Source organism: Rhea pennata, chromosome Z (assembly GCF_028389875.1).
Source record: "Rhea pennata isolate bPtePen1 chromosome Z, bPtePen1.pri, whole genome shotgun sequence".
Classification (NCBI taxonomy): domain Eukaryota; kingdom Metazoa; phylum Chordata; class Aves; order Rheiformes; family Rheidae; genus Rhea; species Rhea pennata.
The window spans coordinates 71,391,103-71,454,913 of NC_084702.1; the positions used below are offsets into that span (position 1 = coordinate 71,391,103).

The following is a 63,811-nucleotide window of genomic DNA, read 5'->3' on the forward strand; positions in this document are numbered from 1 at the left end:
ACGTTCTCCCGCAGGAAGGCGGGCCAGTCCACGGGCCTGCGGGGCCGGCCACGGCGTCAGCGACCGCCGCCCGTCCCCGCCGTCCATCCGTCCGTCCTTCCCCGGCTCCCCTCCTGCCCCGCAGCAAGGCAGCGCCTCCCGCCAAGCCGCCCTTTCTCCCGGGAAATGGGGGCACCCTTCCCGCGTGGCTCCACGTGCTGGTGGGGTGTGCAGCCCACCGCCATCCCGGAGCCTGGAGCAGCCTTGGAGCCCTGCCCACAGCCCACGGCACCCGGGACGCTCCATAGTCTGCCTCACCTGGCCTCCTCCTGCTCTGTGGCCAGCAGGGTCTTCTCCTGGCTCTTGCTGCTGCCGCTGCTGGCAGGGCTGCTCTCGGACATGGGTCCCACGTGGCTGATGCTGCAGGGAAGAGCAGGGGGCATGCTCTTTGTGGGCAGAGGGGATCCTACTGTGGCAGTGGGCCCACCCCATGGCAGCTTCAGACCCTCCAAGAGCCACCCTCTCCATCCTTTCCCTCAGCAGCACTTAGAGACCCATCACTGAGATCTCCTAAGAGGTGATGCCATGGAGGCAGGAGGCACCATGGAGAGAGATAGAGGGGGAGATGGGGCACCTCTTCCCATGCTGAACCCTTGTGAGGATGCTGGAGCTCTGCTGGACCCTTTCCAGCAAGGAGGACACACAAAAGCAGGCTGTGGAGATGCATTTCTGAGCCGCAATGGGCAGGGATGCCCCTGCGTGTGTCTCTGCTTATCTGACCTTGTGTCTGCTCACCTGACGTTGCAGGATGGTGTTTCCTTTTGGTGCTTCCGGAACCAGGCGTGCTGGGCCTTGTGGCACTCGCTCTCCCCGATGAAACCGTCGTTGTCCTGGTCCAGGGCCAGGAAGGCTGTGCGTGCCCGCTCCCGCTCCTTGCCCGTCAGCAGCCTCAGCAGGGAGTTCTAGGAGGCAGAGAGGGGAAAGGAGAGTGCACCAAGGCAGAGGGCCTGAGGAACCTCTCGCTGATCACAATAACTCTAGCCCCACCAGTACCCAAGCTATTCACCTTCCCATGGCCCAGCTGGAGAAAGCTACCATCAGCCAGGCGGCTGGGGGACCTGTTCAATGGGTCAAGATCGACTTGCAGTCAATACTTGCTGGCAACCAGCTCCTTTCTGTTCCCTTGGCAGGGAGCCAGCCCCCAACCCCTAGATGCTGTCACAGTACCTGCGGCCGGAGTTTCTGCAACAGCTGGATGGACTCGTGGGAGAGGAAATCTGGCCACTCGATGTGCCCCTTTTTGTCGGGGTCCAGGGCAGAGAACTGCAGGGCAGCCTGCTCTTCCTGGGCCTCTCCCATGGGCTTCTCGAACTGCTGCTTGTGCACCAGGTGCTTGTAGTGCAGGAAGTCATCCAGAGTCAGGCAGGTCTCTGCAGGACCAAGCCAGGCACCCATCAGTGTTCTGCATGATGCCTTGGGACTGGGACTTGCCTCCCCAAACTGCCCTGCCTTTAAAATAGCCTCCCATGGATCTCGGCAGGTGGAGAGGTGAGCATCACCCACACCTCAGGAGATCCCAGTGCTGGCTCTCTAAGTGCTACTGAGGGAAAGGATGGGGAGAGCAGCTCTCGGAGGGTCTGAAGCTGCCTCGTGCCATGCACACTCCCTCTTCCTCCATATCCATCCTTCCCTTTCCCTCCTTCTCTGCTTTCTCTAGTGCTAAAGGAGGACCCCACAGCCTGCCATCTTTAGCAGAACTTTTACCTTCTGCCAGTCAGGGGAGCAGCAGCACCTCCACCCTGGAGCAGCAGTGCGCAGCTAAGGGGCTGGGACTGCATAAGGGGAGAGCGAGGGCTCAGCCCATCACGCCACGGGGAGGGTCCGCACCTGGAATTATCTTGCACTGCCGCAAGGTCTCCATCAGGCTGTACATCTCTTCCTCTGTCAGCAGGAGATTGAGGTTGTCCTGGGGTGGGGAAGGGAAGTAGTGGGAGAAATGCATGGGAAGGCATTAGCACCCAGCCTTCCTGCAGCACCAGGACATGCGGGCACTCCCCTTGCCTCATGCCTGCAGGAGCGGCGTTCCCTCAAGCCTCTCTGGCTCTCCCCTGTGTCTAGGTTGCCCCATGAGCTTATTGCCAGTGTGCAAGGGTAGCCGTCCGCTTTCCATGCATGTGGATGGAGGAACTGAGGCTTTCTGTGCGGGCACGTAGCTGTATGCACACGTGTTCAAACACGTGGATATGGGCATACACAGCAGCACAGTACGCTGTGTCAGGATGCGTGTTTCAAAGGTGATGCAGAGTGCCCTGGTGCAGACAGTAGCAACTGAGTTGCAGAATGAGTTTCTGGGCATCTGAGCCTGGGAAGGGAGATCTGCCTGCAGGGATGGGTGCTGGTGTGTAGCACCATGAGGCAGCGCCCCAGGTTTGCATCACCCAGGCGTGCTGCAGTGGTTTGCTTCATAACATCAGCCTTTGTATATGGTTCCAGCTCTGCCATGGCTCCTTACATGCCCAGTGGCATATCCTATGGTGCCACCAGGTCCCAGTGGCATGTCGGTGCAGTTGGAGGAAGAGGGGCTCAGGGGAGAGGGTGGGGGGCTCTTCACCCCAAGCAGTGGAGATGTGAGGTCAGTCCTCGCGGGGGGTGCCTGCAGTGAGGTGTTAACGGGGGGACATTTTCTAGTGGTCTCTCTATGAATTCCTGAACAACCTGGAGGCAGATGGAGGTGCTCCCTGGGGAGCGATTTGGCCTGAAAGCTGCTGGCTGGAGCTACTTGAGACTCTCCATTGCTGTCCCTGAACAGAAGGTTTGCCTGCCTCCCCGGGGCCTCTTGCCAAGGTGCTGGGGAGCTGACCACAGGTGAAGCTGCCAGGGTGGGCAGGTGGCAAAGGGTCAGTGTCCCCTATCCTCTGGCAGCTCCCAGTCAGGCCAAGACAGGCTGGAGGAGGAGCCAGGGAGCAGCAGATGCCCCATCATCCTGGACTAGGCCATGATGTGGGACCCTGCTTGTGTCTACTCTAGGCATAGCTCCCTAGGGAGCAGCCACTACTCCAGTGCAGCCTCAATGTGCTGCCCTGCACCTACAGAGCAGAAGCCCTGCACCTCCTGCCCCAGGCACTCACACAGTAGTAGCAGCTCCAGCCCGTCTCGGTGTGTGCAGTTTCTGTCACCTCTACAGCGCTGTCATTCTGCAGGTAGCCCATGCGGCGCAGGCAGCCATCGTGGTATACCCGGCTGCAGACGCGGCAGGGAAAGAGGCTCTCGGCTGTCCACACCTCACAGATCTCACACATCTCATCATTGAGGACCTGGGGAGTGGTAGGCATCTCCATCTCAGTACCATTGGGATGCTCAGAGAGGGAGTGTGGGCAGAGGGGCTAACCTCAATGTAGGGGGCTCAGGGCACTGTGGAGCAGTGCCTCTTAGGTAGAGATGGGTGTAGGGGTGCAGGGTGAGCAAGGTAACTTGCTGGTTGGGTAGATTTGGAGGGAGGTGGATGGGTTGGCAGGAATGGATGGATGGATGGATGGGTGGATAGGGCTGGCTAGGCTGTGGGACCGTATGTTGGATAGAATTCAGGGTTGTAGGTGTGGATGGATGGGCCGTGGGGTTGTAGATTGGCTGCAGTGTTGGCCTGTTGTGGGTGGATGAATGAATGGATGGGTAGGACTTTAGGTGTGGAGGGGTGGGTAGAATCGTAGATGTGGAGGGATGGGTAGGTCTGTAGGTGTGGAGGGATGGGTAGGTCTGTAGGTGTGGAGGGGTGAGTAGCTCTGTAGGTGTGGAGGGATGGGTAGGTCTGTAGGTGTGGAGGGGTGGGTAGGTCTGTGGGCTGGCTAGACTGCAGGGCAGTGTGGATGAACTCATAGATCAGATGCTCCTTCCCTCTACCCCAGAGCTGGAGCCGTTTGTGCCCAGCAGTAACCCCTCCTCTCTCCTCCTCTCTTAGGCATCCCGAGGTCCCTCCAGGACATATCTGAGCAGGGCTAAACCCCCACTGTACCCTCCTCTCTGAATGGTACCTCCCGCCTTCCCAGCTGCCCGGTCCTGCCCCTGGAGAGGGAACACTCTTGCCTCCTGGACTCAGCCGTGCCAAGCCATCTCTGCGCCAGCTGAGCCTGGCTGTGCTGCATGACCCAGAGGAGCTTCCCTGTGCCTAGGTAGGCTCCAGGTGGGCTCCAGGAATGGTTGCAGATCCCCCTGGGCTGCCGTATCTGCTCTCCCCTGCACATGTCCACCCTGGCATTGTCCCTCTTGCCCTATCTCCATGCTCCAGCTGGAGCTGGCACTGGGTGCTCGCCTGCTCCCGTTGCTCCAGGCTGATGTCCAGTGGCTCGTCATCGTGCAGCTCCCGCTTGGGCCGAATGAAGGCGGGTGGCGTGAACCTGTTGGCCCGGTCGAACTCCTCTGGCTCCACTCCCCGGCCATCCCGCAGCCGTTCCCATGCTGCCTTGCTGGTGCTGCTCTCCTCTGGCTGGGAGGGCCCTGCAGATGCCTCGTCCTCTCCCTCTTGCACTGTCTGCTCCAGCGTGCCCCGGCGCGTACCCTCAGCCTCTGCCCGCCGCCGTGTTGATGGCTGATCTCGCAGCCCGTCTCTAAAGGCTGACACTGCCAAGCTGACCTTCTGCACCTTCTCCACCGTCTGCCGCCTTGACATCAGCACCCCCATGGCTCTGTGAGGAGGAGGATGGAGTCAGCTGCTAATGCCTTGGTCCCCGCTCCTGTAGCACTGAGCTGTGTCCCTAGCCCAGAAAGTATGTTACAGCCATATTGGGAGCTGCTCAGGGCAGAGAGAATTGGTGGGAGATCTGACCATGGACCGTCTGAATGTTTTTCTTGGGGGTGGGGGGAGAATAGCAAACAGGGAGCAGGTTTGGGGCACCCTGCCTACCCCATCTTTGCTCTGGGAGGACTCCAGCTTAACAAGAAACACTTCCAGTGGGTGCCTGCCCCTCTGCTTGCATCCCCTTTTTCCCTTGGAGAAATGCCTCTTGGGCCAGCCTGGGGTGAGAAATGGGGGCGATGCTCACAGCAGCTCTGCCCAGGGCTAGGGTGTACACATGGTGGTCTCTTACCCTCTCCAAATCTGTCCTCACTCCCTAGTCTCTCTCTTCCTCACAAGCTCGTGTGTGTGTGTGTGTGTGTGTGTGTTGCTGCTCTGACTGCCGGGCATCCTGCAACCATTGCTGAAACGTGGGTTGGATCTGGCTTGCAGCAAGCAGCCAGGTGGGGAGGCTGCACCAGCCGTAGGGGAGCTGTGAAGATGTTGGGATGTACAGGGAGCAGTGCATGGGCCTGGGGACATCTGAGGGAAGAGAAGGGGCCTCTGGGTGCAGGGCTGAGATGTATTTGAGGTAAAACAGGGAGGGCAACGACAGCAGCAATAACAGGTTGGGCTGTGTCTCGGTGCAGCTGGGCATGATCCTGGGCTGGAGAAGGACTGAAGCTGGAGAGAAGAAAGGTTTGCTCTCCAGTGATGGGGTGGGGGGGGGGCACAGCATCACCTCATTTGTGTCCCAGTACTGCTCCGTGCCCATCTGAGGTTACTTTGTGGAAGATGCTGCAGCCAAGAGGGGCTCCCAGCCCATGCCCTTGGGCAAGTGGGTGGCCGTGCAAGAGAGGACATCAGGACAGCAATCTCCTGGTCTCTCCAGCCTGCCCAATGTGCTGAGGCAGGGAAGTCCCCAGGCAGGGGGATAATTAGCAGCACACGTGCACACGCTGGGATTTCATGACCGCAGGACTACACAGCGCTGCAGGCATTGCCGCGGCAGAGAGCCTTGGAACGGTAATTACAGCTACCCCGCACCAGCGACACCCGAGCAGAGCGTGCTGGCAGCCCGCGGGCCTTCAGTCATCCTTAAGGCAGCTGATTCAGGAGTCTTAACGGCCAGCAATGACTGTTGTGAGTTTGCCAAGCCCTCCCGGATGGGCAAACACAGCCCCACGCAGCGCCCACGCGCTCAAATGTCCAAGATGCATGGAAACACATGGACACGCTGGCTTCCCCACGCACCGAAACGGCCACGTAATACACAGCGGCCCGGCACCCCACCACACGCTCGTGCACTCTCGCCTGGTTGCCCCCCGTATTAACATCTTGCCGTCCATCCCCCGTGCGCAGATGCTGGCTCTGTTCACGTGCACACACACACAAACACATGCACACGCAAACCCAAACACTGCCGCGAACCCACGCATGCGACTTCCCAGCCCCGCTGCGCAGGGGGGCCATCTGCACACACATTCGCACACGTGGAGCTGGGCGCACAACACGTGTGCCCCATCCTGCGCGCAGCTGGGTGCATACATGTACGTGTGCACCCGGAGAGCCTCGCCACGGGGCTCGGTGCACGCCCCCGCGGCCATGACGCTTGCACACGTGTCTTGGCGACGTGCACACGCAGGCAGGGGCATTCGTGCCTCCGTGGGCACCCGTTGACTCTGTGCCTGGCACACCGTGGCTGCCCGAGCTTTGCACAGGTGGGAGCAGGGAAGAGCTGGGAGACACGTGTGCAAGCCACGGCGCCAGCATCTCTGCGGCTTTGCTGGCAGGAGAGGAAGACGCCCTGCGTGTCTCTGCCTCCTTGCAGTGCCCAGGCTGCTCAGGACCCCAGCAGGCTGTGGGCAGGATTGGCTCTTGCTCCAGGCAGTGTTACAAACCACCCAGCTGGGGGTGCAGGAGGGAGAGCCCCCCCCAGAGCTGCCTTTGCAGGAGTCTGCATCACCAAGGGCCCCCAGCCATGCCAAGTGTGCCCACACACATGCCCCACGGTCCAGCTCTAGCGGCGCTGAGCACCCTGTGTTCGCAGCGTGGATGTGCCGCTGCCCAGTGCCCCTGCTGGAGGAGCCCAGCCCATCTCTGTGTCTCCAGTCCCTGGCGACTGTCCTCTCCCAAGGCTACCCTGAGTACGTCCTGCCAGTGCCACCAGCTGCTCTGTGCCCTGTGTTGAGTCCAGAGGCCTCCACACTCCTGTCACTGCTTGTGACGGGCTCTGAGGGTCCCAGGGAGCAGCGGTGATGCAGAGCCAGAGGCATGGGGAGAGCAGGCACCGTAGCAGCCTGGGTATCTGCCATCTGTGCATCGGTCGCATCCTGCCAGCTGCAACGGCCAAGCAGCTCCTGCATCCCCGGGCATCCCCGGGGAAGGTGTCACCGATGCTATTTGTGGCCACCCTCCCTGGTGCCCAGCTCTGGCGTGGTGGCAGTCCGTGATCCGGCGCCAGCACCCAGCTCACCTTGGCATGAGGCACCACGGCCTCAACCTCGGTGCCTGCTGCAAACATGGATCCTATTTTTAGGTCACTCCTGTCAAGGAGCTAAATCTGAGCACGAGTTCCAAATCCCTGGGCTGGCTGAGCCCTGCCACTGTGGGGGGCTGTCGCAGCAGGTCCGGGGCATCTTCTCACCGCCCCCCCCCCCCCCCGCCCCCGGCCTTCCCCTCCCCTGGCCTGGTGCACTCCTGCCTCGTCCTCCCGGCAGCACTGCTTCCCCCTGCTCTTCTGAAGGGGAAATGCTCCTCTTTGCTTCAGCCCTGGAGCAAAACACGGAGCTAAAAAGCACTTAGCCTGCTTCATCATCCTAGCACTAATGGACTCAGCTTTCCCAGCCCCCAGGAGCTCTCCGCATGGGGAAACCGAGGCCTGGCGGCATCCCGAGAGGACACCCGGGGGCTGTGGGAATGTGCGTGGGGGGAGAGTCCGGCCTCGGTGAGGGGAAACAGGGGCACCCGCAGGATGGAGCCCGGCGGCAGGCACCCGCACGGGGAAGGCAAGGAGGATTTTCGTCATGGAGGGAGGAGGCTTCACACCTGCATTCGTCGGGAGAAGGGGACGGAGGGGACCGCTGGCTCGGCTCGGCTCAGCTCCCTGGGAAATGGAAAATGTGGCGTACCCACTGGTGGGTCCAGCGGGCTGGCTGGTGCCTGCCCCACTGCTCAGCTGTGCCCGCCTGCCCCACAGCGCGTCCTCGGTGCAGAGGCAGGGGAGCAAAACAGGGGTGAACGCGGGGGGCGGGCGCCGCGGCGGCTGGGAGCGCGGGCTGCGCGCGTCCCAGTGCGGCTGCGGGCGCGGGGGGGACGGGTCCCGGCGCGGTAGGGAGCGCGGGGCGGGTGCTATGGCCCAGCCGGGCGCGCAGGGTGTGGATGCCTTGGCGGCTGCACGTGCCCAGGGTGTGTGTGGGGGGTGGCAGCAGCCGTGGGCGCAGCGTGGCGGGGTTACGGCGGCTGCGAGTGTGGGGTGGGTGTTGCAGCGGCTGGGAGCGTGGGGTGGGTGTTATGCTTTGGCTGCGGGTGCCGGGCTGTGCTTTGGCTGTGAGTGCAGGAGGGTGTTACGGCCCAGCCGGGTGTGCAGGGTGGGTTGTAGCAGCAGCTGTGAGTGCAAAGCAGGCAGTTGCAGTGGGCTGTAGGTGCCGGGTGGCGCTTGCGGCAGTTATGGGTGCAGGGTGGGTTGTTGCAGTGGCTGCAGGTGCAGGGCGGGCAGTTGTGGCGGCTGTGGGTGCAGAGTAGGTTTCTGCAGCGGTTATGGGTGCAGGGTAGGTTTTTGCAGCGGTTATGGGTGCGGGGTGGGTTGTTGCAGTGGCTGCAGGTGCGGTGTGGTTGTTGTAGCTATAGGTGCAGGATGGGTGTGTTACAGAGGCCGCGGGTAGTCGTAGCGCTGGGCAGCAACACAGCGAGCTTGTGGTGCAGCGTGCGTGCTGGTGGGTGCAGAGGGCTGGCTGGTGCCTGCCCCACTGCACAACCGTGCCTGCCTGCCCCACAGCATGTCCTCGGTGAGAGCCAGGGGAGCAAAAAGAGGACAAGCGGGTGCCTGGCCTAGTGCAAGCAGCGAGCTGGGTGCTGGCGCCCTCCTTGCCCGGCCTTGTGGGGCCGGAGCGGGACCCAGACTGGTGGGCGGATGCACCCGATCCCCCTGCCCCACACTGGCTCTGCCTCCCCAACCTTGCACCGGGCATGGCCTCCTCGGTGTGACCCACATCCCAACCAGGGGAGGACGTCTCCACGCCACGCGTGAGGCGGGGGATGGCTGCAGGAGGGCTGGGTGGCAGCGGCGCACGAGGGGGCCGGGCGGTGGATGTCAAGGTGGGTGTCCGGAGGGAATGGAGGGCCACAGCAGGTGGGAAGGGTTGTATCCAGAGGGGAGCCGCAGGGATCGCGCGGCACCGCCTTGTCCCCTCCCGCGGGCAGTGCAAGGGACCCGGCCGCAGCGGGGGGACAGGGCTCTGCTGCTGGCAGCACCCTCCCGTCCTCTGCAGGGGTGTGGGACCTGGCGGGGGCCCGCGGGGCGTCTGCTGCATCCCCGCTCCCAGGGACCCCGAGCCGGTGGCTGCTCCCCCGCCCAGCTCCGGCTGTCCATCCGTCCTGCCGTGCCGTGGCGGATTTTATAGGTGTGTCGCGCGTTTCCGTCTCCCGGAGAGGGATGGAAATGCCGTGACAGCAGCGTCCCTTCCCCTGCAGCATGCACAGCTCCCACCCAGCTCCCCGCTTCTCCCTTTCATCTCCCTCCCCAGCACCCGGGGTGGGTGGGGGATCAGCAGCACATTCCCTCCTGGATACCCATCCCAGGAGCCCCCTCCCCGGCACCCCGGGGACGACCCACCTGGGGACGACCCACCCCGCGCATGGGGCGAATTGCTCGAGGCGGCGTAAAGCCACTTACCAGGGTCGGAGTCCGGCTCGGGAGTGTGCGCCCTAGAGAGCCGCCTCGGCACTGCCCATCGCAGCCGCGGCTCCTGCGACCTCCTCGGCACCCGCGCTCACTGCATCCCCGGCGGCGCCCGGCACCCCGCGTCCGAAACCCCTCGGGGTGCTGGAGAGACGAGGCCGGTACCCGGGGAGCCAGAGCCGCGCTCTCACTGCCGGAGGATGCAGGAGACGGCGAGATGCTGGGAGCGGATGCCTGTGTCTAGCACGCGCACACACACACGCACACGCACACACGGGCGAAGCGGGGAGCTTGTGACTGGGGCTGAGCAGATGCAGCCTGGTTTGCTATCCCTGTACCAATTGCTGCCTGAGCCGTGTTAAACAGCTCGCTGAGATGAAGCTTTTTTTTTTTTTTTTTTTTTTTTTTTTTTTTTTTAACCAGTCTGACGTTGGCTGGGAGATACCAATAAAAGCTTTCCCCGCATCTCTTCCAGCCCTGGGGCTCGGTCGCCTTTCTCAGAGATGAGCTCCAGCGCTGCCGAGCTGGGGCTGCGCCCGTGCGGGAGTGGGGCGGCCGAGGAGCCTCCTGCCACCCCGGGGGCTCTGCCCAGACCCGGCGCCCCCGCCACAGGCTGCCTGCTTTCCCCCACAGCCTGCCGGTCCTCGTGGAGCAGGACGCTCCTGGCTGCACGTGGCGCAGAGCACCCAGGGCCACGCAGCACCAGGAGGTTCAGCTCTGCTGGGCCCCGTGTGCCCTCGGGGCTGCCTTTGAGTCCTAACAGGTGGCATGAGTGGATGGAGCCCGGGGTGGTCTTTTCTGCTGTGCTGCCCCAGGTGCGTGCCGTGGAGCTGCGGCGGGGCTGGGGACCCTGCAGAGATGCACAGGAGGTGATGGGGCTGGAGCAGGGATGCTAGGCTGAAGAGGATGAGGAGGGTCTTCTGCCTCACACTGGCGGTGTAACCCTGAAGCATCTGAAGGCTAGAGCGAGATGCCCGGGCACCGAGCCTCCCTAGACCTGCAGGAATTGAGCCCAGCCCTTCACCTCTTGGATTAGCTGCAGGCTGCCACCGTAGCTGTTACGGAGCCTGCCGGCACCCCCAGATCTCAGCCACGAGTGCGCTGAGACCGTCTGCACCTCATGTCACCCCCAAGCGAGGGGCTGGGGAGTGTCAGACAGGACGTTGCACCGAGATCTATCTAGTGCACAGTCCGCTTCCCCAGTGGGTGGAGAGGTGCAAAGCCAGGCTCCGGGCAGAACGCGTCTGCTTTTGGCCTGCAGCTCTCAGTCCTGTCCTGCCTTGCTCTGCTCACCGTGGGAGCCTTGCAGGGAGCTTTGCAGGGAGCCTGTGGTTGCCCCAGCCCTGGCCTGGCCTGGGAGCTCACTCCAGTGAATTTTTACCCCAGGGTGCTTCCCTTTAGCAGGAGTGACATGCTGCTTTATTTGGCCTGGTGACCCTGATGGAGAGGTGCCGGGTTGCACACGTGGGGAGGGGGCTGGAGAAGGGGGAGATGAGCCGTAAACGCAGCCAGAGACAAGCATCTCTGCAGACAAGTCTTGGCCCCAGAGGACCAGGGGAAGGAGGAGGTGGTGGAGGAGGATGGTGCCGGGAGGCTGGGAAAGCTTTAAGTGCCTCTTCAGGGAGCATCCTGACCTGGCAGGCCTGTGGCTGAGTGCAGCCATTCCTGGAAACGCATCGGCGCGGAGGAGTGCCAGCCCTGCCGGGTCAGCCCGTGGGTGCGCGCGGCGCTGCGGCCGTGCTGGCGGCGGGACAGGCGTGCCGCCTGGGGCAGGAGGCCGGAGGGCAGCCAGTGCGTCCTCGGGGCCCCAGGAGGTGGGTCCCCAGGGGATGCCTTGAAGCTCAGCAAGCCCCCGGAGCAGCTGCTGTGGGGGCAGGAGAGACGCTGCGGGGACTGGGGCCGGTGCTGAGCTGGTTGGCAGCAGTGGGGTCTGGCTGGCAAGCTGCAGGGCCAGCTCCTGGCTCTGCTCCCTGCCCTGCTCGGTGCCCACCACCGGCTTTTCCACCTCGTTTCCCACCAGCCGGGCTGGCCACACCAGACCCTTTCCCTGCCGCTTGGCCCAGCACCCTGGGGGCCATCGGTGTTGCTGTCGGGTGGGTGCAGGTGCACAGTCCTGCTCTCCCCGAGGCAGCTGGGCAGAGCTGAAGACTTCTGAGTTTTGGGGGTTTCAGGGGTCCCATTGCTGTCTGCACTGGTGCCAGCACTGCCTGGCAGACGCCTGGCAAGCCTGCCCGCTGGTCCTTCCCGAAATTCCCGCGCCCAAGGGAGGGATGTGCAGGGCTGTCCCCGAGACCCCTCTGCCAGCTGGGAGGGGGCACGCAGGGAGGTGAGGCCCGGTCCCAGGCAGGCTAGATGCAGGTGGGCAGCGGCGCAGAGCGGCTTCGGAGGGTGTAGGAAGGTGACGTAGGACCCCCGGCAGATGGGGCGTGCGAGCATGCGTGCGTGCGTGCGGCACGCAGGACGCCTTTGCGACGCTGGGCGGCTGCTCGGCGGGCAGCGACGTGCGTGCCCCGGGCTCGCGCGCTGTGCCGGGTGGAGCAGTGCCAGCTCCCGCCGTCCCGCTGGGGCTGCGCAGAGCTGCCCTTTCCAGCCTGCAAGGGGTGCGCGCCGCAGCGCTGCCGGGGAGCGCGGCAGCCGGCATGCACAGCGCAGCCCCTTTGCTGCGGGGAGCCGCCGTCCCTTGCAGGGGCTTCGATCATACGTGATGCTCCCGCACCCACAGGGAGAAAGAAGACCAGCTGGGCGCTCTTCGGAGCAGGCACGGAGGCAAAAGGCTGGGAAAGCTCGGAGCGGGGCCGGCAGCGCCGGGCTGCTGGGGGAGGGCTGTAGGGGCGGAGGTGAGAGCTGAGCTGCGGCGGGAACAGGCGTTTTGTCGTCAGCTCCAACCCCCCCCTCCCCACCCCAACCCAACACCGAATCTTGCACGACGCCCGCGGGTAGGTCACTGGCTGCTGCCGCGCCGCGGCGTGTGGGCTCACCATCTGCGGCTGGCGCTCGCCTTCTGGAGCGCGCAGCCCCGGAGCCGCCCGGGAACGGCGCCCGGCGCCGCGGCTGCCGCCCCGCACCGCGCTCGGCCTCGCCGCGGCCCGCGCCCGCCCGCCGCGGCCGTGCTCCCGCCCTCCCAGCGGGGAGGAGGGCGGCAAACTTTGGGAAGACGCGCCGGAGAGGCGGCAAGGAGTGTCGGCGCCAGCTCTCCTTGCTGCCGATCAGCACGGGGTTAGGAGAAACAGAACTTGTCAAAATAGCAGATCGTTTTTTCTTCCTTTTTTCTTTTCTCTCTTTTTTTTTTTTTTTCCGGGAGATTACGAGTTTGCCTGGTGCAGATGATGCAGTGTTGGCGTGCTGCGCGCGGGGCTTGGAGAGGCAGCGGCACACCTCGCCGCGGCTCCGGCGCCAGCGCCAGCGCGGAGCAGGACCCAAACCGGGCAAAAGTGCAGGCGGGGAAGGGGAGAGCGTCGCCCCACATGCCAAAGGTCACCCACAGCCGGTGACAGAGGCTTGGGCAGGACACGTTTCCCTCCAGGTCCTGGAGAGCCCCGTAAGCAGCCGGGAAAGAGCAGGCGGTGAGGAAGGCGAAGTAGGTTACGGAGCCGCAGAAGCTGGCTGCGTGCCCCGCTGCCGTGGCGCTGTGTCTGTTGGCTCCGAGCTTCTCCCTCCCGCCCTGGGGCCGGGATTCAGAGCTGTCACCGGGCGAAATTCCCACAAGCAGCCTTGGGTTCCCCATCCCGGAGTGAGGGCTGGCGCTGCTGCCCCCCTCCCAGCAGCTTTCCCAGTGCTGGAAAATCCCCTGGTGCAAAGGCCCCGGGCAGGATCCACTTAACGGATCCTGTCCTCAGCCCTGCAGCTCAGCAGGACACGGGAATTTGCAATCAAGGTCCGTCAGGATGCGACAGAGAGCAAAGCGCTCGGCAGCCAAGTGCCTGGCTGGAGCCGGGCCAGGTGCTGGCCTGTGCGGGGATGAAGGCTCTTCTCCTTTGCCCAGGTGCGGATCTGGGCCAAGGTCCCCATTCAGCCCAGCCCAACCTCCCCTCCTGGAGCAGAAGCGCTTTGTGCTGCCCCAGGAGGTTTCAGCTTCAGCCAAGCTCCTCTCTGCATGCACAGGGCCCTGGCTCGGTGCGGAGCTGAGCGCTGCTTCCTCCTCATCCTCGCTGCTGGGTCCCCACCTCCCTTGGGCTGAGCCGCAGCCTGCTCAGACCTGCTGCACCCACAGCCCTGGGCAGAGGATGGACTCTACTTGCTGGAGTGAGGAGATCCAGCTTGCGTATCCAGCTGTCTGTCCAGCCGTCCTTCTGCACATCCATCTCCAGGTGAGGTGGTGGCAGAGGGCTACTCTCTTCTGCCCGCTGCAGCCCTGCAGAGCTGTTGCAGACCCGGCCAGAGCTTGGATGTTCCCTTTTCCTTGTGCAGGACTGGGATTTGGGGAAACTTGGAGACAGGGTGAGGTGCGCAGCGCTGCGCTGCCTTACCCAGCCATTGCTCCTCCAGGAGCCACCTTCGCTGCCACGAGAAGGGGGAAGAGCTGGTGGGGACCAGCGGCAGGACCCGGGGAAGGAGACGCTAAGAAAGGATGTGGTTTGATGCTGCAGACAGGTGCCAAGATGCCCCAAAGGGAGCAAAGGCGCGGGACGGCCGGGGCGCAGGGCTGCGGGTCTGCCCTGCCCTCGCTGCCGCGGCTGGCAGCCCCCGGCACGCCTGCGGGGCATTAGCGAAGTGACCCTCTCCGCGGGTCCCTGAGGGTGGCCGTGGAGCAGGGAGGCTGCAGCCTCGCTGAGGAGCTTCCCAAGTGGAACGGAAATGCCTAATGAGGGCCGCCTTCATTAAACGGGGCTGTCACGGGGATGATTGCTGCCTTCCTGAGCTGCTTTACGAGCAATAAAAGCTGTGCGGGAGGAGAGGAGCCGCCGGGGGAGAGGGGCAGACTCTGCTTTGCTGCAGCATCCTACCGAGAGGCTTTGTGCAAAGACCTTGCCCCGACCTCCCCGCGGCTGGAAACCTTCTCCTTCACCCACCGGAGGTGCCTGCTCCCTCGGGTGCCCCTCGTGGGCCGTGGTACCTCATCCCCCAATGAGCCCCACGTCCTGGGGACCTCCGTGCGCAGAGGAGGGGCAGCTCCGACGCGGGCGAGCGGGTAGCGCCCCGCGGCACAGCCGTGCCCCGGCGCGCCGTGGCGGCCTCGCGCTCGCCTCTTAATCAGCTAATTGCGTGTTTGGGGTTTCAGGCGAGGGCCCCAGCCTGGTGTTGCCATAACAACTGCATCAGCATCACTTTCAAACATTTACCAGGCAGGCTGGAAATGCAGAGAGGGGGGAAAGAAAAGGAGAGGAGGCCAGAGGGCTGACGGGAGGGCAGGCTGAAAGGGCCGCCTGCGCCTCTCGCACTATACCGTGGGGAGTCCCGCAGGGCAGAAAGTGCTGATTAAAATGGCTCTTGCTGGGATTCGGAGGCTTTTTTGGGGGAAGGAGAGCAAATGCCTCTGCCTGCTGGAGTCTGTCTGAGATGCCGTTCTTAGGAGGATCATCTCAGCTTCTTCAGCTCAGGGTGGAGGGCTGTGAGACACACGGCCGAGGTTGCCTCCCTGCCAGAGAGCACGGGGACAAGCGGTGGGTGCTGGCCCCGGGGACCCGCCGTTCCCAGCACCGGGCGGGTTTGCAGTCCGGCTGGAGAGCGCTGCAGCACAGCGGCGGGGGGAGAGGAGATGGGTGGGAGGGTGATGTGGGGCAGATCCTGCGGCTCGCAGGGTCCAGCCCACATTTGTCTTTGCCCTGGTGTCCTCCTTGGCTATGGAGGTGGGAGGCACCTGAAAGCTGCCAGCACAAGAGCAATATCCAGCCACGCAAGTGTGTGCGAGTCCTTAGAGACACGGGAAAGCCAGAGCCTGTGGGGCCGGCCATCCTGCTCACCACTGCACCAGCAACAAACCAGTAACCTCCCTGAGCACCATGGGCTCGCTGCGGTTTCTCCACCCAGCTGCTTTGCAGTGGCTTCCCTCCGTATCGCTGCGATGCCCGCACTCCTCCACCTCCGGGCGCTGAGGTTCCTCGGCCCCCAGCTGCTTTCGGGTCCCTCTGCAATGTCCTGCGTGTGTCCTTGGGTGCTAGCTGGGATGGGTGCTGTGTGGCAGAGAGTGGATGGGGCACCCTGCAGCCTCCCCCCCCCCCCGCCCCAGTCCCAGTGGGCCTGGAGCTCATGGGCACATGCTTTCCTTGCTTTCTGTGCAGGGTGGTATTTCCCCCCAGCTGGGCTCTGGTCCCTCCTCTCTCCCCTTGGCAAATACATCTTTTTACTGTCATCTTTCTTCCTACGAGCTGGATCAGGCCTCTCCAGCACCTTCTGCTTGGCTGGCAGGCTCGGGGCCGTCCCTGCTTCCCAAGGATAGCAGGAAGTCTCACTCGCATCCCAGGCAATGAGATCTGTGGCTGGGATCTGGCACATGAATTGCTGAGGATGAGGCTGCTCCTTGGGAGCTTTTTGGTCACTTGGTCCTCAGGAAGGGCCCGTGCATTCTTCTTCCTGAGCACGCAACTCGCCCCGGCTCTGCTCGCTTCCATAGAGCCAACATCTCTCTGGAGATGAGCCCTTGCTGAGCAGAGAGCCTGATGGAGGGCAGGGCTGCTCCCCTGGCACAAGCGCTCTCCTCCCACTCCCTTTGCCCAGCCAAAGGTTGGGCAAAGGTCTCTGTGAGCTCCATGTGCCCCCTTGCAACTGAGGAACATCAGCTGGCACCCCCAGAGCGCGTCTCCGCTCACGGGGACGGCAGGTTGCAGTGACACGTACTGTCTGCAATCCTCCAGTGGACCCTGCCCACCCCAAGCTCCTTCCAGCAGCATATGGAGCCCCCATGTCCCATCTGCCAGTCCCATGCCAACGTCCCATTTTGGTGCTAAATGCCCATGGGTGGGGGACTGAACTGTGCCCTGGTTCAGGTGCTGGGCAGGTTGCACCCAGCTCAGAGGCTAGCACCTGTGGCAGACCCCAGGGCCCAGGGGCCTGAAGCGTAGGCCAAATCCCCCCGCATCCACTGTGTTATTCCCTGTGTTTTTCCAGGGTCGTTTCTTGGGCTGCTGCTGTACCGGCTGGAAGTGGCTGTGCCTGTGGGGTGGCTGCTCCTGGCTCCAGGTGCCTGTTTCTCTGTAGATGCTGTGGTCAGAGCAGGCGCACGGCTCAGGCTTCACCGGGGAAGCGCCGGGATGGCCTGCGCTGCCCAGCGCTTTGCAGCAGCTGCGAATCCGGTTTGCCTGGTGCCAGGCCCCAGCAATCAGCCTTGCTGAGTGTCTCTGTGCAGCCCAGATGGCTTTTTGCTGGCAGAGCGCGGCCCTGGCAGCTTGGGGCCGCTGCAGACGGTGCACAGACAGACTCCCTGCCTCCTCATGCCCACCCCGGGGACCCGGCATGCCTGGTGTCGGCTGCCGGCTCTCACCCAGAGCTTGCCACAGTTCAGATCAGGGCATTGACCAGTGCTGCACACCCTGCTCGCGGGGCAGGAGGGCAAATCCTACCCCCCCAGGCTGTGTGGACACCCCCAGCTGCTGCTGGACCTGCTTTGATGGAGCAAGATGGGCAGCTCCCAGCTATTTCTGTCCTGCAGCATTGGCCAGTGCAACCTGCTTGTGGACAGTGGTGAGAAGAGGCATGGTGTCCCTTGACCCTGCGTCCCACCCCGGCAGGGCCTAGGCACCACTTGCTCCCAGGCAGCATTTCTGCACCTCTGCGGGCTGGGTGCGAGGCTCCTTTTGGGCAGCTCTAGCCGTAGGGCTGCCTGGAACATCTCCAAAGGACTGATTTGCTGTAATTCCTCTGGAAAGCAACTTTTGTGATTGCTAGCCTGGAGATCTTGAGCTGGACTTAAACAACAGGATCCTAAAGATGCCATGAATAATTGAGCCTAATAAATATTAATAACTTGCCTGCATGGTGGCAGGGCATGTAATTGCAAAGAGCGTTCTGGAAGCACAGCTCTGCAGGCAAACGTGCACACACGGCAGGGCCAGGGCAGAGCCCCGTTAACACTGACGTTGCCAGGCTGTGCGGAGCTGGCAGTGCCACATGTTGCTGCAAGCCCTGCTGCCCTCTCCCAGGGGTTAGCGGTCGCAGCCAGGGGATGCTGGTCCCCACGCGGGGTATTTAGCAGTCCTTGGTAGACCTCTCCCGCATGAGCTTGTCTCCTTTTGAGTGTGTGTGCACTTGCAGCATCCTCAGCATCTTTGGGGAAATATGATTTTCATCATGGATCCATTCTGATCCCAGATCACCCTGGAGGACACGGGACGCCCCCTTTAGAAAATCCTGCCTGTCCTCATGCCCAAGCTAATTGAAGACATGTCCTAAATTCAGGTCAGCCTGTGGCTGCTCCCTGCTCTACATCCCCAAGGACCAGCTGGACATCTGTATCAGGACTGCATACATGATCACCTCATGCTTCATGCAGACTGATGCATTACAAAATTCGGCTCTCAGGGCTGAGTGATGACAAGAAGGTACAGTCCAAACTTTGCACAATCCAGCAAATCCTCCAAAGTTTGGGTGCAGGTGGGTGTGGATGAGTCGAGACATGAAAGAAGGATGGGATATATACAGCTTTCTATCTGTGAAAGACAGTGATGGGGAGAGCACACAGCCACCTCTCTAGGCTAAGGGACACCCTGCAAGGCAAGGCTGAACTTGCCACTCCCACCTTTGCTGAGCAGCATTAAGCTGTTGATTAGACCTTGTTTTTAGGATTCAGTCCAAAAAGGCTGATTTTTTTTTTGATGAAATATAACCATGAAACTCAAAACAAAATCCAGTGCTTCTCCTTCTGGGATGCTCTAGGCCCCCACCAAACTGCATGCCTGAAATCAAACTCATGCCTGCGGCTTCCCCAGTCCCTAATCAAACCCAGCCTTTCCCAAGCCTCTGTTTCTGAAGCCAGATGAGGAAGAGAAGTCCAGAAGGGATCACAAATGCTTGCCTGGAAGGGCACAATTTGCTCTGCTGCAAAAGCTCAGCTGTGCTGTGAGCAAGGTAGAAACATGCATGTGGAGGCTTTGGCAGAGCTTTCTGGATATCCAAACTCAGGCTGGGGAGCCTGTTACCCTGCCCCTTCCCAGGTCACCATCAGCTTTGCCACCTCATGCAAAAAGGATGAAGAAAGAGGCCTGTGTGGCTATACAAAGGAATGGGAAAGAGAAACTCTGAGCTTATGGCAAGGACTGGGCGCAGCTGGGGTAGGATGTTGCCCAGAACCTGCTGCTTGAAAACTGAGGTGCTTGGGCAGCCGAGATGAAGACCTGGGACTGCTTGGTAGAGGCATGGCAAAGCTATTTTCCCTGCAGGAACTTCCCCCCTCTCTGAGCAAGGTTCCCCCCCCCCCCACTGCCTGACTGAGATTACAGAGATTTTGAGATTTTGAGATTACATCTTATGAATGTGGTTTCAGACAATAACAGCTTGCAATTACGCAGCACTTTCCACACCAAGGGATTGTGCCTTTCTTTAACTAGCTTTACAAAATCTTTACAATCTTTAATCTTTACAAAACTGGCTGCAGCTGCTGCTGGGATGCAAAGCTCTAGCCTGCACAGAAGAGTTGCAGCTGAGATCCCTCAAAACATTCTTCCATCCTGTACTGGAAACAGTTAATTTTGCAGGAGATTTAAGGGTGCTGTTGGCTGGATGTGGCCCAGTGCCTGGACAGCCCAGAGCAAAGGGGCACAGTGCATGTGAAGTGACCAGTATCTCATGCGGACTCTACCCCATGCTTTATGTATTTTCCGTTGCTACACGCTTGTAGGAGGAAGACTGATAGTGATGGTGGGGATTATCCATCCATGAGTGTGAGGAAAGAAGGGTGCTACATTTTCTGGGGAAAGGGGAGACATGATTTGACTTGGATGAGTAAAGGGAGCAGCAATTGCTATAAGACTGATTACGGAGCACAACCTCTTGGAAGTCATTTCTAAGCACATAAAGGGCAAGAATGTAAATCAGCAGAGATTTCCCAAGAACAAACCATACTGGACTCTAAGGGTGGCAGCCAGCAACTCGACACCCCACTAATGGCCAGGAGTGAAAGAAGCATCCTGGGGCAGATACAGCCCCAGCGACCTCAGCATCAGCGACCCGGGCAATGACACAGGATAAATGTTCAGCAAAGCTGCAGGTGACACTAGATGAGAGTGACTGATGCCTGGCACAGCCTCAGTCCAGAGGGATTAGCTAAACATGAGCATTGACCTCATTAGGTTCACCAAAGAGGAGTGTGAAGTGCAGTACAGGGTGGAATAACCTGAGGCTGGGAGCTGACCACTGAGCAGCAGCGCTGCTGGGAAGGACCTGGGGGTTATCATGGATGTCAGGCTGAACGTGAGCCAAGGGAGCACTCTGATCACAAATAAGGCAAACCACATCCTGGGCTACATTAGGGGAAGCATGGCCAGCAGATCAAGGGAAGTTATTATCCCCGCTCTTTGGCATTGGTGAAGATGCACAGATCGCAGAAGTGTTTCTAGAAGAGCTTCTAACAGCAGTGCTCCCGCAGCTTCCTTTGTTGTTAAAGAGAGGTGAAAATGCAGAGGATGATTAAGGGATTGCTGCAGGAGCAATAACAGGGAACCACAGTGTTATTCCAAGGCACTCAGAGCACTTGGTTGGGAAGTAGGTGAAGTGGAGTCTCCTGAGAGTCCCATACAGTTCGAATGAGAGATCTGGGGAAGCCAGGAACTCTGCATTTAGATATTAGCTTCTCTTTCGGGTGGAAAAGTAATGAAAGCCTTGGCTGAAAAGACTATGTTTTTCTCTGCGGTCACAGATACTCTAAACTATGGCAATAGCAAAATGCTTCCAATTATTGTTTGCTGCTACACAGCTGAAAGGGAACAATACTTTGCTGGACCATTTTCAGGCTAGCGACAAACCTCCTTCAGTATCTGAAAGTGTGAAAAAGCAAATGATTTGTAGCTTGGCAGACCATTGCTATTTGCAGCTGGCAGCGCTCGGGGTAACTTTGGGCAACTCCTCTGTGTTTACAAGGGAACGGACAACAAAAATAAATATTTGCCTGGTGTTGATCACCCAGCCGCTGCGTTGTGCAGAGCCTGCTGAAATCAGGCTGTGAGTCTGGGAGCTGGGTAGCTTTCAGTCCTTCTCCCTTGTCAGCTACAGATGCTTCAGAGTTTCAGATGAGACTTGTCCTTCATGGATGGACTGAGGCAAGTCCCCACGTGCCGTCACCTTCATACTCTGGAGTGGAAAGGAACATGTGGGAGCTCTAATAACTGTCTGTGCATGAGGGGAAAACAGCAGAGCATCATTTTGAGAGGTTCTTAAGGCTGGTGAAACCTTAGAGGGGTTTCCCCACCAGGCGAAAAGGTCATCACGCGGGACTGCATTCACTGGGGTGCCTTAGCCCTGGCCCCTGCCTTCGTGAGTGACTGCAGAGCATCGAGCCCCGAACCCTCTCCGATATCAAAGCTTTTAGGCTCCCCAGGCTTCATTATACTCAAAGGCAGCCACATGAAAGAATATTTTCCCTTTGTAAACAGACTTAGTCAGACACAGAGACCTGCTTAGCATCGATCCTGTTAGGCTGGGCTTCAAATTCAATTTGTTTCCTTTGTACCTGTGAAAAGTTTGGTAAATTGATTTAAATAATAAAGATGCATTGACAGCGATTACAGCTGATAAATACCATTTTAAATAATAAGATGAGGCTTATCATCACTAAACTGTTTGCCTGAGGGCTGCAAAAATGTACTGTAAAGAGAACAGTATTTCTCTAAGATATCCCTTAAAGTCCTAGCCTTTATTTCTCATAAGATTGACTATTTTCCATCCATTTTTCAGAGGCGGAAGCTCTGAAAAACTCAAAGAGTGAAGCCAACAGTCCCCAAATCTGCAATTTATACCACTAGTGTAATCTCTGCATAACAGCGACTGATGAATATGCATTGTAGCATTTCCGTGTGCGGCAGAAAGTAACCTATTTCTAGCCTCGAGCCAGCTGCAGTAGGTCTGCCTCTTTCTGCAGCTCTGTGCCAGCAGTGGGGCTGTGTCCTTTCCGGATAGATGAGGATGCCATGAGAAAACCCTGAGTCTGGACTTGGTCTGTGGGTTGAGGACAGGTCCAACTGCTAGCCCCCTGCGAGAGTGCTGGTCATGCCACTCTGTGCCTGCCTCTCCTGGACACATTTAAGGGATGTGAGGCTCAGCAGAGTTTGGGGTTCAGTGAGGTGGCAGCCGGATGCAGAGGGATTGACAGCAATCTCAGAGACAGCCTTGACGTTACGCCGGTAATAGCAGCAGAGATGTGACAGACTGAGATGAGCAGCCAAGTGACACTTTAATGAGTGTTAATGGGAGGCAAGAATTAAGTCCTGCCGGCTCATTAGCATGGGAAGAGGTGCCATCTGCCATGGCTGGCAGGGTTCATTGCTGCCGTTTTGGGTGGGTGCTGATTCCCGTGGAGAGTGGAGAGATGAGACTTGTGCCCAGGAGGCCCTGGGCCACCTCACCTGTGATGGCCGTGTCCCAGGCCCCTGTTAGACCGGGTGCCGAATCCCAGCTTTCCCAGCGACGGGTGCCGCGCAGCCTTGGAGATGTGACTCTGGGTACAGTCATAGTACACCCATAGGAGATGCTCAGATTCTGCTGTTTTATCCCATGTGTTTCAAGGCAGCATGAAATTCCAGGTGCTATTTCTCCAGGCACCGCTGAGTTTCCAAGTGAGGACGGCGGGCTCAGGCAGTGTCACCTGCTCCCAGCTGGGCCCCCCTCTCTGCAAGCAGCAGGGCACCACTCGTGTCTGGGAGCGGCAGCAGAGCTGGCTGCGGGGCTCCCTGCTGCTGGTTTCTGGCTGGAGTGGGAGAACCAGGGCACGCAGAGGGGCCACGGGAAGTGGCCGTCACCCAACAGGCGGGCGCGACACCCCGGGGTCCGGGCACCGGGCAAACGGCTGCCGGGGGGGTGAGTTCTGGTGCGAGCACCAGGCTGCCGCAGGCGCGGCGGGGCGCGGGGGGGCCCGGCGGGACTCGCGGGGCGCCGCGAAGCCGCCGCTCTGTGACCTCACAGCGGCGCTCTGTGACCTCACAGCGGCGCTCTGTGACCTCACCGCCCCGCGCCCCTTCCCGCGGCGCAGCGCCCGCTCGGCGCGGCCCGGCCCGGCGCGGCCCGGCTCGGCCCGGCCGCCATGCTGGGCGCCCTGGGGCCGGCGCTGCGCCGCGGGCTCGCCCCGCTCGGCGGCGGCGGCGCCCTGCTCGGCCCCGGCCTCCTGCTGCTGGCGGCCGCCGCCCTGCTCGCCGCCGCCCGCCGCCGCCAGGTACGGGGCGGGGGGTGGTCCGGGCGGCGGGAGGCTCCGTCCCGTCCCGCCCCGCCCCGCTCGGTCCCGTCCCGTCCCGTCCCGCCCCCTCCATCCCGGCCCGGCCCGGCCCGTCACGGCGCTCCTGTGCCCGCAGGGCGGCGGCCGCGGCTGGTGGCGCCGGCGGCGGGCGGCGACCCCGGGCCCAGGTAAGGCCGCGGCGGCGCGGGGCGGCGCGGGCAGGGTCCGGCCCGGCCCGGGGGGGCGCGTCCCGCCGCCGCCGCTCAGCGCCGCCTCCCGCCTTGCAGGTGGCGCCGGCGGCGGCAGCGGCCGGGCCGAGCCGCGGTGCCGCCGCCCCGGCTGCGCCCGCTGCGCCGCCGCCGCCCGCGAGCTGCAGCGGCGGGTGCTGGCGGCGCGGGCCGGGCCCGCGGCGGCGCTGGGGCCGCGCTCCGTGGCCTCGTGGGGCTCCAGCACGTGGCGGGCGGCGTGGTGGGACCTGGAGGAGCTGGTGCGGGCCGGCGGCCTCTCCCGGGGCTCCTCCAGCGACGGCGCCGCCGCGGCCCCCGGCGACGGGCGCTCGGGGCACCGCTGCCCCTTCTGCCCCCCGCCGCGGGGCCGGGCCGCCCCCCCGCCGCCGAGCCCCCCGCGGGCCCGAGCCCCCGGCGCCCGCCCGCCCGGCGCCCCCCCGTCCCTCCGGAGCCACCTGGCTCGCAAAGGCCTGGAGATCTGGCTGGGGGCCCTGCCCGGGCCGGTGCGGCGGTCGCAGCAGCGCGCCGCCCGGCGCCAGGGCCGCCCCGGCCTGCCCAAGCCCATCGGCCCGGGGCAGGCCCGGCCGCTGGCCCGCCGGCGCCTCTGCCCCTCGCTGCAGGGCAAGGCCGACGCCGTCGCCGCCAACGTGCTGCAGAAGCGCCTCCGCGGGCTCTGGGGCGTCCCCAACCCCACCGAGGAGTCCCTGGCCCTCCTGGTGCCCTGCCCCCCGCCGCTGCTCGCCCCCCTGGACCCGGGGACGCCGTGGGAGTGCGAGGCCCCTGGCCGCCCGCCGGCGCCCGCCCGCGCGCCGCCCGCCCCAGCCTCCTCCGCCGGCGGCCGGCTCGCGGGCTCCTGCCCCGAGCACCCCGGCAGCAGAGGCGAAGGTCTCCCCGCCGGGGTCTGCTCCTGCATCGAGCGGGCGCCAGGGAGCGTCACGCGGGACAGCCTGCTCCGCCGGCATGGGGGGCCGCCCCGGAGCGCGGAGGAGCCCCGGGGGCTGCGCGGGAGGGGCTCGGCCACCCCCAGCCCCGAGCCCCCCGGCCCAGTGGACGGGGGTGGCGGCACCAACTGGGCCGGCGGCAGATGTCAGCGTTGAGGCCGATCTCGCCGCCCCGGGCTCGCGCGTGGCCGATGCGGAGGACGGGAGCTGGCCCGGAGCGGCGGGCCGCGCCACTGCTGTGCCGAAGCTGGAGCTGAGCCGGGATGTCCGCAGCAAGCTGTGGGTGCACACGGCGAGGAAGTGCCTGGAGACGCGGCTGCGAATCTTCCCGGCAGCGGTGCGGCGGTCGCTGGAGACACCGCAGCCAGCACCGCCCCGGCTCCCGCCGGACGGAGCCGGCGGCCCCGACGTGCAGCCAGAGAAGCCGGCGCAGCCGCGGTGCGGGGCGTCCCCGGGGGCCCGGCAGCCGCGCTCTCGCCCGGTGCCCGTCCACATCGCGGTGCCCGAGGCCCTGTTCCTGCCCGAGGAGCAGCGTGAGGCCCTGGAGCTGCACGTCCGCGCCAAGCGGCTGCAGCGCCGCCGCGACCTGCTCGGCCCCAGCCCCGGCCCAGCGCTGCCGTCCCCGCCGGGCACCCAGGGCGGCCACGCAGCCCCCGGCACTGGCTCCCTGCCTGGGGCGCTCGGCGGCGCCGGCGACGAGGCGGCTGCGACCAGCGAAGCCCCGGGGAAGCGCCAAACACCGCCAAAGCCCTGGGCACCAGCGACTGCTGTGGTCTCTCCAGTCCTCGTCCCTGCAGCCACCAGCTTGGCCAGGGGGGACGCGGCGGCTGCGATGCCCTTCCTGGAGAAGACGACGAGAGCCAGTGAGGAGGCCATGAGCTGGCTGGAGACGCGCGTCAGGCGGGGAGGCCGGGAGGTGAAGGCAGAGGTCGGGGAGGATGAGGAGGTGCCGGCTGCCACTCCCCGACAGCCGCAGCCCGCGGTGGCCGCCCAAGGCCTGCAGCTGCGGCCACCTCAGGGGCTCCCCGTGTCGCCGGAGGAGCCGCAGGCCGGGGCAGGGGAGAGACCCGGCGCAGCCGCAGTGCGGGAGCACGCAGGCACCGGCAAGAGGCCAGCGCGGTGCCGTGCCCCCCAGCAGGGAGCCCCGTGCGGGGAACGCAGCCCCCCGCGGCGAGGCCGGGGCTGCTCACCGCCGGCCTCCGTGGCCACGCTGCGCTGGAGCAGGAGGCGGATCCTGCGGGCGCTCGAGGCCGGTCTGCAGGAAATGGCCCGGAGCCGGCGGGACAGGACGGAGGCGCCCAGCCCCCAGCCGTCTCCTTCCCCTCCGTCATGCCCAGGGGTCCAGCCCTGCGTGGCGGAGGGGCCTGTGGGTGCTGGGGGCTGGAGTGGGGCCCCCCTGTGCTGTGCCCCCCAGCCCCGAACGGAGGAGCCCTGGGCACCCCTGCCCCGCCATGGCCCCTCCTGGCCACACCAGCATCCTGGTACGGCAGAGGGGACGGGCAGGGCATCCACAGCTGCCGGGCGCCTGGGGCGTGCTCCATCCCTGCCGGGTGCCCAGGGACCAGCACTCGGCACTCCCGCCCCAAGCTCGGCGCCCAGGGTGGGGACGGATGGCAGCGGCAGGAAGAAAGCTCCAAGCGTGGCTGGGGGCAGAGGAGCCAGCCCCATGGAGCAGCAGTGTTGGGTCCCCGGTGTCACGGTGGGGACTGTGCTGCCTCGAGGCCTCGGGGACTGTGTGCCTGGTGAGGACCATGGGGCACCAGGAGCTGTGCAGGAAGGTAGAGGCTGGAAGACACCAGGAAAGAAACCATCTCTGCGGGAAGCCAGGCAAAGGAAGAGGATTGTTGCTTGGAGGGCCCAGTGCTGTGCCTGCGACACCAGGGAGGAGACTGTCGCTTGGAGTGGGGACGTGAAGGATTGCACAGACGGCTCCTGGGCCGTTTGGGAGGGATCGCAGTGGGTCGGGGAGGGAGAAGCGCAGGAAGACAGAGGGGGGTGAAAAGGTCTGGGCAATTTGTCCTACAGTCCCATTAAAACCTATTTTTAACCCTCACTGTGGGAGTTGCTCCCTGTGCTGTGAACTGTGGGCGAATTTGGAGGTGCTGGTGTTTGTGTGTGGTGCGCACTGGTGGCAACCAGATGTTTGTATGACACAACCTACCCCAAGCTTCCCCACTGACAGCGCTGTGCCTCCGCTTCCCTCTGCTCGTGTCCAGGCCAGCCTGTCCAGGTATTTTCCAGAATTCCTGTCAGGCTCATTTGAAAACTTTCCCATTTTAAATACCGGCAACTACATGGTCTTCAGTCCCCTAGGATTTCTCGTCCTGGCCCTGAGCTTTGCCAGGTTTCAGCAGCTCAGAAGGAACTTGGACTGCTTTGTGTGCATGCAGTGAGAGTGGCCTGTGAGACTGGTGGACTCCAGCATTTTGCTGATGCTGGGAAATCTGCTCCTTGGTTCCCGGTGGACGTGTTTCAGTATCGCTGCAAGATGTCAACCTCTTGTGCAGCTTCATTTCAAAGGCAGCCTCCAAATGCCTGTGATCTGGGTCTGCTCTGCACGAGAGCCTTGTACTTACTAGCCTTTTGGTGACTGCCGTAAAATGTCTGATTCGTGAGGATATCCAGTTAACAGCTATTCAGCATGAAAAACGAGGACAAGCGAGGGGAGGAGTAATAAATCAACCTTGCAGATGCACCAGCCCTAGAGAACAGGGCATGACAGAGAGCACCACGGACCTGAGCTCTCAGCTCGCTGACGGCCAGGCCCGTGCAGGGGCGTGAAGAGCAGTGAGGAGCTTCAGCCAGAGCCAGAAAATGAGGAGGGCAACGGCATCCCCCTGTGTCTCATGGAAAGCTCCTCAACGGGGTATTTGAGGGAGGGTTGTGCAAAACAGAGTGTTTTAAGGGGATGGTGAGAATGTGCAAAGTTTAGGCTGTTTGAGGAAGGAGCAAAGGCAGGGAAAGGAGGGAGGAAAATTCAGGTAGGAGTAAGCATGAGAAAATGGAGGGGGGAGGAGAAAGGGGCCAGACATACGCTTGCCTGGCCAAGCCCTACACCCCTACACCTCTTCACCGCAACCTGTTCTTATTCAACTCTTTTCCTAACTCGTTCCTGTGTGCCACCTGGAGACCAGGATGGACACTTCCCTTCAGCTGCCAGGGAGCAGAGGGGAGGCCCTGGGGCCAGAGGGACCGTCGGGGCTCTCAGGCAGCCATGAGCAGCCCACAGGGACTGGGACACCGCGGGACATGCAGGCTCCGTTACCCAGGACGTGCAGCAAAGCCAGGGGCTGGTGGAGAGTGAAGTGACAGGGGCAGAAAAGGGGTGACTGAGACAGTATGTTCTTTAAAAAGAGGGTATTAGAGGTTACAATCTGAACTGTGCAGTGGGGAGGGGACATGTCTGGCTCAGGCCTGGTGAGTTCAGCAGAGAAGGGGAAGCAGCCATCAGAAATGAGCTGGTTTGTCGTGGGCAGATACAAATGGGAAGCTGGGAAGTGTACAAAATTGGAAAAGGAGTTGAACACTCCTGGGAGAGCTCCATGGCAGACCTCCATGATGATGAAGAAAGTCTGTTTCCAAAAAGAATGAAAATACTATTACGCAAAACGCAGAAAGGAAGAAAATGTCTGTATTCAGTATTTGGGAGGAAGCAAGAAGACTGCAAAATACTTTCTAGCCTATAGGGCACAAGAAATGGTGATAGACATATACTGAGGGCAAATATTTTAAAAGCAGCAGCCCAGATAAATTGTACCCCAGAGCCCTGAAAGAATGAGCTGAGGGATCTTCATTGGTATTTATTTTGAATACAATTGGAATTTCCCTGGTGCTCTCAGGAGATGCTGGGGCAGGCAGGCATCTGCTGAGTATCTCCCTGCTCGTACATCCACGTCCCCCTGAGCACAGAGCATCCTTCATGTGAGTAAGGCACGCAGAGACAGGGCAGCTCTTACTACAAGTGTCTCGAGAGAAGAATGACGAAAGAAGAATGACAGTGCTTTCTGGGAAAAGCTGGAGCAAAGCAAAGCTAATGCAAGTCCCAAATGAATTTTAAAAGACGAATGGGAATGCACACTATCTCCCAAATTTGTCTCTCTGGCTGGTGCTGGCACCATAGTGGGTTCAGCTGCTTTCTCCCCATGGGAAGGAGCCCCTTTCTGCGTGGCTCTATGCCTCTGCCTCCTCCTCTGTCCCCAGGCTGAATAAATGTGAGCAGTGTGTGAAGACAGAGCCCTTCTCCCTGGCACGAGCCTGCTGCGGGGGTGCTCTGCAGCTTAGCTGAGAGCGTCCCTTCGTGGTGCGACATGGACCTGACATAATACCCCTTCAGAGGTTCAGTCACCACTGTGCCAAATAGCCTTTAATGAAGAAAGCACCGTGAAGTTTCTTAGTCTCTGCTTCTTGCCATCAGAAAGTCTTTCTTGCTTCTAGAATAGCTTCCAACTTACTTTGTCTAAGCTGCACTTTGCCTGTGTGTTCTCTGTTGTTTGCACAACCAAAACTGTGAGTTCTCTTGAAACCTTGTTTGCAAACTGCACGGTCATTTCTTGTCCTTCCCTTTACTGTTAAGGATAAGGACACCCTCGAAAGCGTATTGGAGGTGGGAGTCCCCTTGGTAGTTAGTGGACTTCAGGTTGCTCTGATTTGAGGAGGGGCTGGAGGCAATTCAGGAGAGTGTGTGACCCCAGGCAGTGGCAGCTGTCCGTGGGGATGCGGCACTCTCCAGCCTGTTCCCCCCAGGACCAGTTCTGGGCTTGATGTCATTCAGCATGATAGGAAATTAATATTAAATTGCTATAGATGAAATCTGCAGGTACAGAGACAAGTAAGGAGCTAAAATCATTTCAAGAGAAACCAGACAGGGATGCTTTCGCCTGTTACTGCGCGGGAGGTGCGAGAAGGTGATCTAATGGCTCCCTCTGGCCGTGGGCTCTGGGAGTCTGAGAAATGCATCCTGTAGCTGCACCATTTCCAACAGACATTCGAGGAGCTGCAGATCCGGTTCCTCTCCCGGAGCTGTGCTCTGCAAAAGGCTTCCTTCACTACCGGGTCCTGTGAGTTACTGCACGACATAGAAACGCAGGGCTGGTGGGCATCACATTGCCCACAGGTTTTTAGGGCACACAGAAGGTGGTGAATCCTTATTTCCAGGGAGCCTGAGCAATGGTTTGGGATTTCTAGAAGAACTCATCTCTTTCCTGCTGTAGAGAAGTGATTATCCTGCACTTGCTACACCACCTCTGCAGAGCTCCCAGTTGGGCCTCCCAATGCATGAAAGACATCGATAAAGTGGAGCAAATTCAGCAGAGATCACTGAGATGGTTGGGGGCTGGAGCACTTGTCCTGTGAGAAGAGGCTGAGGCAGCTGGACCTGCGCAGCCTGAAGAAGAGATTGTTTTGCAGGGATCTCACAGCAGCCCCCAACACCTGTGTGGAGGGGATTGAGAAGACAGAGCCAGGCTTTTTTATGGAGATGCACAACAAGAAGATGAGAGAACTTGGAACATGGGGAAGTTTTCTCCCTCAAGGACAGCCAAGCACTGGAAGAGGGGCCCGAAGTGGTTGAGGGGTCTCCAGCTTTGTAGGTTTTCAAGACCTAGGTGGGCAAAGCCCTGAGCAACTGGTCTGATCTCACTGGTGACTCTGCTTTGGGCAAGAGATTGAACCAGAGACCTGCTGAGGTTGCTTCCAGAATGGATCGGTTTGCAAACCTATGGAAGGGCCCTGCAGTGGGAGGAAGGGGGGAGATCAGCAGCTGCAAATGGACTTGGCCAAAAGGAGCCTGAGGTAGGAACAAGGGAAGGCTAGAGAAAAGGACTGCCTGGATGCCTGTTGGGAGGCTGTACCCTGAGAAGTTCCTGATGTCTGGAGTGAGCCAGTCTTAGTAAGACCTGGTCAGAGCACAGGGCTCTTGGAGCTGGTGGAGAGGAGTGGGACCAAACAGCTTGAGAAGTCAGACAAATTCAGATAAGAAGTGAAGCCAATTTCTAGCATTTCCTTTTGGGTTTGGACAACACGCTCTTTTATCAGCTCCTAAGGAGACCCAAGAGGAAGGATAAGGGGAAATTAATGGAGCTGTTTGGAAAGCATCTGTAAACTCTTTGGCCTGGAGCGGCAGAGCAGCTGGGAGCTCATGCCAGAGGGCCACGAGGGAAGGAGCAAAGCACGGCCTGGGGCGGTCTGCACGCTCCCACACAGGGCACGTACCTCAGGGCTGGGGGCCCAGCTGCCCGGACGATGGGGCATGAGAGCTGCCTTTCTGCGGGGAAGAGCAACGGGGTGCTGATGTCTGTGTTGGGAACAGAGTGGGGCAGGAGCTTACGCCCACATTTCGGAGACAAGAGGGGTAAATCCAGAGAGCGTGTAGGGTTCAGAGAGGAAGGAAGGGCTGGGCTTTCTCAGCCCCTGGCAGGACCCGTGTCTGTCTGTGATTCATGAGGGCTCGACTGGATCTGGGCGAGCTGATGAAGTGTGCACGGAAACACCACCAGGCGCCTCGACCAGCTGGCCAAGAGCAGCCCAGGGTCAAACTCTTGTCCCCAGGCACAGCGGCTGCATTCACTGACCCATGGGACTGGTCTCTGGCCCTGCTTGCCCCACAGAGCGGCTCGGTATTTAGCACTGTGCTAGCTTGCCAGACTTGAAAGCATGCGAAGGAGCATGTGCACGATTTAGCAGTGTGCATGGTGATCTTCCAGCAGGATCGCTGCAGCCTGAGCATTGCTTTGGGTGGACATGGTTGCTCCAGATCCTCTGCCCCAATAAATTAAGAAATATCAATGGGAATAAGGCCAAGAGAGACTTTTCTGAAGCAACAGGCAATCCCTGGTTTTATAGCTGAATCATGGAATTGGTAAGATTGGAAGGGACCTCTGGAGATCATCTAGTTCAACTCCCCTGCTCAATCAGGGTCACCGAGAACACATTAGCCAGGGTTGCATCCAGGCAGGCTTTGAATATCTCCAGAGAAGGAGACTCCACAACCCCTCTGGGGATCCTGTTCCAGTGCTCTGTCACTCTCACAGGGAAGAAATTCCTGAGAAACAAGTGCCTGCAGCTATGGATAAATCAGAATGAAAAGGGACAAACCACACCACCACCACAGTTTCTCTCCATTCAACAGCCACTGCCCAGAATAAGTCGCAACGGTGAGAAATTGGGTATGCATCCTTTTCTCTTGCTCCTTTTATCCTTTCTTGGCCCTCATTCACGGACACTTAGTCACCTGAAAAGCTTCTCTATCTTGTCACGTCCATGTGATTTTCCCAGATGCTCTCACCCTCCTGATAGAGCAGAAAACTTGCCTCTCTCGCCACAGTTCACTGCGAGGACATCCGTCAGTGCTGCAGGTTCCCGGAGTCCTGTGGTCAGCTCACCTGACTGGAAAGCCTGTGCCTTTTTCCCAAACACCTTTCGGGAGCGCCCTTATTTCCTCCAAAATACATAATTGAAAGTATCTTTTCCTATTTCTACCCCTGCCTCTGCTTCTGACTGAAATTAATTAAACTGTTTATTTCTCTCAAAATCCCCACTCTGTAAGGCTAAGCAATGGTTCTGATTTAACTGACTTTATGTTTTGGGGCCAAATTATCCTGTTTGTATTATCGGCAAGAGCTTAGTACTTTCACATCCGGAATGCCTTGCTCTGGGAACAGCCTGCTGTATCGAGAAGGGGATGGGTTCTTCTCTAGCCAAGATGCTGTGGATGGGACACTCACGAGGCTCCCCGCTCTGCAGGTTATTCAAATCCCTGCTGCTCGGGCTGCTGCAGGTCCTTCTCACCTTGTGCCTTGCCAAAAGCCAGCCCCTTTGCAGGCTGCTCCTGTTAGGAGGGTAAGTTAGAGAAAGACTTGGATATCCTTTTAAAGGAATAGAACTACTTCAAAGCACACGTAGGACCCCATTTTCTTCAACAGGAGGGTGTTGCACCAGCTCCAGGCTGCAAAAGAGCAATGGACAGTCCCAGCGGCTGGCAAAGTCCCATGCAAATGACCACATGCAGCTAGATGTGGCTATGCGAAGGGTGCACTTAGCCTGAGGTTTCTACTCTGCAACAACGTGAGCATTGCCCGTTGCTTGCCTGCAAAACTGCCCACTGGCACACAAATGCCTGAGATCCTGGCCTGGCTGTTAGCAAGGCTCAGGTCTGCACCGTTTCAGCCTGCTGATGAATTCCCCCAGCTCATGTTATGCTGGCTTCGGGGAGGATGAGAGGGCTGGGCACAGGGAAGGGAAGGAAGGGACAAATCGTTTGATACACCTAGAGGCGTGACTGGGTCTGCCCCTTCCCCAGAGAAATGTGCTGTTTTCTGTGCTCCTCTGCTGACGTTGGCACGAACATCTGGAGGGAGCCACTCTGCATCCCCCCATCATGCAGACATCATGCAGTGTGTTTTGGGACACTGTCATGCTCTTGCAGACAGACTGCCCAAGGAAATGTCATCCTCACCTCCAAACTACAGATCAGTATCTCCGCACAGAGAAAGCAGATGGCCTTCTCAGCTATGCAGGGAGAAAACCGCAGCCTTCAGCCACGAACCCCGCTCACAGCACTGAGGGTTTTTCCCTCCTCTCCAGCTCATGCACCCACCTATCCTTTTGGGAATCAGAGTTGAGCTGCTGGAAAGGGTCATGTTTGTCAGCTCTCCATCATATCCTGCAGTCAGTCAATCAGACAATTGCATCCTCTTCTTTCCTGCGATTGCAGCAAGAGCAGCTGCAAGCCGCTTTCTCTTACATAGTGGCAAACATGGGGGGCTACGGCTGGTCTGGGGATTCAGAGTGATCCCTCAAGCTTGTTAGTAGAGAGAGGATGACCTGTTTACTTTGAAAGGGACAGCGGCTTGCTTGGTGGGTGGCTGCTGCAACCTCAGCACACAGCTGGACTGATGCAGGGCAGCTTGTCTGTCATCTTGGCCTGGAATCTCCTGGCTGAGAGCGTTCAAATGCTACAAAATCTGGAGTCAATCTAATAATGCACTGCTCCAGCCAGCAGCTACTGCCTGCTGCCATGGCGCTGCGAGGGACAGAGCAGGGACACGGATCTCTGAGCTGGGAGGATGGGGGTGGAGGCTCCCCTTTGCCTCAGGCCGGCTGCTCAGCCCCACTTTGCCCTGTGCCCTGCTCGGGCTTCCTCTTCCTGGAGAGGGTGAAGGTGTTAACATGCTTAAGTTACTGGAAGTGAGAGCTGGAAGTGAGAGACTTTCTGGGGGGATGAGGGACACTGAGGTCCAAGCTGTGAGCTGGGAGGCGCTGGGGGACTGGGGAACCTTGTCTCCAACCTAGTTGCCTTCCTCAGCTTTCCTTTTGAAGGACCTGCGGCTGGTGGCCCCAGGGTTTGCAGTGTCCCTAAGCTGGTGGCTGGAAGTGGCATTGAGCAAGCTGGCCCCTGGCTGGGCTGGGTTAACATTGAGCCTTTCCTGAGACATCCCTGCATAGATGCCGTAGGTTTTATTAGCCCAGGAGCTTTTGTGCAAGAGTGCCGATTGCAAAAGCTGTTTGCAGCAGCAGGCTGGAGCTGTTTGCAAGCCTCCCAGGATGGGTCTTTGCCTTAATCTCTGCAATTAGTCCAAATGGAAGGGAACAGCTGGGTAGCTGGGGAGCCTGGGAAATGGGACAAACACATGTGAGATCCAAAGCTTCCCAGAAATTGCAGAGTATTGAGTTTAGTGCCGAGGAACTGGAAGGACAGCTTTTTATGGGGATATCCTTGGAGCAGCAGAAGGGAGTGGGCCTGAGTTGCAGTGTGTGGTGTGCTCTTGGCTTTGGTTAGCACACACTCTGGCAGTCAGGGCCCAACAGGAGAGCCTGGCTGTGTGATGAGGGTGGAAGAAGCCATGGGTGTTGCATGTCCCCTTACACCATTTGGGTGCAAGGCTGAAGTAGACCATTGCATTGCCCACTCTTCCTCTTGTGCAGTGCAGACCACACCTGTGAGAACAGGTTGTGCCCATAGCTCACCTTCATCCCAGACCTCAGAGATGTTTCCAGCTCTGCTGTGGGACAGGGACAACCCTTGTCTATGCACTGTCTTGGTGCAGCAGAGGGTGAAGCCTGCAAGGTCAGCTCTGCCCTCCCCTGTTCCATAAATGGCTCTCTCACAAGCTCATGGCTGGGACCATGAGTTGATAAAGACTTGGAAACTGCGTGGTCTGTGCATCTCCCATTGCACTGGGGGCAACACTGTGGCAATCACAACGGGCTTGGGAGCAGCAACCTACAGAAGAACATGGTCAGGAAACTTCTACTGCAGGGCAGCAAGCGGCCATGCATGCGGCCAAAGCCTCTGGGTGGTAGAGAGTGGAAGGATGCCATAAGTTGTTTCGGGGAGGTCGATGTGGGGAGATTTGGGAGTACAAGCTTTGACAAGCTGCGTCTATCCCAGAAGTGCTCTTCTAACGTCCTGCGTCAATAGCATATATAAAACGCCTATTCCAGCAAAGCGTGCCGAGCACAGGCAGCGTCCAAGTCTCAGGACAGCGGGGATTTCCAGAGGATTTAGAAGAAAACGTTATGCCAATGTTTGTCAGGGGTACAGGGATGATGAGAATGACGATGCCTATGTCGGGGGGGGGGGTGCATTTAGCCTCTAGTGGATCCCAAAGCTCAAGGAAGTCTCTGGCAGTTGAAAGTTTTTAAGTAAGATGGGATTTTTTTTCCTGAAATTTGAATGTGACCAAGGGGCTCCCAAGGCAGATAACATCAAGTGGGAAGAGCGAGCGGCCTGACCTCCATGATCTGCTTGGATATTTGGAGCGTTATCTTTATCTTTGCAGTGCTGTAGCCAAAGTGGCTGTGTGCTTTCTCAGCTGAATGCTTAGATCAGGCTCAGCAGCATGAAGATATGCTTAATCTTTCAAATCCCTGTGATAAATGAGTGATTACAAACTTCAACAGGTTCCAGGAAGATTTATTAAATTGCCTCATACAAGGAGGTTAAGGCTGCAGTATCACGAGGTTGGGAGATAAAAAGGCACCCTATACACACTGACTACACACAGGGAGGAGGTGAGGTGAGCACTGCGAACGGTATGGTCACGGGAGGTGGGCACCCCGCACAGCTGAAGTTACTCACATGGAACTGAGAGCTGCTTTGGGTACACAAGGTCAGCCATCCACCTCGGCTGCTCCGGCCTGTTCTTTTGAAGAACTGATGAAAAGCACATTTTGTGTGTGGTTTCAGTTGTAGACACGTTACAGGGCTTTTGCATTTAGGCTCCGAATCTTCACCCAAACCTGCTTAAACTGATCGTTATGTGCTAGTACTGCTGCAATGCAAGGCAAGACAGCCAGACGGGGACATGCAGCCTCCGTGGAGATGCTGGGCTGTTTTGCAGCTGGGAGCAGGAGAGCCTTGGGACTGTTGGGGTCTTCTATTTGAAATGGGAAATACAGATGGTGATTTAGCGAAATACTGCTTTTTTCAAAAAAGGACACGGTGTCCCTTTCTCTGATGCAGGAAGAGTCAGACAAACAGAAAGGTGGCTGCTCTGTGGGGTCTGAAGCCCTTTTCAGGCGGCTCTGCGCCCCAGCTGCACTCCCAGCAACATGGTAACGATGCCCTCCACCCATACCTGCTCATGAAGCAGCAGGACATGCTTTGAATTCTGCTCCCCTCATCTCCTCCACTAGATTTTAGGTGCTCACTGACTTTCCCTCTCTGACCACAAAGCTTTGGCTGTCACATCATGAAGAGACACTACACTCTGCTGCAAGGAAATGAGATGGGTTTCTCAGGCTTACCGTGAGGGACCTTTCTTCAGCAGCTGTTAACTGCTCCGGAGCCCATGCCCTCATCACAGCAGCCTCCAGCCCTGTACATGAGCCACAGACATTTGCTGTCCTGCAAAGCATGGGGCAGGGAGCAAACAGCCATTTTCCCCCTGGCCACCAGATGTGGCACCGAGAATCTGGACAGGCTGTGGGAGTTACCCTGCTTGTGTCTGCTTGTGAAATCCAGCAGACCCTTGCCGAGTCTTTGGGATGCCAGAATTTAATGGGCTGGTGCATGGCCTGTCCTGACCCCAGACTTCCTGCTGGAGAAGTTGCGATGAAAATGTTCTGAACATTTAACCACTTCCGGAGCCCCGTGCGGGTGGTGCTCAGCTCGCTAGGGAAGCTGGGCTTTGTGTCTCGCAGACCCTCTGGTGGTCCAGCTCCCAGAAGCGGGGGCATACAGGCCAAATACAAAAAGGGCAGGAGCATCCCCACAGCTTTCGGTACTGAAACAGTACACAGTCCTCTGCCAGTCTAAACGTCCTTCGCTTCTCCCTCCAGTGAGGCAGTGATTTTGCAATACTGGTAATTCTCATAGGAACCTTCGGGACTGGAGAAAAGCCCTGTACAGCTGGGAACTGGGGCCATGGCCCTTCTGATCTTCTTGGGGGTGCAAATTCCCCTTTCTGACTGTAACCACCGTTCACAGTCAGTCGCTGTGGGGAACATGGGACGTGGCCTGGCCTTACTCTTGTCTTGGAAGCCATGAGCTCCTCCAGACCTCTGCAACATGCAGGGTCTATTCTGCTGCTGAGGCAGGGATGGGTCAAGGTGGAACTGATCAGAGGAGGAAGGCATGAGACTGTGGACCCATATCATAGGGGAGCCAGACCTGTTGCATACACATGGTGCAGAGCTCACTGGGTGGATGCAGAGCCACTCGCCGGCACAGATATCACAGGTCAATCTGCTTCATGAGCACAGGGATGTCCCTCTTGCTGGTGTTCACATACTACAACAGCTCTGGCTATATTAGAACTGTCTTGGTGTCTCCATTAGCCTCTACAAAGGGGAAGTGGCCACACATCTCTACTGAACTGCTCTGTGGTGAATCTGGACTCCAGAGCTGGCCATCAAATTGGTCACCAAGGGGAGGCTGAAAGGAATGACACCACTGGAACAAGCGGAAAACAGTGGTCAGAGCTGGGACTCTGCTTGAGATGCCCCAGCTGGCTAGCCAGCACCCAAGCTCTTTGCTTCAGCTATCTGTACTGGGATCAGTGTGAGCGAGTGGAAATTCCCTTTGGAGATGAAGATCAGGCGAGACGGCTGTTTACAACAAGTGAGCATTGGGGAAGAGCTGCAGGGACAGAAGTCATGAGACCTCCCTGCACCATTTGCCTGCCAAGGCTCCAGAGGCAAAGCACGAGGACAGAGATAGGAGACACAAGCCCATCTACACAGCAGCTCTGGGCTGTGGGGAATGCCAGATGGACCAAGGCTTGTTCATCTTCTCCAATCAGGGAGGAAGGCTGCTGCACAGACAAGTCTTCAAGGAAACTTGGAGAGAGCAGAGCTCTTGGGAAGCCTTCATGGGGGCTACCATATCTCCAAGAACAACATCGTAGCTCCTTTCCCCATGGAAATCCCATGAAGAGAAAGTTCCACTATCTTACAGCAGTACCTATCCGACCTACTGCACCATTACATTGCACTTGATCTTGATGGTCCTAGCCAGCAAGGGTCCTCAGATGCTAAAGGTGGGAACTCACCTTCTGCTCAGGCTTCTGGCTCCCTCTTTAGGGGTCTTGGATCCTTCATTTGGTGGAGGAAAAAAGTCAGGTGTCTGCAATGAAGGCTGAGAGAAGGGATTGGGCTCTCCTCAGAAGAGGTACCAGCCTCATCACTGCTTTTTTGCCACAATCCTTTTTCTGGGGCAACTCAGCCCAGTAGAGTGAAAAGAAACTTGTGGTTCTGGAAGTGATATCAGGGTGCTCCCACCAGCCTGTCCTGAGCTCTAACCTGACAGTCTTCCCAGAGTGGCTGGGTGCCCAGCTGAGACCCTTGCTCATAGCCTCAAGTTGTGCTGGGAATTTCAGAAATGCTCCATCATCTCCCAGAGATCCACCAGCTCTCCATCCCTGGCAAGGCTGCCCTTTCTTGCCCTTTGCAGGATTTCCTTGTGCATCTGTTCAGGCAGATGTACTTGAGGACACACTCTCTGCACTCAATGTCTAACCTGAGAGAATGTGGACTTGCCATTGAGATGGAGAGTTGTTTCCAAGCATTTGTGATGGCCAGATTGCTTTCCACGTAAGCCAAGAAAAGCAAGCCCAAAGGAAAGGTAGAGGATCACAGTCCTTCTGTTGATCTGGTGTTTCTTGTTCTGTGGGATGTTCTTTGAGGAAACTGGATTTTGTAGACCAGGGAGAGTTTATTGTTGTAGTAACTGTGAGGAATAAACTACTAGCTGTGGCCAGCCACGGGGACAGAGAATTGTCTACTGCTCTCTGGTCTTGTCTCTTCTGGCTCTTTAGCTCTGGCTCAGTAAATGCCTGATGAGTTTTGCTGTGGGGCAGATCTGGCGAGAAATGAAGTGTTTGGGTGTATGTGAAAGTGGCACACCAACACCCAGCCCCATTAAAGACATCTATTAAAACTTCCCCAGTTCTTCCACAAAGTGAGGTTCTGGCTTGAATGCTTCAGGTGGTGCTGGTTTTCAGCCTCCTTACAAATTCCTCCTCATTCTTCTCTCTCCTTTCAAACCCTAATACAATTTTTTACATCCCTTCTGAAGGGCTGACTCTGGAACTAGATAGTGTCTACAATGATCTACTGATATACATGTGCGCAGGCGATGTGGCCTCCCTTCCCCTATCTGTGATTTCCCAGCATTTGTGCCAGCCACACGTTCCTTTAAGTACAGGTTATTTTTTCTGCTGAAGCTACTGAGACTGGATATTTTCATGGACAGTAGAGCTATTTGGAGTTAGATGAGCAAGGAGCTATATGAATGGGAATATAGGTTTCAGGCACATTTCATTTCAGGGTACAGACTGTCAAATGGGTCTCTGGTACAATATCCCTGTGTGAAGTACATGTGTGTCAGTGTGTTCAGGCACACTCATTTTCTAAACTGCTATACTTTGCTTCTGCAGATTCCTTGTAGGTGCCTTATATAGCCTTCCCATGGCCCGAAGAGTAGGAGGTGACTGTAAATGGCTTTATAAAGAGCTTTTTCCTAAGGGACCCTGGAGTTCCTTCTCCAACCCAGCCTGTATGATGGAGTGTCTGGTTGAGAGCAGTGGGGCTGTGCAGCCTAGGAAGCAAGGTGAAGGGATCTCATTGCTGTTGGCAGCAGCCTGATGAGGTTGGAGAGATGCCAGTACCATGTTCTTCTAGAAGAAGGCCAAAGACAGGATGAAAGGCAGCAGCACAAGTTGTATCAAGAATTTCCTATTATATGTTAGAAAACTTATTACTCCCCAGATTGTGGTGTAGCCCTGGACAGGGCCCAGAGAGATGGTTGGTTTCGGTGCTCGGACCAGACTGTGAGCAATTTGACCCAGCATGGAAGTTAGTCCTGCTCTGAGCAGCAGTTGGACTGGAGACCCAGGAGTCTCTTCCCACCTCAGTTATTCTGTGATATAATGGTATTTGTTTGTGATATTAGGTATTGAATTGGAGCAATAGTAGGTAAGAGACAGTAGCACGCACTGAGAATGCTTTCCCCTGCCTATCAATTAATCCCAATCATTTCATCTGGTCTAATACAGCTCTTGCTTGTCCCTGTAACCTGCTTTGGTGCAGCTGTGTAGAGGGCTTGCAAGCTGGCAAATCTCACAAGGACATTCAAGACTGGAGCAGAGCTCTGCGCTTGAGCAGAGCTGAGAATTACGGTCATGGCCCTTGTGGTCTTCCCTTCCTAACTTAGTTTTTACTTGGACATTGTGAGCTCCTCCAGACCTCTACATCACGCAGGGTCTGCTCTGCTGTCAAGGCATCAGGATGGGACCATATGAGGAGGCAGGGATGCAGTCCCTCTTCCTCGTGTCATGTTAGCCAGGAATCCTCTGGTCCTCCAGATGAGACTTGCAAGACATCTGGGAGGCTTTCCTAGACCTTGCACAGATCTGGTGCTGCCTTTTCAGGGTCTGCTGGGCATTGGTAGGGGCATGCAATTGGGAGGTCTTACAGATTCTGGCCCTGCAGCTCTTCCTCTGCAGATTCCTTACTGTAAACAACTGTCTTGTCAGACCCCCATCTCCAAAGGGAATTTCCACTCGCTCTCACTGCTCCCAGGCCAGCCGGATACCACCTGCAACCGTTTGCAGAACCAGAGAGCTTGGGTGCTGGCTGGTCAGCTGGGGCATCTCAAGCAGACACCCAGCTCCAAACACTGTTTTTCTGTGCTCCAGTAGGTATCACAACCTTCCCCCTTGCCTTGGTGAACAACTTGACAGTCAGCTCTGGAGTCCTGAGGCCCCGAGTCTCTGGTTAATCCCTGCTCTGTCTGTGCCTGTGTGGAGGTTTTTGGGCATTGAGCACATCTACATGGCAGTGCAGAACATCCTCACTGCATCACTTCTGTCTACCTGGAAGATGGACAGACCCTCGAGTCAATCCTGCTTTGTTCAAGCATGGTTCCTGTCATCTGTGATCACCTGCTACAGGGTTTTGACTGCTCCACCACTGAGCCCTGCTGTTCTGAATTACTGTTAATGACTAGTCATATTGAGATATCAACTTTATTATTTCTTCCGATCATTTAATTATATCCAGGCACAGTGAGACCTGTCCAAGTCAGCCCAGGTGGTTCCAGGCTTCCGGGCAGCTGTTTCCTTTCCATGCTGCTGAGAAGGACTTGGCTAGCTGCTATAAGAGAGACTGCTCTAAGAGAGATGTGGAGCTACTAGAGAGAGTCCAGTATAGAGCTACAAAGATGATCAGAGGCTTGGAGCATTTGCCCTATGAGGAACGGCTGCGAGAGCTGGGCCTGTTTAGCCTGGAGAAGACAAGATTGAGAGGGAATCTTATCAATGTGTATAAGCACCTGAAGGGAGGGTATCAAGGGGATGGGGCTGAACTCCTTTCAGTAGTGCCATGCAACAGGACAGGAGGCAATGGGAACAATCTGAACCACAAGAAGTTCCACCTGAATACGAGGAGGAATTTCCTTACTGTGAGAGTGACAGAGCACTGGAACAGGATCCCCAGAGAGGTTGTGGAGTCTCCTTCTCTGGAGTTATTCAGAGCCCACCTGAACACAAACCTGTCTAACACGCTCTAGGTGACCCTGCTTGAGCAGGGGGGTGGACTAGATGATCTCCAGAGGTCCCTTCCAACCTCAACCATTCTGTGATTCTGTGATTCTATTTGGATACCTTCCTGGCAGCGCTGCTGTCCTTAATGCCAAGCCGAGTACACTCACTGCCCCACAACCAGCAGCTGATATGGCAGGTGTGTGCCCGGTGCTTGTGCTTGGCAGCTCCTAGGCCATCTGGGGCATTGTCTCCTTTCTCTTGGCTTTTTCTCTCCTCCAGGCACTTGGTTTTGCCATCACTGCCTGGGAGCTGGGCCCGGCTGCTTCCCTGATTGGGCAGCTGGTGGCACCTTCACTGGGAGCAGTGCTCTTCTCTGGCATTCTCCAGCCTTGGCTGTAGCACATCTAGTTCCTTGTTTACATTTTGCTCTAATGTCTTCTACAAAGTCTCCAGAGCCTTCTTGATGTTTTGCTTCATTTCCCTTTGACCGTCTTTAATTTCTGTGTCTCTCTTCCCTGCACTCAGTGAACTCAACATGTGTGCCAGCTTCTATCTGCTCTAGAAACCAGATCCAGGCTCTGAGCAGCAGAGCTGAGCACATGCCAGAAATGCGGGGCAGAGCAGCCTGCTTGGCGGACATCGGGTGTCTGTCTCTAGTACAGTTCTGCCTGTTTTCAAGTACAAAGTCCAATGTCCCTCGACACCAAAGCAATGAACATGGATACCAGGTGAGCAGCAGTGCCCCATGCCCACAGAGAAGATGCTATAGGAAGTACCATCTTGCCATGGTGCAAGACCTGCTGGGGCCCCTCTCAGCCTTCTCGCTCCCATTTTACCCCAGCACATTTTTCAGCAGAGAGCCTGCCCTGCTCAAAAGCGTCTGAACAGCTCTGCAGGTGTGCTAGCAGCAGAAGGGCTAACTCCTTGCACTCACACCTCGCTTGGAAACTTTTCCTTCCAGGTCAGAGCACCTAGGGCATGAGGAAAGTGAATTTCTCCCTGCTGAAGGTTGTGCCTCAAAGCATAGCTGACTCCAGAGTCCATGTGTGAGGAGGGGACTCCCAGGCAGCCTGCCTCCTGACCCTTCCCAGCATGTTGTGCTCAGCCCGCTCTTCCCATCAGTTCTGCTGATTGCCGAGGATGGAGAGGCAGCCAGCAGGGAGGCTGCCCGGCTCGTGTGCTGCTGGCTTCCAGCAATTCTTTCCCATTCCCTGAGGGCCACTTTCCTATAGGACATTTCTATAGCATGTGCCTGGCAGGCAGCCCATTCCTCTTCCCAGCCACTGGGGCTTTCCACGCTGGACTTTGCAAAGTACCTCTTACTGCTGGCTCCTGGGAATCAGGGGCCTCTGCAGGAAGGAATTTGCTGGTCAGTGAGTTGAATGGAGCTGTGACCCTGTTCCTGTTAATAGTGACTTTAACTTGGACACAGTAGCCAGAAGAATTTGGAAATTCCCAGTTCCACTTGTAGGCTCCCCTTGATGCTGTCAGCCCCGTGCATGCACCCTAGGAGCCTCTGCTTCAAAACAGGGCTTGGACCACTCATCCTGAGCTGAACTACAGAGCAGATCCCATAGTCTGGTTAGCAATGGGCACATGCACATCAGACCTGGAAGGTTTCATAGGGCTGAAGGGGAGCCCAAGGCTGGGTTAGCAGAGATTTGAGAGTTTGGGAGAGAAGGATCTGCTAGCATTAAGAGAGAGGAGGCTAGATGGGACACACTGAGTCAGTAAAGAAATTCCTAGGGCAAACTCCTGTCTCTAGTGTGGGGTGTGAACCTGGAAGCATTTGAGATGGAGGCCTGAGAGAGTCTCCATCAGTTCCCATACTGGTTTTACTGCTTGGGAAAGTCTCACAAGCAAGACTGGTTTGGAGACTTTTGCTGTGGTCCCAATGATTTTGCACACATGGTGTATGGGGACACCGTAGTCTCTGTCCATGACATCCTTCCCTCCTCTTGCAACCTGGAGGCCCCTCCACCACAAGGATGCACTAAGGGCTGGAGTTGGGCTGCCAGTGCAAGGGGGTAGGTGGTGGCACCATTGTATGTGGCTCTGTTGGTGCATGGAGCTGTGCATGGCTGTCTGACACAGGTCCTGGGGCCTGAGTTTCCCTATGGACACAGGTGAGGAGTGCCCTGACTGGCTGCATCCCCTCCCGGTGTCCCAGGGTTGTGCTCACCTCCACCCTACACCCCCAAGCTCTAGGCAGAGGCTGGTGTGTGCAGGGGCCCAAGCTGGTGAGCAATGGGTTGATGTGAGTGAGTGCAAGAAATTGTGTCTCAATAGGGCAGAACTGCTGGAGGCTGCTGGCATTAGAGACCTCTAAAAAGACCTGCGTCTTCCCCTCCTGCCCCAGCAGCTTCTCTGTATCCCAAAAGCTAGGTCTGCTTTGTGACTCTCCCCTGCAAGCAGGGATGCTCATCCCCTTCTGACTGCCAGAAGCTCCCTGCTTCCTCCCTGGGCTGAGTCCCCTCCTGGCCCTTCTCCAAACCACCCACCCTGATGCTTTAGATGAGATCAGACCCATTTGTCCCCCACCTCCCTCCCGTAATCCCCATGTGCCCTCTTACAGCCCTGTACCAGGCCATGCAGGACCTGAGCTGGGAGTCTGCTCAGCCAGCCTGTTTCACTGGGACACAAATTGCAGTGGCTGGAGAAGCGCCAAAGGCAGATGACTGCAAAGGCGACATGTGCTCTAACCCTCCTCAGGAGCTCAGACCGTACTTGGGGCTGGCCTCCAGCAAGAGGATACTGCTTTGGTGTCTTAAAAATATGCAGAAAGCCAGGGACTTTCCAGGCGCCTGCTGCTGTGGCCAGGGCTAGAACACGACAAGGAGAGCTGCTAGGCTCTATGCTGGGGTGATAGGGTCACTTGGAGCGTTCCCAGGCTTCTTCAGGACCAGACTGGCCTGATGCTGCTTCCCGAATTTCCTCAGACTGCCAGGCAGCATCCTGAGAGCAGTCCCCAAGCATGCAGGTGACAAGTCCATGCTGGGGGGGTAGCCTGCAGTGCATCTCCCCTCCCACCACTCCATGGACTCAGCCCAGGCAGGATGCAGCCTCCAGGAGAGCTTTGATCAGGATAGAGACCCTAGGCTAGGGCTAAGGGAGTGGTGATGCCTCCAGCTTGTCCAGCACGTGGACCTGCAGGTGGGACAGGATAGGCCATGGGCAATCCAGGAGGAGGCAAATATGCCAGAGCAGTAGGGGCTCCTCCCAGGTACCTTGATTCTTCCACGAGGAAGTCAGAAAATCCCAGCAACTTGTTGGGCCCTGTTCCCAAGGAGGGGACATGGAGCTGTTGGTGGTGAGCCCCTGGTGGCTCCAGCATTGCACTCTCCCTACCAAGAGGGTTAGAGCCTGAGCATCCTATCGCTTTTCTGCTTTTTAAAACAACCGGGACTTTGTTCTCCCCCTGAGTTACTCATTGTCCTTGTTAACTGTTTATGCGGGTCCTTATCAGGAACTGGTAGAAAGTCCTGATGTTGCACCAGCAGCTCTCCAGAGCTGTTTTTGTGTTGTCCCTCCTCCCCCCCCCCCCAGTATGGGTCCCCAGACAGCACAGCCAGCTGGTTCCCTTCATTGGGCCAGGGTCTCCCATGCCCATGAGCTTCCAAGGAGGGCAAGGGCGGCAACTGAGCCCTCATCTGCCCACCTAATGGCACAAGCCAGCGGGAACAGCAGTCTCTGGGCAGCAGTGGGGCTGTGCAGCCTGGGGACGGGATGATGGGGAGATCTCCTTGCTGTTATCAGCAGTCTGATGGGGTTGGAGAGAAGATGAGGTTCCTCACTTTGCAGGTGCCCAGCAAGAAGACAAAAGACATATTATCAAAAGGAATTAGTTAACCCTGATTCAATTAAATACTGTGAAAAATGTTAGACATCAGAACATCTCAAACGTTGGAACAGGTCACCTAGAGAGGTTGTTAAAACTTTATCCTTGGTCCCTTCCAACCTGTACTAGTCTGTGACCCAGTGATATGTGCAAATGAGGAGGTCCCTGTCCCAGCCACTGCTCGGAGCAGGACTGGAGTTACATCAGGTTGCTCAGGGCTTGGCCCAGCCAAGGGCTGACCATCTTCAAGGATGGCATTGTGGCATCCTTTCTGCTTGTTGCCTTGGCCTCCTACGCAGATGGCACACTGTAGGCTCCTGTTTAGCTCCCCCTGACCCCAGATCCGTCCTGCACAGATGCTTTCTAGCCAGCTGGCCCCTGCCTATCCTGTCACATGGTGTCACTCCATCCCAGGCACAAGACTTTGCAGTTTGTCTGCATTGAACCTTAGGAGGTGTCCGTCAGCCCTTTTCTCCAGTTGGGCCAGGTGCCTGCACATCCACATCCACAGCTCCTGACGATTTAATATCATTGCAGACACCTTTTTTTGTTTTTTTTTTTTTGTTTGTTTGTTTGGTTTTTTTCCCACACTTGCAGGGCTGGGAGCCCCCATTGTAGCCTGGCTCCTGCACAGCCCCTACATACTTGTCCGGCTGTTTCAGGAGGCTCCTGAGGCAGCAGGACATGGATGGGGGCTAGGAAATCACCCCCAGCCTCTTCTCACTCACCCTCAGCCTCTTCTCACTCATCTGGGGTGGGCAGCCTGGCCAGGGAGCTGGCAGCTGCCAGGCAGCATGTCAGGGGGGAAATGGAGCAGGGCGACTTTTTGGTTTCCCGAATGGCTTGGGCGCCTGCCAGGGTCTGCACTTGGCGAGCAAATGGGCAAGCAGCAACACCTGACCTGGCAGGTAGCAGCAGGTTGTGGGACTGGGTTGGAAATGAGAGCCCACAAACTCGAGACATGACAGAGGCCGTCTCTCCAGTTGCCCCCCACCTGGTGCAGTGATGGGCAGCTGGGAACAAGATAGGACACATCTGTAAAGGGGGGCTCGCTGCTTACAGGAATCCTCCCGCCTTCCTCTCCTCCGTCACCCATGTCCGACTGGCGGGCCGCATGCCAGGGTGGCCGAAACTGAAAGCAAAGCATCCAGGGATAAATAGGAGTGTCTGAGGCACAAGGCAGCAGCGTGCGTCCTGCTCCCAAGGCTTGCAGAGCTCAGCACTCGTCCTGCCGGCCACTCGTGATGGCTCTCCGCCTCCTCCTGCCGCTGCTCCTGCTGGCTGCTGCCCTCCTGGTCTACGTGGCTCAAGGTGAGGGGGTGCAAACCCCTGGTGTCCAAACTTGGGGGGGGGATGGTGCAGGGGTCGGGGTGCTCTAAGGGCGCTGTCTGCACAGGGTGCCAAACCCCTGGGTGCAGGCTGCCAGCCGGAGGGCCTGGTGGGGTCTGCAGTGGGTTTCTGTGTGCGTATGGCTGGAGATGTGTGTACTGACTGCAGCGGGTTCCTCTGCGTGTGTGCGTCTGCGTGTCTGCGGTGCACGGTGCGCACACGGTGTCTGCAGTGCCTCCCCGTGCAGATATGCGTGTGTGTGTGTGTGTGCGTGCCTGGCTGGCAGTGTTTACCTGTAGTGCTTGCACTGCCTGCCCGGGTAGGGGGTGCAGGTGGGTGTGCACGTGGCTGGAGTCGGCCTGTTGTTTGCGGTGCATCCACAGGTCGGGACGCGTGTGCACGGCTGCCTTGCGCCACGTGGGTAGCACTTTCCATGCGATGTGAATGCATGCGTGTGCATGCTGCATTAGCTCTTCCCCTGAGGACTGCCCCACTTAAATCAGGCCAGGGAGAAGCAGCAGTTGTGGCTGGCAGGGGCAGTGGCACCTGGAGCAAAATGGCAGGGGCAGAAGAATGATTTTTGGCTCCTTTGCAAGGGGTCCATCTCTGCTTCAGTTTCCCTACCAGCAGAGCAGGGACAAAATTGCTGTCACATCTCCCTGGGACAGGGTCCAGCCTGCAACAGGGAGTGGGGGCTGAGAGCTCCTGTCTTTGCGTGGCTGTCCCAGCAGCTCTCCAGCTGCTCCGAGGCTGATGGCACCAATTTGCTTCCCCGAATGGCAGAGCCCTGAGCTTGTGCATGCTCATCCCCCCCCCCCCCCCAAGGGGGTCAGTCCTTACTGGGGCTTTCTACAAGCTCTACTGTGCTTCCTTCACCCTGGATTGGCCGTTGGAAATGGCCTGCTGAAATCCTGGAGAGTTGCCCCAGGTCAGGTCTGAAATCCCACGTGTCCCCCCCCTTGTCCGCAGGCATTGGCAGCCCAGCCTCTGACTGCTGCCTGAAGTACAGCCAGAACAACATCCCACCTGGCCGGGTCAAGTCCTACAGCCTGCAGGGACCTGAATCGGGCTGCCTGCTGCGCGCAGTCGTGTGAGTATCCCAGAGCAGTCGGGTCCTCCGGACCTCTCTCCCCTGTAGCCTCCTGTCCGCCTCTGTAGTAGCCCCACAGCAAACATTTCTGCCTCGATGTCCAGGTTCACCACCAGGAAGAACAAGAAGCTCTGTGCCTCCCCGACTGACCGCACCGTCCAGGGGCTGATGCAGAAGCTGGACAAGAAGAAAGCGCAGTCCACGGCGTCACGGAGGAAAGCATCGCGGCAGAAGGGGCAGCGCACCTAGGTCGGCCCTGAAGAGGTAGGTGGGGCGAGCGGTGGGCGCTGGGCAGTGGCGTGAGGACGCTGCCCCGTGAGCTGCCCGTGCCCCGTGGCTCCTCGCGGGTTGGAGGGAGGCACCTGGCTGAGCCAGGGAAGGAGCACGGAGGCAGTTAGGACACGGCTCCCCCCAGAGCGGTGGTCGCCTTCGGATGCGGTTTCCTTCCAGAGCTGCTGAGCGGGGCAGTGCCTCAAGCAAGGGCACGGTGGGGTTAACCGCCCTCCCCTTCTGCCTCTCCCTAGGACGGACGCCTTCCCCACGGACGGACTGCCTGGACACGGACACCTGGAGAGCGCCGGAGGCCGGCCCCGGCCGGGGCGAGGCCGGGCCAGCCGAGGGGGCTGCCCCCCTGCCCCGCGGCCCCCCCGGCGCTGCCGCCCCTGCCGCCGAGTCGCCCCCGCCGCGGTCCCGGGCTTTCCGCAACGGCGGCCCCCGCGCCCCCAGGACGCCGCCGCACCGGGGAGCGCTGCCCCGGCGGCTGCGCCAGCTCCGGGGGCGCCCGGCAGGATGGCAGCTTTTCCTTCGACTGTTTGGGGAGGGGGGTTATACGTTTGTATTTATATTTAAAGACCGTGCTTTCACTCAGTCTCCCTGGAGGGCTCTACTTTTGCCTCCTTGTACTTTTTACAGAGTATCCTTTATACCATAGGCTAGCTTTTCTGGAAGATTACTCCTATTTTTGTACCGAATAAACCACGGCTGCGTCTCACATCCCTCCAGCCCGGTTGCTCCTTTCGGGCTTGCTGGGCTGCGGGGCGCGGGGCAGGCTCCGCGTCCCCCCGTCCCCGGGCCTCCTCGCAGAGCAGTCAGTACCGGCGAGAGCGGGAGTCTAGCGACAGCGGGGTGACGGGGTGGCTGCGTTTGGGGGCTGCGCTGGGGTTTCTCTTCAGCTCTTACAGCGCACTGTTGCAGTGTAGGTTGGTGAAAGATAGTCAGGATTTGTCTGCACACCCTTTTGATTTTTTTTTTAAATGCTTTTTTTTGTTATTATTTTAGTATGAAATTGTAATTCAATTAGAACAAATGTTCTTTTTGGTGGAATTTATTCCCCCTTGTTTTTGCTATTGTCAGACGTTCATTCTTAAGCCTTGCCTTCAGGAAAAAAAAAGACACTTTCACACTTTTATCCCAAATCTAAAATGCCCGCACGTGAAAACTGTGCATGAAGCAATGCAGGTGGAGAAACGGAACAGTTTGCAAAATTCATTGCAAACACACCACAGTTGTGTGTAAATCTTTACTAAAATAAGGAGTCACTAACCCAGAGACACCATGAAGCGAGACCGCAGGGAGTGAGGAGACAGGTCCTGGGAGCAGGGCTGACGGGGTCATGGCACCTACCCGTGTTTGCAAAAACCCCTCCAGTTTGCCGAGAAGGAGCCATTTGAAGGGTCCTAAGGCAGCTGCAGTGCTATTCGCTTGCAGAGACTTCGGACGTGGACTTTGGTCAATTAAGGTCTATTAAGTTGTATAATTGCGATAATAGAATTTGCAGGGCTTAACAATATCAGCAAAGGCTGCGTGTTGGCTGGAGAAAGCTTGTAGCTGAGTGTTTCTATCAAATACGTTTATCTGGCTTGATTGCTTTATTGGGCGGGTGTTTAAGTGTTCTTTAAAGACTGTATAAAGAAACTGTGAAGTCTGAGATACTGGTCTGGAGGTAAGGACAGGCGCCGAGCTTGCTCCGCGCTGCGCTCTGCTGCACGTGGGAGCCCGCGTCTGCCCGCCAGTTTTGAGACAAGATATAAAGCAATAAAAACATACTTTCAACCAACCTCACTGTTTCTCGCTGTCACGATGTGCCTCCGTGGGGTAGGAAGGGCGGCAGGGGAAGGGGCCGTGCCGGGGCAGCAGGCGCCCTCGCTTGCCGCTCCTGCCTCGGCTACTGACCTGGGGTGAAGCCGTCCTGTTTGCTCCGACCGCCCTGTGCTAGGTGAGCACGAAGGGTCCTGAGAGCCTAGTAAACACGGTGACACAAACTGTTTTTTTTTTTTTTTTTTTTTTTTTACACAGCATCTTTTGCACGTGGCCAAGTCGCTCTCGCTGACACTGAGCCGCCCCAAACAAGCGCCGCTTGCTCTAAGCAGCGCTTGGGCTGCTCCGCGAAAGCAGCGTTAAAGCAAGTTATCAACGAGGCGGTGCTCGGCTGGGCTGCGCTGGGAGCCGCTGCCCGCAGGCTGGGAGCCGGCTGGGGCTGTTGTGGGAGGGCTGGAGGCAGCCCGCCCCCCGGGGCTTGCTAAGGGCGGGCCGCCTCCAGGCACCGCGAGGCTGGTGCTGGTGCAGGATGAGCTGTTGTGCTGGTCTCGGTGTCAGGGGATTGTGAAATGATTGCAAACCTCCCCCCTAGAAATGAGGCCTAACCAAATACATGTGCAGGCACAAACAGCAAAGCGGGAACAGACGGCAGCAGCGAGCCAGCACGTGAAAGACAGCCTGGTTTCTCCGCGGCTTTTTTTCCTCTTCAAAACCTAGATGGGCTTGGGGCTAGGAGAAATTAAAAATGTGGCCAAGGAAGTGCCCTGGAGGCAATTTATTCTGAAAGTAGGCTTTCTGCTTTGATGCTTGTCACATGCATGGACATAAATACTTGCAAAAAGCACACACTTGAGCACGGCTACGAGTGTAGAACTGCAGCCCCACACATGGGCATTTGCATACAGCTTCCAGCTTTATTTCCGAACATTGCTTTTATGGAAAGTAACATTAGAAGAATTAGTTAGACTCTCTTACTGGAGAGGTTGGTGACTAGTGATGCTGCTGTGGTGCATGGCCCGGGCAGGGCAGCAGGGAAACATTTCCAAGGAGATCCCCTGCAGGAGGCTGAAGAGAGAGGTGATGGGCTGCCATCAGCTCCCTGGAGCTGAGCTGTCCCAGGAACATGCCTGGGAGTCCTGGCAAACCCTGGTGTCCTTTACTCCTGCTGGAAACCTCATCCAGGAAAAAGCAAGCCTCCTAGGGTCAGAACTGGTGAGGAAGCACTGAGCCACAGCTGCAAATGCGGAGTGGAAGGCAAAAGAGACAGGGCACCCTTAGGGAGGGAGTCTTGGGCATGGGCACTGCCCAGCTCTCAAGATGACGAGCCCACAGACTTTGGATGAGCAAAACAGGGCAAAGAAGGTGCCCTAAAAAAAGCAGTGAAGCAGCAGAGGAGGACGGACATGGCTATATCTCTTTGGGTTGAGCAAAACAGCCACAGCAACGGGTGCCTTGCCCCATGTGCAGAGCCAGGGCAACACTGATCTGGCCTGTGCCACAGCAGTGAGCGTGCAGAGCTGTAGAAGCCCACAAAACATTTTCCTGAGGAGGAAAATAAAATTGCAATTGTGTCAAGCAGAGTGAAAAGCTAGGAGGGCTTGGCCACCCTAGAGCAGAAAGGATTAGGTGACAGGCAGAAAATATCCAGGTGAGACAAACCACAGCCTGCAGCCAAAAGAAAGGAAATCTTGAACCTGGGCCAAATGATTAGCTCAGCAGATATCCAGTGCAGATGACACTCCAGGCTTGCCCTGGCATGGAGCGAGCTGTGCTGAAATGCTGGGCTGGGCTCCAGGTGGGTGCACCTGGAGGCACACACAGCGGGTCAGCCCCTCTCCGCCACGCATTTCCCAGAAAGTGGGAGTTTGTCATGCTCCAGCACCCCCTGCTGATGCAGGGGGGTGTTTCTGGGGTTGTAAGGGGCTGTGAACATGCATGTGAGGGGCATGTTAGCTCTGACTGCAGCTTCAGGGTGGTTTCTGGTACTCTCTGTGTGCCAGTTCTGTGATGTCCAATGAGGGCTGGACACACAGCAGCTCTCCCCTTTCATCTCCCCAGATGGCTATTTTCATGTAATCTACAGGGCAGTAATTGCCTCTTGAGCCCTGTTCCCCTCTCAGATGGGGTTGGGAGTGGGCTGTGGGTTTGAGTTATTAAGTAGGACATCTGGATGATGAGAGACGTTCCTCTCCCACATGCACACTTTCTATCCTGGCTTTGAGAGCAGAGAGGAGGTGGGCAAGCACGTGGCAGATGATAAGCACTACTACCCTTCCTGCCCTGGGGGTTTCCCCAATCCAGGCCACTCCTTTGCACCCATTGTGTCCTAGAGATCCTCTGACCTGGACCCTCCTCTCAGCCCTTTCTTGATCTCCGTGTAGGTCCCAAGTTTCTCCCCTTCCCCACCCTCTGTCCTGCTGGCTGGAGCCCTTCAGCAAACCCACTCCTTCCAGCCTTAGCATGTTCTCCTATAGCTGGTCCTCCTTCCATCTGCTTGGAACCCCCAAGCCCCTCCATTTCCCATCCTGGTGAGGATTGCAGACCTTCTTCAGGGCTGCATTTCTCCAAGAGGCTGTGGAAGAGCCCCCATCCACCTCCAAGGATGTCCCACAGCAAGGCAATCACGAGCCGTGTCTCGAAGCCCCAGGACTTTCATTCTGACCTTTGTGCTTTAGATCTGTCCACAGGCAAGTCTAGGGTGCAACTGTACCTGGCATCCCTTGAGCCAAGCCACATGGGAGATGACAAGGAAAGAGCTGAAAGGCTGGTTTTGCACAGATATGAGAGCTGCTCCCCACCCATCCCTTCCTGAAATTCTGCAGAGAGGTTGCAGCAAGGCAGACAGGTGGTGAGATGGCAGGGAGCTAGGGCCGGGGGCATTGCTGGCCACAGCAACCAGAAGACACCACGCTAAACAAGCACATCCCACAACAGCACTTCTCTGTGGGCAGGCACCTAATCCACTCTGAGATGGAAAATCCTGCACAAGGCATAAGTGTGTTTGCAAGACTGCTGCTTTCTGCCTTCCACTTGTGATGTGCTACACCCAAGCCATGTTTGGCAGGGAAGGGGTCAACACCTGTGCAGCTGTCCTCTCCATCCCTGCCCATCTCCAGATGAGATGCAGGTGCTCACACTCAGCTTTGAGATACTCCAGGGGATCTCTCCTAGCTTTCACCATCATGGTGAAAAGCATGCAGTGCTTCAAGAACTCTCTGAGGATACCTGCATGAAGCCTGGCCAGTCATCTCTGAATGCCCAGGACATGGGGAGCAACCAGTGCCAGGCTTGTGCCCAGAGCCCCAGCTTTACTGTAGCAGGGAAGGAGGAAGAGAGAGAAGGAAGAGACACATGCAAGGGTAAAAAGCCATTGACAAGGATGAAGATGAGACCCTCTCCCATTACCACCAGCAAGAGTTAGGCATATCCCCAGATTCCCTAAGGACTGTCATGAGACTCTGAGGGATATTAGAAAAATTCCTCTTGCCGAGGGACCTGTATATTGCAGGGACCCAGGGAGATGGATGCTTCTCAGGTAGGTTGAGAGGGACACAGCTCAAACAACTTGGCCCTGCTGTCCATCACACCCAGGGACCTCAGAGATAACGACACTGAAGGCAACAAATGTCAAGACAGAGGGGTGCTTGTGGAGCAGGAACGGGATCTTTAGCATCCCTCTTAACTAGGCCTCCAGGACTATCTTTACTTCCTCTGGACAAAGGCAGTTGGCTCATTTCCTTCTCTAAAAACTCCATTTAAGCCAGATCAACCAGATTCTCCTCAGCTAGAGGGGAGCCAGCAAGACAGCAGAGCCCTGAGCCCCATGGCTGGCTGTGGTCCCAGTCCCCAGGCAGCACTGGTGACTGCGCAGAAGGCTCTCCCATGCTAAGCTGCCATAGTGGATACAAAGGAAATCAAAGCAGCTATGATGGCCCAGAGGCAAACACAGCCAGGCCAGATCCTGCCCCAGGGACTAGCCATGTCTGGAATTTGCTGGAATTCCCCCTTTGTCTTTCCCAGCTCCCTTGCTTGGATGTGGAAAGGAGACCACTGCAAGACCACTGCAAGCTCCAGGAGGGTGCTGGGGGGATGCAGACAGTGTGGCTGGTCCTCCCCAAGGAGAAGCTGGGGATGGAGCGCTCACACAGCCTATCTGCATTTTGATGAATTGCATTTCCCATGGGGATCTCACCACCCTCGCTGTTTCCACTTTCATTAGCAACCGCGTTGTTGAGGCTGCCGCAGGGGTGGATTCTCAGGGATATGTCCGCCTGCAGTGCAGCTGCACGGGGCTGGAACTCCCGTGCTCCGCACAAGGCTTCAGCAGGCCAACACACACAACACTCTCCCCTGCTCCCAGATAATGATGTCAGATCCCCTGTCCGTTCCCTACCAGTGTGTTTCTCAAGCCTGGATTCCCAAATATCCTCTCTTCCCTGTCTGCCCCCTCTCTTCTGGCCCGTACACATTGCACTGCTTCCCCGCAGCTCCTGACTCAGCTCCGTGAGGGGGATGGGGACACCTCTGTGCATATCGCAGTAACGGACTTCAGAGATGACCACTCGCTTCTTAGAAACCCTGCTGACCCCAGCACAGGGAGAAACCCACCACATCCCCCTTTCACAATGCCAGCGGAAAGCCCCTTTCCTCACCCTCTGGAGCCTTTGCTGGGGGGCAGGCTGGGCTTTCACCCACTTGGCACACAGACAGCTCCTGGAAGGAGCCTGAGCCTCTCTTTCCCAGCCATGTGTCAGCAAGGACTGCGAGTGGCTCACGAGCATGAGCAGGAGTCCCCACCACCTGGCTCAGGTCGCTGGCAGCTGATGGCAGTTAAGGGGTTAACCCACACCAGGATGTATTTCCAAGACGAGACACACGGACACATGTGGCTACCCTGGAGCCAGCCACAGCCAGGAGTCCCTTGTGCCGGGGAAGTGGCTGAATCAGAGCCACTTGCCATGGGGGGACCCTAGCAGTGCCTGGAGGTGGTTCTCATGAGGGGACCCACACCACCCTGGTGAACTTGCCAGCCCTTGGGCATGCTCCAGAAGCAGCAAAACCCACTGAATGTGCAAGGAGCCCAGGGTTCATCGTCAGCTCCCCCTGCACTGCCGCCTGCGCGACACCGCTCTGGCAGAGCCCCTCTCGGGAAGAACAGGCTCCAGATTAAAAGAGTTTGTTCCCAGTGGTCAGCAGCCAGCAGCTATCATCCTCCCTGCTGTGGGCTGTCCTCAGCACAACCCTGGGAAGATCAACGGAAACCAGGTCCAAGAGCCAGCCTGCATCCCCAAAACTCCCAAAAAGGCTGGGGCTGATGACTGATGCTAATCCTCTGCTGCCTACATTTCCTCTCTGTCAGCCAAGATGTCTCTCTGATAAAGAGGGTTTGTGAGTGATAAAAAGAAGCAGGTGCTGACTGAAGTTAATGTAGTACATCCTGTTTTTACTGTTTGCCCTGCCCATTGGCACCTTCCTAATCTGTCTGTCATGGGGATAGCCTGCTGGGGCATGGGAGCAGTTGGATACAGGGCTTTGGTGCATCTCTCCCATGGTGGGAGCCTGTGGTGGTGCAGTGACAGGGGCATCTTGGGCTGAGGGCACAGCTGGAGCCTCCTCTTGCTTTTTACTGTGGATTGGTGAAGGGCCAGAGTTCTCTAGCTGCAGGATTTATACATCCAGGAAGAGCCCAGGGAACCACTAACCTATTCAAGTCTCAACCCTGTGGCTTATCACCAGATGGGTGCTTGTCACCGTGTAAGAGCTCCGCAGCGCTCCTCATCAAGGAGCAATGAAAGGCCAAGCCTGCAGCAAGGGAGAAGGTGGAGGGACAAAGATCTTGCTCTATGGTTTGGCCATCTTCACTGGGAACATTTTTTACTGGTAGCTAATGGGAATTTCCCTTGATGCAGCTTGTGCTGCTGCCTCCCACCCTGTCCCTCGGCCCCTCCAAGTAGGTGCTGACTCTGGTGCCTCTCCAAACCCATATCAGGCAATTGCTGATAACAAAGAGACCCCTTCACCTTCCCTTCCCCAGGCTGCACAGACCCACTGCTCTCAGCATCCTGTATGCCATCTATCAGGACTGAAGCAGGCTGGTTAAGGGACCTCACCGCAGGAGGCACTGACCTGATGATGATCCATCTTCTCCAGGAGAAAATGGTCCTGAGTGCAGGACTGCAGTGCAGATTTGCAAGAGAAGCACTGGTCTTTGCCCCCTGTAGTGCCTGCACAGCCAAGGAACTGCTCTGCAACAGTGCAGATAGCCTCCGCAGGGATTTCTGCTCTTGTGTCAAGAAATTTGTTTCCAGAAAAGTCTGTAGTTGCCATTGGTTGCTGGCCTGCTGGCTGAGATGCCTGGAAGCATGCTGCCTTTTGATAAGTGAGCTTGTGGCCTTGGAGCAGAGCACGCAGGCCAGATCTCCTCCCTGCCAATGCCAGCATGGAGATGACCTGGAGCCAGAGTGGTCAGACACTGTGCTATAGATGTGCTGAGCACCCAGGCTTTGGGGAGGGCAGGAGGAGTCAGCTGGCTCCTGTGACTGGGTCAGGGAGACCCAGGGGATCAAGGCAAACCCCAAGAGCCGAGCAGCAAAGCAGATTCTTCCAGCACAGAGACGTATCTTGGGAGAGGGTCTGAGGCCCTCTTTCTGACCTCAGAAAGGTTGATGAGGGTTGACCCATTTGGGAACATCTCAGAGATTTCTTGGAGGAAGCACTGGGAAATGTGCAGGATGAAACCTCAGATGGGCTTGCCCTGGGCTCAAATGGGCTTTCTCAGATGGAGGGGACACCAGGGCAACCCTGGCTCTGACCAACAGGCCCTGTGCCCAGGCTACCATCAGCAGAGAGGACATGAAGGTGTTTGCTTCCAGACTGGAGAGTAGCTGGCTGCAGGAAACACAGCCAGGACCTTCGGGAACTGCTAGAAGATTGCAATCCAGCCTCTGGCAAGACTTGTTGCAACTTCCCACCCTTCTATAAAAGAAAGTGAAAGCCACGGACTGGAAGGATAAATAGGCAGCGGAGCACCAGCATGAGAGCACAGAGAAGCAGTTCAGAGTGCTCACTTCTCCTGTCCGGAGGACCGCTGCCGGCTCCCAGCCCAACTTCTGCCTGAAGTCAGCAGCAAAATGCAGCACCCGAATCTGCTGTGCCTCGGCCTCCTGGTGCTGGGATGTGTCCTGAATGGTAAGAGGGAACCTCTTTGGGTGCTTTACTTGCAGAAGGGAAAGGAACCAGCTTCTTGTCCCTTTTCGGGTTTCCAGCAGACATTTAGAAGAACCCGTCACTGGGACTCTGTCACAGCCCTTCTGAGTCTTCTGCTTGTATCCTATTCCAGAGGGACTCTGTCCTGCCCAAAGTCCAGGAAGGATCTTGCAGGGCAGGAAGGGGAAAGGCTGGACTTGGGAAAGGCTGTGGAGCAATCCTGCCTCCCAGTGCCCTAGCCCAGTCTGTGCAGACCAGGCTGGGATTGCCTCAGCCCCACATGCCCCTGCCAGAGCAGGACTGGTGTGGGTCCAGCACACCAAGGAAAACGTGTTCCTCTCTGGCCTGGGAAATGAAGTTGCCCTTTCGGTGTGGGGTAGCTCAGGGATGAGCAAGTATCTCCTGGGCCTGCAAAGTTGTAGAGAGTTATAGGCATCCCAGGGCATTGCCAGCCCTGCTGGGCATTAACAGTTGCTTGGAGGATGGCTGGGTTCCCCTACGCTGCCATGAAGTGCAGTCACATCCCTCGCCTGTAACAGGACTGATTGGTGTGGGGTGGGCTGGTAATGGGGTAATTGCAAAAGCAGGTATAGCTTAAGCAAATACAGACAAAGTCATTCCTGGCCCCTCAGGGACAGACGTCTTCTGCGTCCGTATCACGGTGCCCCAGAGCACGAATGCCTTCATCCAGCCCTGCTGGCTGGCACACGCTGGCTCCAGCGAGGCAGGAGGCAGCCACATGTGCAGGAGGGGTGCTCTTCTCCAGCCTGCTGTTTCTCGGGTTTTTTTTGCTTTCTGTTGGAAGGAGGCAAAGGGCTCCCAGCGCGAGGGAGTGGATCCAATAAAACTCGAGCGTGCATTTGCGATCAGGGCTGTGTGCAAGGCAGGAGCGGAAGCACTGAGCTCTGCGCTGAGCTGGCATGGGCACCATCCCACTCAGCTCTGCACGGGGCAGCCCTGTAGCCCGTGGGCCCATGGTTCACACAGATTCTGAGCCCACCCACTTAGACAACAGCAATATTCCCTAGCTAGAAATTGCTCCTGCTTTTCATACTCCAGCCCAATTTGTTGTTCCTGAGCTCAACCTGGCTGAGTGTAGAGAATTCACTCCACCAGTGCTGGTCCCAACGGACCAGGGCGTAGGGAGCTCAGACTGGCAGGAGCACCTGGGGTGGTGAAGCTGCAACTGGTCTGCGGGGAGCAACCTCAGCCCACATGTTACATTCCTCCCCCAGTGTCCGGCGGGAACAACGTTGTGGACTGCTGCCTGAGGACGAGTGAGAATCCTATCCCATGGTGGATAGTGCAGGACTACCGGATACAGCTGGTGCAGGACGGCTGTGTCATCCCCGCCACTGTGTAAGACACCCAGGCTGGCCATGCCCCAGGGAGGGACCCTGCAGGGAGGGAGGCTGAGCAGGGTGGAGAGAGGCTATGGAGAGAGATGAGGCAGAGTTTAGAGGTGAGGGAATGGAATGGATGGGGAAGAGAAGGGAATACCTTGGAGATCAGAGGCCCAAACAGAACAAGAAAGACCTGCTGGAAGGGGAACACCTGGGAAAAAAGACAGGGAAGAAACTCATCTCAAGGCAGGGCAGAGGAGGGCAGTGCTTTGCCTTGCATCCTGTGCCAGGGCAGTGGTGGAGGCGAAGGGTGAGGGCTCAGGCTCTGCTGGAACATCACCAGGGAATCCTGCTCAGATCTTCCTTTTCTTCTGTGGGCCTGTCAGGTTCATCACCATGAGAGGCAAGCACCTCTGTGCCCCCTTGCAAGCCCCATGGGTGATTCGACTTCGAGAGAAGCTGGACACCAGCTCCACCAGGAAGGTAGGAGCTGGCCCTCAGCCTGCCTTGGTTCAGCTTTGTGGCTGGGCATTGGGGCAGCCCGTGGGCAGGTTTAATCTGACACCAAATAGGATTTTCCCAGTCTGACTGGGGTGCTGGTCAGAGCCAGGGGGATGTTGCAGCATATCATGGATAGGCATGGATAATTTGTCTCAGTTTCCCACCCCTCCTCCTTCCAAGTCTTCCACCCCAGATAAATCTGGCCCTGGCACTATCATAGCCAGTAACTATCTCCTACCAGCCTGGCAAAGGTGACTGCCTCCAGGGCCTCCCTGAGCTGAAATGCTGCATGTACCGCTTCACAAGAGCAAAGGGACAGTTTGCAATGAGTTTAGTGAGTGCTCTGCAAGTCCTCATAGGCATGTCCATGACGCTAGTGGCAGGCAGACCCTGCCAGGTCCCAGCTTGCCACCCTGCCCCAGAGATGTGGCACTGCTCTGATTTGGGAAGGCTGCAGAAGAGGAGCAAAGCAACCCTCACCTTTTCAGCTGCACCTCCCTGCATCTTTTTTGCAGTTTGGTTTCCCACAGCAGTGTCCATTGCTTGGTGGTCCAGGAAATTCGGATGCCAAGAGGGATTATGGCCTTGTGCAAGGATACCCAGGATGAGGTTGCGGTGCTTTTGTAACCAGATGCACACAGCCGTCCCTCCGCTTTGCCACCACGGTTCGGCCAGCGGAGGAAATCCTCAGTGACTGCCCAGACACTAGGGAAGGGAGTCCTGCCCCTGAGGCATCATGCTCACCCATTGCTGGATTTTTCACTTCCCTAGGCCAAATCTCAAGGCATATAGGCTCTGAAGAAGCCTGCAGCTGGACCCAATGCCTGTAGCCGGGGCCAGCTCCCATCTGTGAATCCGAAGCTTGTGAAGCCGGCCTGCTTCCCCTTCCAGGCGCAGGGTGTGCGGCCGACCCTCCTCAGGACTTGTGCTAGTGCGCGGGGCTGCACAGAGCCCCGCCTGCTCTCTCTTCTTCACTCTGTCTCCGATGTGATTGAGAAACCTGCGTCAGGCTGAGTCAGGGGCTACTGGACTGAGCCCCCAGCAAGAAGCAACCTCGTGAGCAGAGCCAGGTTGGTGGCATGTGGGCTGCAGCTGCCCCAAGCCTCGGGGTTTTGCCTCTGCTACATTCAGGAATGGATTGGAAGCCGGTTGGTGGATTGTTCTGCAGGATGAGTTTGAGGGGTCTCAGCCTTCCCTTTGGAGCAGCTGCTGTGGCCTCCAGCACAGGCTTGTTTGTTCCCATTTTTCCATCCCCATGCCTGGGCCTGAGCTCTTCTATGGCCTAAGAGGAGCTGGCAGGGCAGAACAGTGCAAGGGCCACAGGGAAGGATAGGAATAACCTTCACTAGCCATCCACGGCGTCTGTCTCTCACCGCGTGTGACCTGGACCCCCTCAGAGCACAACACTGCTGGTGCAGTTCCACTCTCAAGCCCTGATGTCCAGGCAGTTTTTCCTTTCCTGCCTTTTCTTACACAGGTGGAATTGGAGCCAGTAATGGCAGTGCCGGTGGCTGTGGCACCCCAGCAAAAGTGCACCGGGTTTGCTCAGTCCTGCCATCAGTGGGTGTCTGCAGTGTGACACTGGCATCTGCTGCAGCGCTTGACCCATAGCCTTGTCTGCCTGAGGAAAATGAGTGATGGGCACCAGCATGATGGTGACAACTTGTGTGCTGACTCCTAGTTGCAGCGGTTCGGAAATAGGCCAGTTATCAATGCTTCACTTCTTCCCAAAGTCCCAAGCTCCTTCCTGGCCAGTGACGTGTGAGAAGCATTTGCAACATGCTCAGGTGTTTGCTGCTAGATCTGTCTGAGGCAACGATTATGGGTGCAACCTGCTTCTTCTCTCTCTTTCTTATTTTGCTGTGATTTTGTTAAATAAACTGAAAAAAAAAGTAAACAGATGGTTGACCTGCTTTGTATTTGAGTCCCAAATCCAGCCATGAGCATGGGGGTGACACAGTGCCTTGCAAGGCTTGCTTGCTTGCAGTCAGTGCTCCCTCTTACAGCATGGGGACAAGGAGGCTGAGCTGGGCACCGGGAAAGGAAAAGGGACTTTCAAAGGGTGAAGGGCACTTCTTCCAGGAGCTGGGCTTCAGATCTTTTCCAGAAGCCCCTCAAAACCATGGTCCAGCTGCTGCCCTGCTATGTGCTGCTAGACAAGGCTGCCTGAGCTGGTCTCTGGGAGCCTGTACCGCTTGGCAGAGGTGGGTTGAAGAGGAAAATGAGGGAGTATTGTGCCGTGCAGATCAAAGCAGTACAATCCCACTGCACGGCTGCTGGGCCAGCACTCCCCAGCTCACAGGCAGCAGAGCTTCTGATGTGGGCTGCTGTCAGGAGCGTGGGCAGATGCCTTGGGTCATGCAGCTACAGGAGTGCTCTGATGGATCATGGACAGCAGGGCGGGAGAAAGCACAGATGCCAAACAGTAGCACCTGCTATGGAGCTGTAGGAACAGGAGCTTTGCCCTTGTGTCAAAGGGAAAGTGAGGCATAACAGCTCTTCCAGTCCCCCTGAGAGGCTCAGTGCCATCTGGGTGCTAGGGACAGGAAAGAGATTTTGGGGAAATGGAGGCTGGCAAAGACCCCAGGGAATCCTCAAGGATGAGTCATAGAGGGCATCCACAGGCTCCTGCCCCATGTCACCAGTGAGCTTGGGAGTCCGTGGTTGTTTTGCCACTGTGCCTTGGCTCTCCTGGGTTTGTGCACTGGGACTGTGGATAGTGAGGTCTCTCAGGATATGTCAGTCTGCCCTGGGACTTACTGTCTCAAAGTAGCATTGCATCTCATCCAGGTCATGCAATGTTTGAATAAAACTGTTTCGTCTTACCAAAGCATTGGCCAAATGTGTACAAGCAGGGTTAGACATAGCTGGCAGATACCACTGCTTGCCACTGTTGCAAATCATACTCTTCCTGCTGAAGGCTGCAGTGTCAAACATGACTGTCCACCTAGTTAAATTTTTAGCACTGTGCCTCGCATGGTTTTGGTCCCAGCCAACTGGCAATGCCTCATTTTGAGCTGGGCACAGCCTGGAAATGGAACCATTGCTGAGAGGTAGGACGGATGTGACCACCTTGCTCAAAGAAGTTTCACATTATGGACATGGACTGGTCTGTGCCAGCTGGCCCTGGAGGCAGGGCCGGTACAGACACAACCTGCTCTGTTCAGCTGGCTGTGGCTTTGTCAACTTCCTCTTTGGAATGGGGAACAAAGCACCTTCCTGATGGGCAGGAGACCTCCTCAGAAAGAGCTGGGGTTTATCAGCAACTGGCCTGTAAACAGTACTTCCCTATGTGGGAGAAAGGCCAGGGCAAAGTATGAGATGGGCTGCTACCTGGTCTGGATGCTTTACTGGGCTTCATTGCTTTGACGGGGGCATTTGGATCTCCTGGGGTTCCCTTTTCCATGACTGTGTGCATCGTATGGATGCTGGGATCATGGCCATCACGACTATGGGATGGGGACATGCTGGGATCATGACCATCATGGCTATGGGATGGGGGCACAGCACCTTCCAGCAAACAAGCAGCCACAAGTGAAGGAGCCCACACAGCCACTGACTTGTCCTGAGGAGGATGCCCATGGTAGTGCAGAAGCTGGGCTGCACAGTCCAGGGGAAACCCTTTTTCTCTGCTGGACCACTTGGTCTGATGTCAGAGATTTTAGTTTCAGTTGTGACACCCCCCCCCCCCCCGCCAGGCCCTCCTCCATGGTATCTGAGCACATGTAATGCCCTGGGATCAGCCGTCTCTTGCTTTCCCAGAGCCTTTGCATCGGCTCTGTCCCAGCTCATTAGATTTAGTGACAGTTCCAGAAACCCAATCCTGAGGAGGAGGAGGAAGAGGAAGACGGCTGGTATGGGAAGAGGCCAAGACAAACAGTGGGAGCGGGAAAGGAGAATAACTGGTGCTTGCTTTGGCAGAAGCCTTCCTGCTGCTCGCTCAGTGACCCAGTGAGGGGCCATGCCTGGGGAGGGGGAGGATGGTCAGGGTGGATCTCAGGCTGGACTGAGCTGCTGCAGCTGGTGCCTGGGGTCCCAGAGGACAGAGGCTGCAGAAAGGGACTGTGGCAGCAAGCCTGAGACAGATTAGGTTCATCCTTGGCTAGAGGCTCCCCTGGCAAAGAGCATAGTGCTCTGCAGCCTAGCCCAGTTTCTTGCAAAGTTGAGGGAGATGAGGCATGCACCAAACTCCCTAACATTGGAGGTAGGTTCCCATTTCCATCAGGACATGCAGAGCTGCTTGGCCAAGTTCCCTGTAAGAGTGTGGCTGCAAAGCCTGTGGATCCCAGGTCTTTCAGGCCAGTAAACATGCCCATCTCAGCAATGCAGCTGTACATCACAAATCCCTTCCAGGTCCTTGTCTTTTGTATGTGTGATAACGTAGGCCCCAGCTCCACCACCAGACAGCCCTGACCCCTGGGTGATGGAGCAGCTGTGTTAAGACAGGGGGACGTGCTGTCCTGGAGAGCAGAGCCCACTGATCCAGATCAGCCAGGACTGAAGCAGGTATGAAGCCAGGCTGGGTGTTCCTCCTCCAGCCCTGCAGCAGCTGTCCCCACTCCAGAGCCTGTCTCTTGGAAATCTGTCAAAAAATGGCAAGGCTCAGTACTAAGTAAACTGCAGAGTGAGTTTTTCTTATAAAAAATGTCAATGATCTCTTTGGAGAGAAGCAGTCACTTTTCTTGAAGAAAGTGGCCAAGCACTGCTGGGTCAAAAACCTTTGGTCCCAGACAAGAGCAAGTTTCAGTAGAAGTCTTCCAAGTCTTCCTATTTTTTTCTGTCTTCCACCATGTTTGTCTATTCTTTTTTTTTTTTAACATCACCTCACTTGCAGAAGTTAGTGTGGCAGGATCAGGATCCATTGCAGTATGATGTTGACACGCCCTCAGAAGCTCTGGGGTTATGTTGCATGGATCAGTTTGTGGTATTCTGGAGCATGGATCAAATCACACACAGTCCTTTATCCATGTTAGGGACCTTCATTTCTCAAGTCATGGACTAATAAGACATTATAATCAAAAAGCTTTCCAAAGGAGTTGACAAAACAACCTCTTGCCTGATGACTGTGCACAAGACCAGGAAAGAGAAGCAAGGCTGCAGCTATACAAGCAAATTAAACATGCTCTGGGCTGTTCTCTCCCAGGTCTCACAGCTGGGATCAGGAGAGAACTTCTGTCTCTTGCACATGTGATGAAAGCTGTCTTGGATGCTTCCCAGGCTGCATTCAGGGGACGCATGACACAGCAGGCACCATCTGCCCAGTTGACGCCTTAGGGTCCAACCTGTCAATGACATTCCCAAATAGGAGGTAGGAGAAAAGGTATAGACTGGTCCATAGCAAAGGCATCTCATGTTGCAAAATTTGCTCTTGGAACGACT

At 57.4% G+C, this 63,811-nt stretch overlaps 3 protein-coding genes across 3 annotated transcripts in view; 2 read left to right on the top strand and 1 right to left on the bottom strand.

Annotated features, from left to right (window-relative positions):
• PHF24 (PHD finger protein 24) overlaps nucleotides 1-4,654 on the bottom strand; it is a 4,715-nt gene extending 61 nt beyond the window's left edge. The window contains exons 1-7 of the mRNA XM_062600138.1: nucleotides 4,286-4,654; nucleotides 3,108-3,293; nucleotides 1,867-1,945; nucleotides 1,207-1,409; nucleotides 775-941; nucleotides 298-399; nucleotides 1-36 (exon numbers count right to left, since the gene is read on the bottom strand). The exon at nucleotides 1-36 is cut by the window's left edge and continues 61 nt beyond it. Of these exons, the coding sequence (XP_062456122.1) occupies nucleotides 1-36; nucleotides 298-399; nucleotides 775-941; nucleotides 1,207-1,409; nucleotides 1,867-1,945; nucleotides 3,108-3,293; nucleotides 4,286-4,654 (1,142 nt within the window). The remainder of the gene's footprint in view (nucleotides 37-297; nucleotides 400-774; nucleotides 942-1,206; nucleotides 1,410-1,866; nucleotides 1,946-3,107; nucleotides 3,294-4,285) is intronic.
• Nucleotides 4,655-46,124: 41,470 nt separating this feature from the next.
• On the top strand, nucleotides 46,125-49,401 carry CCL21 (C-C motif chemokine ligand 21). The gene is made up of 4 exons (XM_062599829.1): nucleotides 46,125-46,237; nucleotides 47,225-47,345; nucleotides 47,450-47,609; nucleotides 47,870-49,401. The coding sequence occupies exons 1-3, from the start codon at nucleotides 46,171-46,173 to the stop codon at nucleotides 47,592-47,594; spliced, it is 333 nt and encodes a 110-aa protein (XP_062455813.1). The 5' UTR covers nucleotides 46,125-46,170; the 3' UTR covers nucleotides 47,595-47,609; nucleotides 47,870-49,401.
• A 7,038-nt stretch (nucleotides 49,402-56,439) lies between these two features.
• On the top strand, nucleotides 56,440-60,288 carry CCL19 (C-C motif chemokine ligand 19). Its single transcript, XM_062600114.1, has 4 exons — nucleotides 56,440-56,570; nucleotides 57,824-57,947; nucleotides 58,318-58,414; nucleotides 59,204-60,288. Exons 1-4 carry the CDS (start codon nucleotides 56,513-56,515, stop codon nucleotides 59,222-59,224), a joined length of 300 nt encoding a protein of 99 aa, XP_062456098.1. The 5' UTR covers nucleotides 56,440-56,512; the 3' UTR covers nucleotides 59,225-60,288.
• The last annotated feature ends 3,523 nt before the right edge of the window (nucleotides 60,289-63,811 follow it).

What these genes read in the sequence shown, in the direction of transcription:
- CCL21 (XM_062599829.1), top strand. Translation starts at nt 46,171, where the DNA reads ATGGCTCTCCGCCTCCTCCTGCCGCTGCTCCTGCTGGCTGCTGCCCTC. An exon ending in CCTGGTCTACGTGGCTCAAG is followed by an intron (nt 46,238 to 47,224) that starts GTGAGGGGGTGC and finishes CCTTGTCCGCAG; the next exon opens with GCATTGGCAGCCCAGCCTCT. An exon ending in TGCCTGCTGCGCGCAGTCGT is followed by an intron (nt 47,346 to 47,449) that starts GTGAGTATCCCA and finishes CTCGATGTCCAG; the next exon opens with GTTCACCACCAGGAAGAACA.
- CCL19 (XM_062600114.1), top strand. Translation starts at nt 56,513, where the DNA reads ATGCAGCACCCGAATCTGCTGTGCCTCGGCCTCCTGGTGCTGGGATGT. An exon ending in GCTGGGATGTGTCCTGAATG is followed by an intron (nt 56,571 to 57,823) that starts GTAAGAGGGAAC and finishes TTCCTCCCCCAG; the next exon opens with TGTCCGGCGGGAACAACGTT. An exon ending in TGTGTCATCCCCGCCACTGT is followed by an intron (nt 57,948 to 58,317) that starts GTAAGACACCCA and finishes TGGGCCTGTCAG; the next exon opens with GTTCATCACCATGAGAGGCA.